Source organism: Melozone crissalis, unplaced genomic scaffold, assembly GCF_028551555.1.
Source record: "Melozone crissalis strain CALT ecotype California unplaced genomic scaffold, PUWL_Pcris_2 ptg000108l_1, whole genome shotgun sequence".
Lineage (NCBI taxonomy): Eukaryota > Metazoa > Chordata > Aves > Passeriformes > Passerellidae > Melozone > Melozone crissalis.
In genome coordinates, this window is record NW_026535885.1 from 311353 (window position 1) to 362888 (window position 51536).

The window sequence follows — 51536 nt, forward strand, 5'->3', positions numbered from 1 at the left end:
GTGCTGCCCTGTCCCTGTGGACACCCAGCAGGGCCCATCCCCTGTCCCCAGCAGCGCTATTCCCTACTCCGGGCTCCTTTAATCCCTGACTTTAATTCACAGCCTCACCAAGTCATCCAGGGAGCCAAAGCCAGCATCACCCAGAGGGCTCCAGCGGCCATCGGCCCTGCCTGGCCAGCCAGGAGGGCGGGGGGCTGTCCCCATGGCCCAGCTGGGGACCCCCGTGAGGGGAACCTGCTTTGGGGGCTGGGGAGACCCTCCCGAGCAGGGCCGGGGATCCTGGGGGTCATGGCAGGACTGGCACCTCAGGCTCCGGTCCCGGTGCCAGCCCAACACTGTCCCTGTCACCTGCACCCCCTGCCCACCCTGCCTCTCCCCAGGGCCCCCATCCCTCCAGCCCTTCTCCTGCGGGCCTGTCCCCTAACCCTGCATGCCTCGGCCCACAACTCCCACCCCGATCCCAAACCCCAGACCCCAAGCCCCAAATCCACGACCCCAGATCCCTGACCCCAAACTCCAAATCCCAGACCCTAAATCCCATATCCCCGCTCCCAGGGCCGGCGCCGCCGCCCCGCCCTGCCCTGGTGTGACACCCCCGCTCCCCCAGGTGGAACTTTCCTCGCAGGGCGGGAGACCATAGAGGCGAAAGGCTACACTAAAGCAGAGCTCTCCGGGGGAGGTGCGGAAGTGACAGAGAGCCCTTTCCTCCAATGCCACTTGGAAGAATATCAAGTTATGGCTTTCGTAAACGAACAAAAATATTTGTAAGATGTCTTAATTGTGACTGGTGGCCCGGTTCTTCCCTCTGTCCCTGTAATCTGTCCCCAGACCGCCCAGGGTTCCCCCCGTCTATGTCCCCTCATGGTACACTTCTCTTTATTTACTCTCTTTGCGCGGCCGGCTTGGGTGCGGTTCTTCCGCTGCGCCAGCTCCGTACGAAAGTGGCGTAGGACAGCTTTGATGGACAGCGAACCGCAGCCAATGGCGCGGCAGCATCAGCGGGCGGACAGCCAATGGCGCGGCGGCGCGGCGGCCGGGGGAGGCGGGGCGAGGGCCCGGCGGGGCAGGGAGGGGGAGCCGTGGAATGGCGGACGGGCGGGCCGGCCCGCCTTGGTGGTAGTGAGATCGGGGGCGCGGAGGGGACAGCTGCGGACAGGGTGAGTGCGACAGGGGCGAGTGGGCCTCCCCAGCCCCCCCGGGCCGTCTCTTCCCGGGAGAGAGAGGCAGAGGCGCTGGAGTGGGCCGCAAGGCCCTTGCCAAATAGTGGATAATGAGGTTAAAGCGGGAGGTGTTTCCTGCCACATAGTGAGCCGGTGCTGCCCGGTCCCGGGCGGGGTCTGGGGGGCTGCGTCCCGGTCCGGGGCTCCGTCCCCGGCCTGACACTGCCCCAGCCCCTCCCGGGGGCCGCGGTTCGGTGCGGGGTGTGCAGCTGGGCCGGGCCGGCCCGGGGGGATCGGGGCGTTGGGGCGGGCTGCCCGGGGTACTCCAGCCCCGCGCTGGGTGACCGAGATGTCCCTGCGGGGCTGTCCCGGGGCCCGGCCGGTCCCTGCTGCCTTGGGCTCGTCCCTGCTGCCCTGGGCTGGTCCCGCAGCTCTGGCCTAGCGGGGCACGCTGGGGACCCAGGGACCAGGGCGGTGCTGCAGGGTCCCTTCCAGGGGGAGCAGCGCGGGGAGCAGAGGGGTCCCTCCCTTTGCAGACACTTGCTGCCCGAGTGTGACATTGGGACTTGTGAGAACCTCTCTGTATCTGTGCCCAGAGCCTATCTGGGTGGGAGCTGGGTGCCCTCATTGGGGGAATCCTCTCTGTCCTGCCTGTGTTCCAGCCCCACTGCTGGGTGCACCCCTCGATCTGTCTGGGGACACTTCTAGGTGCGTGTGTCACCCCTTGTCTATGAACCATCCACAGCACATGAAACCTACAACTGCTTGATGTCACCCCCATGGGTGCTGCAGCGTGCTTAGGGAAATGGGTTGGGGATTTTTTAACCTGAAAAAAAGCTTGGGTATGGTTGGATAGTTCGGGTTAGTGCACTGACCTCCTGGTGGCCTCAGACTGTATTTCTTCTAGAGAAGAAATAAGTTACTTTGGAATGTCCTTGAGGTTGTACCTCACCAGTGTTCAGGTTACTGTTGGGGTTACTTTGGGATACAGGTAGTCTGAGAAAGGTGAGGGTTGCAGCTTCTCCCTGTTAGCCGTCACTTGACTTCAAGGACCTTCCTGTGGTCGGATTTTTTATTTCCCTGTCAGAGTTTCACATTTGGCCTTGCTGTTTTGCTGTCTTTAGAGGCAGCAACAGAATTGGGCACCTCTCCATAGGTCAGAGCACTGGTGGGGTTCAGGGATGTGCTAATGCTGGGAGTTCAGCACTAGGAAGCACGGAAAGTCTTAAATCTTTCAGCACCGCAGATGCTGGTGGACATGAAATTCTATTAATAATGATTAAAAAAACTTCTGTTAAATACATCAGCTGCAGGCCGAGTCATAATTGATGGAGCCCTCTGTAACCCTCACACTTTTGTGTCCTTCCCGAAGACTCGTGAGAGGGAGAAGTTGAAATTAAAAGATGTTGTAAGCCAGCTCAGGGGTACGGATGTGCCTCCCTGAGACAAAACCAGTGCAGTATTGTTGCTTTTATAGAATCATGGAGTGGTTTGGGTTGGAAGGGACCTTAAAGACTCTGATTCCAGCCGTGCCCGGGCAGGGACCCTTTCACAGGCCTGGGAAGTCCCTCTGTGTGGGAAGTACCGAGTCTTGCACCCTCGGTGACATGAGGAAGGGCAGCAGTTATGTTTTCCACCCATTTTGTGCATCTGCAGACTCAGTGGCTGCTGAACAGGAGTTTGTGCTGCAGGGATTGGGAGCGCGGCGTTGCGACACTTTTCGTTCCGATTTGTCCCTTGCTGACCTTGAGTGGGCTTTGCCATAGAAACCAGCTCGTGGGTGAGTCCCAGGCTGAGTTAGAAACAAACCAGAGCCACCATCTCCCCACGAGAGCACAGTCCAGGAGTGATCTGGATGCCCCTCGTGTCCAGAGCGTTATCCCAGCGCTGGGGCAGAGCTCACCACACACAAAGTCCTGGGCACTTTGGGGGCTTTATTTCTTTTTAAAGAACGTGAAGTTTGAGTGACAGAGCGTGACCTGAGCTTGCAGGAGCTGCCTGACGCTGAGCTTGGCTCAAGCTGCAGTTGTCACTGTTGTTATCCCTGGGTGTGCTGGTGGTGGTGGGACCAGACTTTCTGGGATTTACCTCCCAAAGCCTTGATTTCTGCACCATTTAAAGCCTGGAGGAGTGGGTACAGCCGCTCCCTTGTAGCCCACCTGACATGAGGTGAAGCCTTGCTGTGCCTTCTGAGTGAGGATAAACTTCCAGGGGTGAACTCAGTGTAAACTTCTCCCTAAACTGTATATTTTCTACTGGTCATAAAAAGAACTGTGATTTTTTTGTCTTGTCTAGTAATGAGATCAAAAAGTAAATGTCCCAGATTCCATTAATTTACAGAAATAAAACCTTTCTGATGGCTCATGCCAGTATAAAATTGGTTTCCCTATGACTAATGTGACACACCACACAGAAATGGTATATTTTTGTGAGTTACAACTCAGAAGGTATTTGCAGACAGTGATTCATGACAAGGAATACAACCCTTCTGATCAGTCCCCACCCAGTTTCTCAGCGTGCTTTGAATATATCTCATTCTTCAGGGCTGGTCTAGGAAAAGTTGATTTCATTCACCAATGTTAGATAATCACGGTGTGTAGGTGGAGGGGTTAAAACTTCAGTTATTGCCTCATGTGCATAAAGTTGCAGCTACAAATCCCTTTCCTGGGTTTATTTTTTTATATTTTTGTGGTGATAGAAGAACAAAGGTTGGTAGGATTAATGTTTTTCAAAAATTCAGGTTTTCTTTGACAGATTGTAATAAAGAAGATTTCAGCAAGTGTTAAGACTTGGCTTTAATCCTTCTAGATATTTTCTCTCAGTGGGTTTTCTGGACTCAAAATGTTTAATAACTTTAGATGCAAGGTTTTGGGCTTGCCTCTGTTTGGTTTGATGATAATACTGAGCCCTCGGTCATTCAGCTGAGCAAAATACGTTGCTCATGAGTCAGTCACAAACCAGGAAAGGGATTGAATAGCGATTGTGTTTGCATGTGCTGTGGATAAAGTTCCTGCTGTCCTCATGCAGAATGGGACACCAGGAAAAAACGCTGCCAAGAGCTCCTTCTGAGGCTCTAGCAGCCACAACCGGCCCTGTCCGGTGGCTCCGCTCTGCCCTCGCTCCTTTGTACCGTTTCTACAACAAATGCACAGGAAACAGCCCCAAAGTGACACGCTGTGAAAACCCGGGAAGGCAAAATGCAGCTATTTTCCCAGCCTGTCTTCTGGTGTGTTACTTTTTTCAACAACACTCTGGCTGAAATGGGATCTGTAGTAAGAAATTTGTGTATTTGAGTGTTTATTCTCACTGTGCAAGGATAAATATTTGTGAGATCAGGGCCTTAGTTACCGCAGATTAACATTTATTTAAATACTTTAGGTATTTATAAACACGGGATTAAAAAAGGCATGTAGCAGTGGCTTCTGGGTAATAAGCAAATGACTGCTCAGAACAGAACCACCCTGGTGACATTTACTTCCTTTTGTATTTTTGCAACTCTGTGTAATAAAAAGACATGTTGGTTCTTTTTTGAGGATGGGGGGCAGATCAGGCTTCACTGTGGAGGGAGCGCTTGGTAGAAGGTGATCGGATTCAGGCCTAATTCTCATTTATATGACATTTCTTTTTCCATCTGAAGGTTTGCAGGATATTTTTTTCCCTGCCTGGGAGGCAGGAGGAGGAGAGGTCCCTTCCCAGAAGAACTTAAATGTGAACTTCCACATTATTTTCTTGAGCAAGCAGCGTGAGCTGCTAATCACATTCTCCATCCCGGCTCTTTCCCCACAGTAATGGGCCTGGGAAATAGTTCATCTAGATCCTGCCCTAATTCCTGAAATTGCAGGAAAGCTCTCTGGTGTTGGGTTGCTGCTGGAGCAGTGCTGGAGCTCAGCTACCTCAAGTATGCTTCTGCCAGGGGCTTTGGTGAAGGAATTCAGAGCACCAGGAGCTCGATGGATCTCTCACAGATGGGTCAGTGGTGACCTGCTCTGTTCCCTCAGTGCCTCCTCTGTCAGCCCCTCTCCCCGGCAGTACCCCAGACCCTTTTTGGGGAGAAGTGGTGCTTTAGGGGATGCTGTGGTGCCCAGAGAGGAAGGCGGGGCATGCCTGTGAGGCAGAGCAGTTGGCATTGAGGGCTGGAAATTCTGCCTGGGCGGCTGCTGCTGTGTCACTGCTTCAGGTGAGCTGTGCCCAGGTCCCTGCTCACCTGTTGGTGGGGTCTGGGTTCTCCTGCACTGCTGTTGGAAGCAGTGCCCATCCAGAACGGGTCACACACAGAGCCAGCCACTAAACACGGTTTGTTCTCACTGCTGCTGTAAATCAAACCTAAACCACCAGTTATTCCTTTGCTCCATACTGAAAGTGCTCCCTAAGAGCTGAGTGTTCTCTTGTGTTTGATCACAGAACCCAGAACAGTCTGGGTTGGAAGGGACCTCAAAGCTCATCTCATTCCTGCCATAGCTTCCACAGGCCAGGCTGCTCCAAGGCCTGTCCACCTGGCCTTGGAGATGCAGCCTGCAAACCCTCTACTCAGAAGGGCTTGTTTTATGTGAATGGTGACAAATTTATTTGAACAGCTCCTTTGTGAAGCAAAGCCACACGTAGATTTGAGATTGAAATCCCCTAATTGTGAAGTAGAAGGCATAAAAGGAAGTGTCCTAACATGATAAATATGGGATTTGCTGCCCCATGATCTCATGGATACATCAGTTAAGGAACTGATCAGACAGTTTAGGGAAGTGAAATCTGTGAAGGACAGTTGAATGATAGTGTTTGTTCCCACATGATTTTAAGGTACAGTGGGGTGCTGCAGCATGGAAAAGCAGGGAGAACTCTAACTCTGTGCTGGCCTTGTCCCCATGCCCTTTTCTGCTGCATCTGATGCCTGGCCATGGTGGAGAGAGTACGTGGGGTATCTGGAGGCTGGGTGATCCAGCGTAGCTGGTCCAAAGTGCTGTGACTTTTCTTCATTCACTGGTGTTCCCAACCATGTTCCAGAACAACCTGCCTCTTCCAGGCCTCCATTTCTCCCCGCTCATCAAACTGGGCTAATGACTGTGACCTTTTGTTTGTAAAGCAAAAGGAAAAGGATCAACAAAATACTGGAGCTTATTTACTATCATTACTGAAATGATGAGCAATGCCACTTTGCAGCACTTCAAAGAGGCTGTGCTCGTAAGATGCTGGAAATCCCTTGAGAGAGAAAATGTTTCAGATGGAGAAAGAGGAGCGGGAGTATTCCTCACGTTTTCATTTCCTAGCACACTCCCCTGCAAGGCATGGAGGCACTATCCCCCTCCAGCCCCCTCCCAGCTGGGCGCTTCAAATCGTGCTGACAAAATCTGCTGGTTTTGGTGAACTCCAAACTTGCTGGTGTCAGTGCTCCAAGTTCTGCATAAATTGTTCCCGTGCTGTGGAGTTGTGCAAAGTCCTCCTGTTGACCTATTGTATTACCACTAATAAGATTGAATGTGGTTTTAATTTCTCATTTCCTCTTTCTCTGGATGCCCTTTTCCTACTACTTAGAGTCTTACTTCAGGTCTCTCTACAGCGAAAGTCTCTTTCTGTGGCTCAGAGAATGAGCGATGCTTTGCTTTCAGAGCGCTCCGCACTGGAGGGCTTTAAGTGGCATTCAGAGGAGGCTATCAGCCACAATATCTGATGTATTGGTGTGGCTGCAGTTCATGCATGGAGTGCAAAAAATGGGATTTAATTGGGAGGGAGGGGGAATAGCGGCCTTGGCTGAATGGGTGGGTGAAAGTTCCCCGACCACCCCTTAGCCCAGCGAATGGTTGAGTGCCTGCCAGAGCGGAAGCGAGTTCCCTTTCAGGCGCCCTGCCTTTGTCACCGTAAGAAAAAGCACACACGCACTCGCATGGGTTTGGCCTTGCAGCTGCAAAAAAACCCAACCAGGCGAGAGAGAACTGTGCACACACCCAGATCCTGTTCTTTCAATACCAGCAGCTGCGGAGCCGGTGCTTTGCTGGAGGAAAGCACAGAGCTATAAACACAGCTTGTGGAAAACCTTTACCTTCTGTCTAGGGCAGCATGAAATCACTGGCCGCTTCCCTTCTGCAAGCTAAATTAAAAACGGCTGTAATTAACTTTTACAAAATAGCCTTTTGGTTGCTATTGAGAATTCAGTATTGTATCAAGGAGGTTACATCTAGGGGCTGGCTTCACATGAGAGGTTTCCATAAAGCAGCTTATTATAGACCTTGTGGTAAGCTTGGCTAGAAAGGCCTGCATCCTTAGCATGCCTAATATGGTCTAATCTCTCTTTTCCCAAAAAGATCAGTTCAATAAAGTGATGTACTCCAGTACCTGATGTATTGCATCCAGCTCTGGGCCCCCAACACAAGAAGGATGTGGAGCTGCCAGAGAGTCCAGAGAAGGCCATGGAGATGCTCTGGAGCCAGGCTGGGAGAGCTGGGGGTGCTCACCTGGAGAAGAGAATGCTCCCAGGGGGACCTCAGAGCCCCTTCCAGTGCCTAAAGGGGCTCCAGGAGAGCTGGAGAGGGACTGGGGACAAGGGCCAGGAGGATGCTACAAGGGGGAATGGCTTCACACTGAAAGAGCAGGTTTAGGTTAGATTTTGGGAAGAACTCCTTCCCCGTGAGGGGGGTGATGCCGTGGCACAGAGCCCCCATCTGTGAAAGTGCCCAAGGCCAGGCTGGACAGAGCTTGGAGCAACCTGGGACAGTGGAAGGTGTCCTTGCCCACGGCAGGGGGTGGAACAAGATGAGCTTTTAGACCCTTTCCAGGCCAAACCATTCTGGGATTTTATGGTTTCAAACACCCTTGAATAGGTTTGGATGGTCCAGAGCCTGGAGTTTGCACTGGAGATTACGTAAGGTGAGATCACTGCTGGGCTCAGAACATGCAAAATGGAAACAACTACAGCTTAAACTGAATATTTTTCTGCCTGTCCCAGGGAGATTTCACAGGCATCTGTCACCACAGCCAAGCTGAAACCTGACCCCTCTCTGTCAGACCAGGGGGGCTGATGGAAGCAGTGGGGCCTTGCTGGAGTCTGCTGGAAGGTTGTTGAGTCCCGCTGGCTGCAGGGATGGAGAAAGTGAGTCCAGGGATTGTCATGCTGTTGAGCAAAACCAGAGGGCTGCTCCTCGCAGCTTCCTGCAGCTCTGCTGCAAGTCCCAAAGGGCAGCCTGGGATCCTGGGCCGTGCCTGCGCCTTGCGCAGATGGCTGTGCACACACAAACGCTGCATTCAGCGTTTCTGTGGGATCACCTCACTGGACACTGCCGTGGAAGAGCAGGGTAATCCCACATGTGGAGCAGCCCCTTCTCCCCCAGCCCTGGTTCCTCTCCCTACCCTTGAACAGGACAGACCATAGGTGTGGGGAAAACCTGCCTGGAAAATCCCAGGTACGCGATGGCTTTTGGTGCTGGTGTGATGGGATCCTGCCTGTTCTCCCACCTTCACAGGAGTGCCCATCTTGCTGGGCTCCTGAGATCCCAAAAGCATATTCAGGCTCTTCATGTGGCATCATGTTTATATATTTATTTTTTCCCTCCACAATGGAAAGCCTGTGTATTATTTTGACTTTATTAAGATGCTGTTTATGAACCTTTTTGACTTAGATGCTCGAGGCTGTTCTCTTGGTTTTTTGTGACCAAAATCCCAGCAGATACAACACTTCTGGAAAATATCAGAGAGTCAATGTCCTTTTTTTTCCCTCTCCCCTCATGTCAAAGGTTGACTTAAAATATTAATGCTGCAAAGATTCATTTAAGATATTAAAACTGTTCAGGCAAGAATACATGTACATATTGTAATTACTTCCTTTTTCTTACAATTAAAGTAATTGGATTATATTTAATGAGCTATTTACATTTAATAATTAAGAAAAGACTTATCTTTCCAGTATTCCCCAAGTGCAGCAGAAGGGTGGGGGCACTCAGAGCTGTGATATAATTATCTAGGCGTGAGTTGAAACTGAAAGAGCAGTTGAGCTCTATAGAAAACACTTGGAACTGGTTTGTTCCTACTCTTTCATTAATCAAAATAGTTTAGTGTGTGGCAAAGAAGGGAAGGCTGAGCTTAGCTGCAAATGAGACAGAGTTTATCTGCTGAAAAGGAAGGTTAAAATATGCTCGAACTTAACGAATAAGTCATTTAGGGGGAAGAAAGCACACCCTCTCTTTCCATATTAATTACCGAGCGCTGCCCAGGAATGAGAATGCGGTGCTGTATTGTGAGCCGGCTTTGTCAGTGCGGCAGACGCAAGCCGTTCCTGTGCCCGGGGAGGCTGTGCTCATTAGCGCCGTTCGGGCCGGCATGCAGGGGCAGCAGCAGCCCTGCGGTGCCGGGGCTCTGCGCAGCCCTCCCCGCAGCCAGGGGCTCCTCTGCCCCTGCAGGGCACCTCTGGCCAGGGGCGCTGCCTGCCTTCCCTTCTGCACGCTGTCTCTGCTCCCAGAGCCTGTGGAGTGAGCTCAGCGCTGGTGCTGACTGCGGCTCGGAGGATTCTGCCCCTCTGTTGCACCCTGCTGTGGGGTGCTGAGCACAGGCGGGACATGGACCCCTTGGGGCGAGTCCAGGGATGCTGCGAGGGCTGGAGCCCTCTGCCCTGGGGACAGGCCAGGACAGCTGGGAGCGTCCAGCCTGGAGAAGCCCCAGGGAGGCCTTAAAGCCCCTTCCAGTGCCTAAAGGGGCTCCAGGAGAGCTGAAGGGGGACATGGGGCAAGGGGGAATGGCTTCCCACTGCCAGAGGGCAGGGTTAGGTGGGAAACTGGGAAGGAATCCTTCCCTGTGAGGGTGGGCAGGCCCTGGCACAGGTGCCCAGAGCAGCTGTGGCTGCCCCTGGATCCCTGGCAGTGCCCAAGGCCAGGCTGGACAGGGCTTGGAGCAACCTGGGGCAGTGGGAGGTGCCCCTGCCATGGCAGGGAGTGGAACAAGATGAGCTTAAAGGCCTTTTCCAACCTGTACCGTTCTAGGACTGTGGGATTCTAGGACTGAAACCTGCCCAGACCTCTCCCATCATACTCCTGAAATGTTTTAGAGCCTATTGTGTGCTTTCAATACCCAAGTACACCGAAGCTACCTGTTGATTGACGCTCGTGATGCTGCTCTGTGTTGTCACTGACCTTGTATCCTTGCCCAAATTATTCACAGGTTTAGTAGAGAGCATTCTGCTCCCTTTGCTGCTCCTGTTTCCTAGGAAGCAACAAAGCCAGAGCTGTTGTGGCGCTGAAGGAGTCCTGCCTCTCTCTCCTGATGTACACCCTCACAGCAAAGACCTTGAAACCTTTCTGTTCTGGAGCTTTAATTCCTGTTTAATCAATAGTTCTATATTCTGAGAATCAAATCCTTGTGACAGCTCTCTTTAATTGAGCTAAACTGCCTTTCTCTTGTCACGTCTCTTCTAGAGTTTTATTTAAATGCATTTGTTCTGCCTGTATCCTAGTCAGGTATTGATAGGAACACCAGGTGACCCTCTTTGTTTAACTTGTTTTTCAGCTAAATGAATGGAAACATTAATTAGTGCAATGGTTTGTTTCTTAGGAATTAAAAAAATTATAGTCTAGGTCAAACTGCTGGCTCTATTAGCGCTCCAGCAGAAGCCAGGAGGATCTGTATGTTCCCCATTAGTGACACCCCCATCCTTCCACCCCCAGACAGATTTCTGACAACAGCTCTGAGCGAGTCCCTCTCCAGGAGAGCAGCCTGGTATTTATTCCAGCAAGATCATCTTCAGCAAAGCTGATAACAAAAAGTTTAAAAGGAAGAGCCAAATTTTCAGTCACACCTGTGCAATCCCCTTGAGGGCAGTAAATGATGATGATAATGCATGAGCCAGACAAAAAAACCCGCAGAAAATGGCTTTCTGAGCCTCTTTTGCATTTTTCAGAGCCAGCAGACTGGAGGGGGGGGGACAGGCAGGGGAGGGAAAAAAAAGGTTTATTTTTACTCTGGGATTGGAGCGGGCTGGATGTTGGTTGTGTCAAGGACTGCACGCCGTACAATGCTGGCTGTGCTGCGGGATCAGGGCTGGCGCTCCCGCTGTGGGAACGTGGCTGTGGGAAAAGGGCAGCGCCGACTGCCCCTGCCCCACGGTATTGCCCAAACATCTCTTTCATAACACCGGCAGCTTGGGCCTGCAGAGTTCCTCACTTGGTGATTGAAGTGCGTTATTAGTACACAGAGGGCTCGTGGATGTGGGGTTTTGTGATCAGCTAAGTGTGTTCTCCCAAAGGTCCTGCATTTTCAGTAGATCCTGCTTCAGGAGAGCTTTTGTGTGATGGTGGGTGAAAACACAGCGTGTGCTTCCCATCCCACCGGCTGCTGAGAGATGGTGGGCAATGTTTTCTGCTGCGCCCGGGGGGTTTTACCCGTCCTTCTCCCCCGTGGTTTTTTGGGAGAATAGAGCACTGTGAAAGGAAGCAGCCCTGCAGCTGCCCTTCACTGCTGACTCCTGCTCAGCTGCTGGCAGGCTGGGCTGGTAATGACAGATGAGCCTGTGATGCATTTTTGGGAATGAATACTTGTTACAGCTGGCGGGATGGAGTAGTTTGTGGCATCACATGGCAGTTTGCTCTATAATTTCACTCCCTATTGCTCGGATGCAGCACTGATTGCTGGGTCTCTCTCGGAGCGTGGAACTGGAGCATTTCTGATTGCCGCATCCCACTTCTCTGTGGCTGCATTGTGAGCTTGGATATAGCCCTGAGCACTCAGCAGAGCCTTCTGCTGATTTTTTTTCCCCCTCAGTTCTCCCTGTGTGTGTGTGTGTGTGGCTGCTGCTTCCCTTTCTGCAAGTCTTTTGGGGTTACATAAAAGCCAGTCTCTTTCTGGCCATTACAGCTACACGGGGGAGTAGTTACTGCTGAGAGAAGCTTGAAATTTGAAGCAGAGTTGTCACAGACATTAGAAAGAACAGTCGGTCTGCGTTGGCAAGCTACTGAGTTAAGTCTTATTTCATACTGATGGGAATTTCAGATCTGATTATCTCCTTTCCCCCTCATTCCCAGACCTGCTGGTGTGGCCAGTCCCCCGATGGGCGCTCCTAGAGGCAGCTCTCCAAAGCGCTCAGCTCAAGGCTGGGTCTCCTTGACTGCGCTGCCTGTTTGTCTCCAGGCTGAGGATTCTGTAAGCCCTGCCGAGGGCAGGGTGCTTGGTCACCCTGACGTACTTGGAAATCAAGCCTAAATTCCCTTCCCCCAAAAAAGCGCTCTGCCCTCCCTAGGTGCTTTGTGCTACACCAGACACTATGACAGATGATCTCACTGCTGGGGTCCAGATTTATTTGCAGATGGTCCCTGATCTAAGAGGTTGTGTGTCACATTGAGCGGGGAATTACCCAGGTGACTCCCAGTAACGCTATGCTAACTGGTCAAATACCAGTGAGGAGAGCCTTGCCAGATCTCTCCCTCCACCTCACCTGTTATTTACAGCTCTTTGTGTGCGATGCATCCGCAGGGCTCGCCTTGGAGTCCTGCCTGCCTTCTCCTCTGCACCACCACAGTGACTGTGCTATCTGCCTGCTCTACAAAAAACCCCAAAAAACAGCTCTGGTTCCTCTCTTGCTGTGCAGTGCTGTTTTCTGCTCTGCTCCAAAACACTCTTTAAGGAGCATTTGCTCCGAGTTGCTGTTTTCAGTTGACAGAACTCGCTTTGGAAAGCAAATACTCAATGCTAAAACATCCCTGTATTGCTTCTCAAGAGTTGTAATCAAAGTCTGTTCCCTTTATTGTTCCTAGCAATTGTTCAATTTTACTGTGCCAGCCCTATTTATTAAAAATAGTCAATAAGACACAGCTTTGTGCGAGGGGTTTATGGACTGGCAGTTCTTGTTTGAAACAAACCAATTGTACTTGATTCTAATCCAGAACTGGGATTCCTGAGTGATCTGCTGCAGCAGAGCTCACGGGGAGAGCGGTCGATGCCTTGCTGATAAGAAATCTTGGAGCAGCACGCTTATCTTGGATTTACCTCAGCTTTGCTTAAAGTGCTGGATTCTGAAAGGCAAGAATTGCAAGTCACACATTTTCCCCCCTTTTCGAGCCTGTGTTGGGCCACGCTTGTTCCCCAGTGCCCAAGAATATTTACAGAACTAATTGCTAAAGTCAGAATCCTCTTAAAAGCTGGTGAGCAGGACGTTCAAGGTGAGAGCTTATTGTGGCAGGAGCAGGGTGTCAGATCAGCAGCCATGGGGAAGAAGCTCCACTCATGGATCCTGCTTTCTTGGAAAAGCACAAGGCATCCAAGACCACGGTGTGTGCAGTGAGAAAGGACAGGAGTTGTTGGGAAGGATGATGGGGAGCAAAACCCCCGTGAATCCTGGAAACAAGGTGCCAGTTGAGGCTGGAGGATCAGTAGGAATGGGAGCAGTGAATTCAGCTTCCAGGGCTTTTTTGTGCTCAGCAAACCTTTCTCTGGGCTGGAGCAGGCCAGGGCTCGGCAGAGCCTGTGTAAGCATTTTGGGATAGGGAAATGATGAGGCAGCCTGGCAATGCCCAGGTGTAGGTGGGGCAGCAAGGGGAAAGGAGCTGCGGGGCAAAGCTGGGCCTTTCAGATGCTTGGGCCTTTAGTCACTGCCCTCACAACATCATCAAGGCTCCTGGAGCCCTCTGTGATTCAAGTCATGACTTGGAGGCTTCAGAGGAAGTGTTTGGGAGCAGGTAGGAAGGCTCTGGTTCTAGTGGGAGAGGAAAATCATTTGTTTCCTTGTTTTTAAGAAGGTGTGAAGCACAGTGGTTGGGAGGATGAGTCCTCTGAACGTGGATTGATGCAGCAGGGTTTGTGGATTTTCCTTAGGGCTCTTCCAGCCAGCAGAGATCACTGAACTTCTTTTCCTCTCGCTGTGTTTCAATTTGATGCCTTTCTTTGTTTTCCATATTCATTAGAAATCTGTTGCGGAGTTTTTTGTTTCTAGAGGCAGTTTCCTTTTACTTCTAACGTACTTGATCTCCTCTCCTGTTACACTGGGATCAGGGCAGCTCCCCTGTGCCCATGTCATTCTTGCAGCTTCTTTAAAAACAGTGTCTGCACCCCAAAACTCTACACTCCCAAAAGAAATCTAATCTCCAGCATTCATAAGCAAATAGAAACACTTATCTTTGCCCCAAAGATAAGGATTTTCGGCCTTGCAATTCATTTAAGTTGCATCTGAATGGTAGGATTTAGTTATAATATATGGTCTGTGGTCATTGTGTGACAGTGACTAATGCTTGATGACCAGGCTGGCCAGCCGGGGTGGAATTGTGCTGTGCTGTCATGGCCTGAGCACGGAAAGTGAAGTGGTTCTGGATGGCCCGTGCTTGGCACTGCGCTGTCAGTCACCTCCTTAATGACTCTCTTAAAGAGTAACAGCATGAGCCTTCCAGAAAGCTTTTCTAGCTCTGTCCCTCTTTTATTTGTTGTGTCTCCTCCCTGCCCCCAGCTCATGCCTTGTGCTGCCTCCAGTGTTTGCTTCCTCTTCCCCATTCCCCCTTTGCTCTCACGCCTTGCCCCTTCTGCACACCTGGTTTTCTGCCCCACCTGACTCCTGCTTTTTGAAATACACCACTTATTTTCAAATCCACACTATTAATCTTTGTCCCACCTACTCACCAGGCATGTAGGTTTTACAGGAGCCCATTAGCTGTTATCTCTATCCTACCCTCCAAACACTCCAGGAAAAAGCAAGGTCTTACAGTCTTCTTGCAGGGACATCACTCGCTCCTTTTGCAGGTCCCAGATTTCCTTCCTAAAATCTTGAAGCTCCTCGTCCTTCTGCTCGGAAGAGAGGAATTTTTGCTTTAAAATGCCTCATATCCAAAAGCTGCTGGGAGAGCAGGGTGGTTGTCCACAGCCCGTCCTGCCCTTCCTGTCTTGATCGTCCCCAGTGCTCCCCAGGGTTAATTTAATCCCTGAGTTTGCTGGATCCTGGCTGGGCTTAGGGGCACCAGAGCTGTCCCCATGGCCTTAGGAAGCACTGCTGTGATCATGAAGGCAAACCCAGAAAAAAGCCAGAACAATCCCCAGAAAAAAACCTCAAGATGGGCAAGAGCAAACCTAGAAATAAAACTTAAAACCCCCCAAGATGGGCAAGAAAAAAACCCAGAAAAAAAATCCCAGAAAAAACGCCAGAGACGGGCAAGAAAAAACCCCCAAGATGTGCAAGAATAAACCAAGAAAAAACCCCCCAAGACTGGCCAGAAAAAACCAGGAAAAACCCCAAGATGGGCAAGAAAAACCTGCGCAACTGTCTCAAAAGGTGCCGGAAAGCGCGACTGTCGTAAATAGTGCCGTAAAGCACGACTGTCGTAAATACTGCCGTAAAGCACGACTGTCGCAAAAGGTGCCGTAAATGCTGCCGTAAAGCGCGGCTGTCGCAAAAGGTCCCGTAAAGCGCGACTGTCGTAAATACTGCCGTAAAGCACGACTGTCGCAAATGGTGCCGTAAAGCGCGACTGTCGCAAAAGGCGCCGTAAAGCGAGACTGTCGTAAATAGTGCCGTAAATCACGACTGTCGCAAAAGGTGTCGTAAAGTGCGACTGTCGTAAACATTGCCGTAAAGCACGACTGTCGTAAATATTGCCGCAAAGCGTGACTGTCGTAAATACTGCCGTAAATCACGACTGTCGCAAAAAGCTGCCGTAAAGCGCGACTGTCGCAAAAGGTGCCGTAAAGCGCGACTGTCGCGAAAGGTGCCGTAAAGCGCGGCTGTCGTAAATGCTGCCGTAAAGCGCGACTGTCGTAAATATTGCCGTAAATCGCGGCTGTCGCAAAAGCTGCCGTAAAGCGCGACTGTCGTAAATGCTGCCGTAAAGCGCGACTGTCGCAAAAGGTGCCGTAAAGCGCGGCTGTCGCGAAAGGTGCCGTAAAGCGCGACTGTCGTAAATGCTGCCGTAAAGCGCGACTGTCGCAAAAGGTGCCGTAAAGTGCAACTGTCGTAAATATTGCCGTAAAGCGCGACTGTCGTGAATACTGCCGTAAAGCGCGACTGTCGCAAAAGGTGCCGTAAAGCGCGACTGTCGTAAATGCTGCCGTAAAGCGCGACTGTCGCAAAAGGTGCCGTAAAGCGCGACTGTCGTAAATATTGCCGTAAAGCGTGACTGTCGCAAAAGCTGCCGTAAAGCGCGACTGTCGTAAATGTTGTCGTAAATCCCGACTGTCGCAAAAGCTGCCGTAAATCACGACTGTCGCAAAAGGTGCCGTAAAGCGCGACTGTCGTGAATGCTGCCGTAAAGCGCGACTGTCGCAAAAGGTGTCGTAAAGCGCGACTGTCGTGGATGCTGCCGTAAAGCGCGACTGTCGCAAAAGGTGTCGTAAAGTGCAACTGTCGCAAAAGGTGCCGTAAAGCGCAACTGTCGTAAATATTGCCGTAAAGCGCGACTGTCGTGAATACTGCCGTAAAGCGCGACTGTCGCAAAAGGTGCCGTAAAGCGCGACTGTCGCAAAAGGTGCCGTAAAGCGCGACTGTCGTAAATATTGCCGTAAAGCGCGACTGTCGTGAATACTGCCGTAAAGCGCGACTGTCGCAAAAGGCGCCGTAAAGCGCGACTGTCGTAAATACTGCCTTAAAGCGCCCCTGTTGTAAAACTGGCCGTAAAGCGTGACTGTCGTAAAAGGGGCTGTACAGCGCAACTGTCGTGAATAGTGCCATAAAGCGCAACTGTTGTAAAAGGCGCCTTAAAGCGCGACTGTCGTAAAACCGGCCGTAAAGCGCGACTGTCATGAATACTGCCGTAAAGCGCGACTGTAATGAATACTGCAAATCTGTGCTGTTCGTGCTCTCTACGTTAGTTTTTCTTTTAAGAAAAGCAGTTCTCACCACTACTCCTTGCTTTTACTTCCAAAACATGCTTTGAAGCCAAGCACTTTTGGGGTGTCTGTATACAGGCAGCATATTTAGAGCCCTTTTTTTGTTGTTATTTGAAGCACTGCTCCCATTTTCTGCCTTGTCTTCCCCATCTTTGCCGAGATCAGTGTTACCTGCATTTATCCAACCATGCTGCCCATCATCTTGGGGGCTTTTTTTTGTCTCCTTTTGTACAGAATGCTCACATCTCATCCCCCACTTGCAGGCTTATTTTTCCTGTTGCTGTTTTCCTTCTGTCTGTCCTCCACCTTGGAAGGTTTCCAGGCAGGCTGTCCAGCCCAGCTCTGCAGATCCCACTGTGTGTGCTCCCTGGCCAAGCCCTGGGGAAGCATAGGGGAGAAGCTGGATGCAGGCAGCCTGCAAATGCTGCCTTGTTTATGAGAGCTGCTTGTTGGTGCAGACTGCAGTCTGGGGGGAGCTGGGAAAGTTTGTCTGGCATGAAGCACTAAAGCTGACAAAAGATTGTAGGGCTTGGGCTGGAATCGATAAAATACGCGGTGTTGGGAAGGGAAGGTCAGAGCCCTTCCTTAGTTCACCCTGTTCTTTAAATATCCCAGCAGTTACTGATGGCTGCAGTGGACACGAGGAAAAGCAGCACAGGCTCGATCCTCAGAGGGTCTTGCTTTTGTTTATTTGGATGCATATGTGGCTCCCCTGTTCCGTAAGGCGTTCGGTTTTGGGGGCCCTTTCTCTGCAGCCTGGTCTCATGGCAGGAGGTTGGAACAGGATGAGCTTTAGGGTTCCTTCCAACCCAAACCATCCTGGCGTTCTGAGATGCTGTGAAATCCCTCGTGTAGAGGCGTTGCAAAATGGTAGCAGCCTACATCTGCTTGTCTGGGAGATATCCCAGCGCCCGGTGCTGCGGCTCTTGAACTCCTCTGCCTTAATGGGTCAAATTTAGCAATTCAAAATCTGGCTTCTGAGGTAATTAGGAGGGATAATGCCCACTTCTTCCTCTTAACACCCTGATAGAAAAGCATCCAGGAAGGACTCCTGGACCTCAAAGATAAGCTGCCAGCTGCCACAGAGACTATCAAAGGGTGGCTCAAAGTCAAGAGCAAACAGCTGATTTTTTATGGTTCTTGGGTTTTTGCTGGTGGTGACAGGAAGCCATGTTCCCCAAGCTGTTAGCTTCCTGTTTTATTTTTACACCCAGCCCGAGCAGATCCGCATGCCTATCACATGGGAGCTGCCTGCTTCTCTTGGGTTGTTCCTCAGCTGACCTAGAAAAGTGATTCTTTCCCCTTCTAAATTAATCACGAACTTGGGATGTATTTGCTTTCACTTAGTCCTAAAGATTTCAGGCGTGTATGATGCTCCTTCTAGTGAGCTGGTCACACAGGTTTCCTTCTCCCTCCTGGAGCTGGATGATCTGGGAGGGAGCTGTTTGAGGCTTAAATGTTTGGGCCTCTTAGCAAAGGAGATTTTTGTTAGTTCAAGACACTGACCTGCGCATGAAAGCGTCCAAAACATAACTTCCAGACACTTAATTTTTCTCCAGGTTTTTTATTTTATTAGTTTTTTAAAGAACTGGAAGTTTGTCCTGCCTGTTGTACAATCAATCCTGACTTGCCTCTGAGCACACTCCAGTCCTGCATCCTGATTAGAGCTGCCTCAGCCTTAAACTGCTCTAGCAGGAAAACAATGGTCCAGTGTAAACCTCATCCCCGGGGGATTTCCCAAGGGAAGAGGGGTGCAGCCTGCAGGATAAGGAACAGTCACCAGAAAGTTTCCTGGTCAGCTGCAAGCGCTTCCTGTTGTTCCAGGAGAGAGCCCCGTGTGCTGCTCCAGGAGGGAGGCACCACGTGTGCTTTGGCGTGCTGGGAGAAGCCTGTTTTGTTCTTCCTTTTTTTGTGTAATAACATCTCCCGTCTCCATCTCCACGGTTTAAGCCAGTATTGATTGCAGGTGGGGAATGTTTCTGCAGAGGAGCTCGGAGGAGGCGTGCCGGTGCTGTGGGCGGCCGGAGCCCTGGCCGGCTGCGAAGGGAGCAGCCCTGGAGCGTGGGCCAAGGTGTGCAGGGCTCCCTCTCTGCCTCTGTACCTGGGCTGCTGGGGCTCTGCTGCCGCTGCGAGCCAGGGAACAGGAGGATCTTTATGTCTGATGAGCCAGTTTTCTCAGGGTGGGGAGCTGGGGGAAGAAGGCTTATAAGTAAAGCCGTTTGAGAGCAGGAAAAACGAACACCATGGCTCTGGTGTGCCTGGAATTTGCGGTTGAGTAATCCTTTCCTGTTTCTTTTTTGGGTTGTTTTTCATCTTTCAGAACAGTGCCTGAAGCAGGTCCACCATGCCGTTAGTAACGAGGAACATTGAGCCAAGGCACCTGTGCCGTCAGACGTTGCCTAGCGTTCCGAGCGAGCTGGAATGCGTGACCAACATCACCCTGGCAAATGTCATTCGACAGCTGGGCAGCCTGAGTGAGTACCATGGCGAGCCTGCGCGTTGCCCTCAGGAGTCGCTACTGCTCTTTATTTAGCTCCCTTTCTACTCTCGTGTTCCTATTTCTCCCCCATCTGCCTTCCCTGGGTAATGCTAAAATGTTTTCCTAAAGAAATCTGATGCTAATTTCATATCCCTGGTCCCACTGCCTTCCTATCTAAGAGAAAATGGGGAGGGGGGTGTGTGTATGTGTGTGTGCATGTGAGAGGCTGCAGTGAAACTGCAGATGGAAGGATGGAGCACAACTCAGGCTTGTAAAATGGGAGGCTCTCGGAGCAGGCAGGATCTTGTGTCAGAGAACGTGCCTGTAATTGCATGCGCTACTAAATGGAGCTTGACTCTGTTGAATCTACACCATGTCAGTAGTCTTATTTTTAATGAAAGATAATTAAAGCCCCCACGCAGAAGCTCCGGTTTGCCCCTGCTGCTGTTTGTTGCGTTGTGAGACCCAAAGACCTGTGTGAGCCAAGCGGTGCCTCCAGAGCGTCGGTGGTTTGGGGCTGCTCGCTCAAATGGCAGCGTGAGCTGGAGCAGTGCCTGGCTCAGCTCTCCAGTGGGCTGACCATAGCCTTGGAAAGGCTGGAGGGAAAGCACAGGCCTACATGCCGTAGGAGAAACCAAGAGTTAATTGTGGTCTCTCCGGGATGACTCCATTCTCTGTTGAAATGCTCTGGGTTCTGATTAACCACCTTTGTCCTTGAAGCGAGACTTTGATAATCAAATTAATCTATTGTTTAGCTTCTCTGGGGTGTTAGCAAGCCCTTCTGCTTGCTCTGCAAAGAAAGCCCTTGTCTTCCGCCATGTGGCAGGCAAAGTTTGGGTGCAGCGTCTTTCCAGCAGTGCAAACCATGGCTGTCACTGAAATCTGGGCCCGTGTTTGCTGCCAGTCGGTGTCACATTCTGTTGGGTTGGAGAAATGTCACTGCACAGGCGAGACCAGGCTCTCTGCTCGCGTTCAACTGGCCCCGGTTGCTCATTTGTTAGGTCTGGTAGCCAAGATGGCTGTGGAGTGTGAGTGAAATCCATCTCGTGCATGTGAAATGGTGAGGAAGGAGGCAGTAAAGCTGTGCAAAGCCCAGCTGCAGGGAAGGCTCATCCCTGTTCAGAGACACTGTGGGCTAGTGTGACAGCCCTGGCCAGATCCCACAGGTTTAGACCTTCTTTGCACAGGTATTCAAAGCTGCTCTGCTTCTGAGGCGCTGGGAGCCAAATCACAGCCTGGTTGGTTTCTTCTTTGGGAGGGTACCCTGGGAGCTGGGAAGGGGGCATGTGGGGAGAAGGTGTGAGCTGCTGGACCAGTCACCGGTACCTGGGGGGAAACTGAGGAGAGGAGAGGAGAGGAGAGGAGAGGAGAGGCGAGGCGAGGCGAGGCGAGGCGAGGAGAGGAGAGGAGAGGAGAGGAGAGGAGAGGAGAGGAGAGGAGAGGAGAGGTGAGGAGAGGTGAGGAGAGGTGAGGAGAGGAGAGGAGAGGAGAGGAGAGGAGAGGAGAGGAGAGGAGAGGAGAGGAGAGGAGAGGAGAGGTGCCTCCTGCTGACACTTGGTGTGAGAGGAGAGCAGGGCCGGCGGGAGGGAAATGCTGAGCACCATCCACTGCCCCAGGGTCAGCAGTGTTTTAAATAAAACGATGTTTAGACTACGCTTGCACCCAAATGACCAAACTCCTGCCCCCTACCCTTTCCTCTCTCCAAAAAACAAATTCTCTCTCTCCTTGTACCTTGACTATTACAGGAGCATAGAGCAGGTTCAGTAGGCTGTGACAGCCCTGTCAAGTGAATAATCAGCCATGCCTGGTGCACCACAGTCTCTTTGCGAAGATGCAAACATAAATCTTGTCAAACTTTCATATTCCAGTGAGTTTACCCTTCGTTACTATCGCAGCTGGGAGCACTTTGTATAAGTCGACTGCGCGGTTTTGTGTGATTTTACAGAATCCACAAGCTAAAGATGGAAGGACCTATTAAATCATGCCGTCTGTCTTCCTGCCAGTGCATGACAAAGATAATTCTGATTGTAAGCTGCACTTTTGCAGTCAAAGTAACTAAACTAAAAAATTAATCTCTGTCTCACCCCATCTAAAAGTGTTTGTGAAGCTCAGGCGATGTGTGAGATGGTGGGTGATAACTCCAGGTGCGCTTACACAGGCAAGTGAACACAGACCATCTCTTCTCTCTTCAGGGTCAAAACCAGTATATATATTATTTTATACTTGAAATATACTTTGCAAGCCAAAGACTTAATTTTCCCCTAGTGCTTGTTGCAGTTCCTTGTGAAATTCAGAAATGTTTTTCACTTCTTGTGAAAACAAAAACAAAATTGCAACTTTTCTTTTTTGAGCTGTTGCTGGAAGGTTTCACATTTTCCCCACAGATAAATTTTCGCTCTCTTTGGGTCAAATAGGAGAGTTGGTCTGTGCTGATATTGAAAATGGAGATTGCTTCATGAAACATGGCTGCAGCGAGAGCTACCTTGCCCTTAGATCTCCAAACATAAAATCCTTCTCATGAGTTTGGGTTTGTTAATTGAGCATATGTGGAGCCTGCATTGTCTAGGAGGGTGGAAGGAAGAGGTCAGTGGAAGTTAACCTTCAGCATTTGCTTTCTACAAACACTTGGACCTGGCACTGCCACCAAAAGGGGTGGAGAAGGTTGAATTTTAACCTGGCTTGTTCCCCGTGCTTGGCAGTGTAAGGAGATCTCCTGGGAGCAGGAACAAGGAGTTGATATGTCAGCTTAGATAGCTGGGAGTGTTTGTGCAGCTGGGCTTTGGGGGATGCCCTCGCCTTGCCTTGTGCAAGGGTGCTTTGTCTCTCTGACTCTGCAGACAACCGTGTTTTCCAAAATTGCTGTTGAAATTAGACTTCCAACTGTTTTTTCTTTCCTGAATGTCGGAGAGGATCTTTAGGAGTAACAGATTCCAGAGCAAACTGTTGACCATATGATGATGCACTTCAAAACCAGACTGCTTATTGGGAGCAGCCCTGTACTCAGCAGCCGTGGCTGGAAATGTTTCCCATCAGTGGAACACCACGGGCCCGTGTCGGCGCTCGGTGCCAAGTCTGCTCTGCTCTCCTGTCCTCCTGCTGGGGGCTGCCCTCCTGGGCTGCGCCTGGGAGCAGAACAAAGAGCAGGACTCCGCGCAAGTTCTTGGGTTTCCTCCAGGGCTGCCGCTCTGTCTACCTGTGGCCATCTCTCGTTGCACTGTAGGTTTTAAACTCCTGAGGACGGGGCCATGTTCCTGTTACTCCTGTAAGTGGAGCAGCTCCTGATCTGCGCCCCGGGCTCAGCTCTCCTGGCCCAAACCATGGATGGTGCTTGTCACAGCAGCCCACTGGGCAGTCCAGGCTGTTCCAGAGAGAATGTCCCTGACTGGGAAGTTCCCCTTTGGTTTTGATTTGGAATCAATGTGAATGCATCAATTTTTCAGACACTGCCACCTGAAGGAACAGCAGGGTCAGTGCTGTCAGCTGCGGTTTCAGCTCCAGCTTCAGGATCCAGGACTGGGTCTGCTCTCTACTTCCAGAGTACTTTGAGCTTGTAAATGTGTGCCAGCTCCCCTGGAGGCAGGCCTGCTGGAGACTGGGAGCCTTTGAGATTCTCCAGAGCAATAAAGATCTAACTGTATTTCCTTGTCTAATAAGCAGAACAGCAGAGAATCTTAAAGGACCTTCAGATGCATCCACATTCAGACCAGTGTAGTGTTGTCAGCCCTCTTTAGTTTGTTACTCTAATAGACTTTAAAGTGTGTCTCAATTGTTTCCTTATTGCTTGAAGATCCCTTGGAAATGTCAGGTTTTGGTGGAACAAAGCACTTTCTTTCTGGATGTTAAACTCAGCCCTGACAAACTTGAAAAGAAGAGTGGCTCTTTCTTTCTTTCTTTTTTTCCTTCTTTCTTTTTTTCCTTCTTTCTTTTTTTCTTTTTCTTTCTTTCTTTCTTTCTTTCTTTCTTTCTTTCTTTCTTTCTTTCTTTCTTTCTTTCTTCATGAAAGCAAGCTGGGAGACTGAGTGTGGTCTGATGTGGTTCATAAGGGTAATGTGGACACTTTAATATTGCAGGTAAATCTGCAGAAGACATATTTGGAGAGTTGTTTACTCAAGCCAACACCTTTGCCTCTCGGGTGAGCATTCTGGTCGAGAGAGTTGACCGCTTGCAAGTCAAAGTCACTCAGCTGGATCCCAAAGAGGAGGAAGGTAATGGAGTGGAGCACAGGCTGAGCGTGGTGAAGGTTCTCGTTGAGTCAGCACGGTTGGTTCAGCACCATAAGCCCAGCATGGCGCTGCCGTGGGTGCTGGGATGTGTTCTCTGGGGCTCAGAGGGGCTGTTTCCCTGCCTCCCAGCAGAGCACTGGGACAGCTGGTTGGGCTTTGCTCTTCAGTGACTCTCCACGTGGGAACTCTCCAGCAGTTGGGTGGCAGGGGATGAGCTGCTTGAGCTTGGTCACAGGGGTTCCAAAGCCCGTGGGCCACTCGAGGGAGAGCTGTGTTGATGGAGCAGCAGGTCTTGGCAGCACGCTGGAGATGTGATGGGTTTCCCAGGGGATCTGTGGGAAAAGGAACCTGACCTTAAGAACTGCAAAGCATGCCAAGAACTCCAACTGAAATCAGATGTTTACTGCTTGGGCTTCAGGGTCGTTGGCCTGGGTCAAGCTGTTCCTCACTTGTTCTCTCCTCTTCCTTACAGTCTCCTTGCAAGGCATTAACAGCAGGAAGGCCTTCAAAAGCTCCACCACTCAGGACCAGAAGCTCTTTGACCGAGATTCTCTCCCTGTGCCTGTCCTCGAAACCTACAGGACCTGCAACACCCCTCCACCTCTCAACATCCTCTCACCTTACAGGTAGGGCTGCAATACCTCCTTGTTCCCTTGCAGAGAAGAAACTCTTCCTCCCAGCCTGCCAGGGAGGTCCTTCCCCATGCTGTGCTGGGCTGAAGTAGCTGTTTCCACTGGGCAATTGAGTTGCTAAACAAATCCACCAGGAGATCTCTGTCCTTTGGATTATGTGAAACTTTGCTTCTGAGGTCATACAAATGAACGTAGCTAGAAAATGGTCTCTTTGGTTTTCTGCTGTCACTTCTGTGAGTGCCGTGGGGCCAGGCGTGGCTGGCTCTGCAGAACCATGCTGGGTGTGCTGCAGATGAGGCATTCTCCTTGTGCTCCTCCATAGCCCAATGGCTCCTTTCCAGAGAGCTGCAGTGAGGGATGCAGAGCACTCACCTGGAGGTGGCTCTCCCCCAGGTGGCTGCAGCAGGCGTGGTGATGCTTCCCGTGGCCTCCAGTGCCTGCTCTGAGACATCTGGAGGGACCAACCCTGGCTGTGTAACCGGTTCGCAGCAGTCCCACTCTGATTCCATCTTGTAGGTAGAAGTAAAGGGGGTCAGAATGCAGAGACTTATCCCACATCCATAAATATCTTCTGAGCAGGTAAAAAGTAATTACAGATAGCTGGAGGCAGCTGTCTCCTGCCAGACGCGGCTGCACTGCAAAGTGGGAGGAGAGGGAGTCTGTGTGCGCTCACTCAGGAGCTTCAAGGACGCTGCTGCTCTGATTTAGGGTTCCTGAGCTGCAGGAGGAGGTTTTTTCACACCAAAATACAGCACAGACAAAAGGGAGCTGAAGCCAGAGACCTGCTGCTCTCCTGGTGATTGCTCAGAGCAGCTGAGCTCGTGAGGTGCTGAGTAATGGAGGGTTTGTGTGAGGGCAGGAGGAGTGGGACGTGGGAGAGCTGGGGTGACTGACATGGGGGGCTCTTCCTGTTGTGAAATGGGGGCAGAGGCAAGAACAGCACCTGTGACCATCTCACTGCGCATCTGAATTGTTGTCTGAGATAGTGCCTTGTGTTTCCTTCCGAGAAATGTGTGACCTGATCCTTGTCTGTGTGGTTTTCTCCTCCCCCCGTTCCAGGGATGATGGCAAAGAGGCACTTAAATTCTACACAGATCCTTCGTATTTCTTCGACCTTTGGAAGGAGAAAATGCTTCAGGACACCAAGGATATCATGAAGGAAAAGCGGAAACATAGGGTGAGGAAGGGAGGAGGAGGAAGTGGGAAGTGTTAATAAATTTTGGACTCCAAATTTACTATCCAAAACTCAGGTTTGCACTTTTGGACTCCTGTGGGATCAATTCAGTCAAGTTTTATCTGGTTTACCCACATCCTTGTTAATTAAAAAAAGAGAACAAAGATACCTCTAATTGGTTTTTCCAAATGCCACTGTCTTTGAGCCTTAATGTTAAATTATATTATAGCATAAAAGAAGTATTCTTAACATACTTTATTTAGCTTTTGAGCAACTAGAGTATTAAGCATGAAAACAGATTGGGATTCTTCAATGAGAAATAACAAAGGAGAGATGTGGGGTGTGTTAGAATTCTGAGTGAGCCCATCTACAGCCCAGTTCTCTGTGGGCAAGTGTCCATATTGCACCCCAGAACACTGAACACCATGAGGGTGAAGGTGAAATTTGGGCATCTCGACACAGAGGCCAAAACCTAAATCGATTTGGGAAACTGAGCTTTTACTCTGCCCTCGAGCTGCTTATGCCAGGGGGTGATGAGGGCATCGTGTCTGGGCTGCCCTGGGCAACCTGATGTTGTCTGGAATTTTTTATGTTGTCTGTGCTCCAGCTTTTTTATATGGAAGATCTTTGGAGAGTGCAGCAATCAGGAAAGTAAACTAAAAATCCTCTTTGAGAATGCGTCTTGTTGTAACTGCTCCAGGTCTGTCCTGTTCCTCTCTATTCCCAGTGAATTTAAAGCAAAATAAAGCTTGTGTTTGATCCCTCCCTCTTAGAAAGAGAAAAAGGAGAATCCGAACCGAGGAAACGTGAATCCACGGAAAATCAAAACCCGGAAAGAGGAGTGGGAGAAGCTGAAAATGGGACAGGAATTTGTGGAGTCAAAGGACAAGCACGGTCCTGCTGGGTAAGCAGCTCTGGGGCTGGGTGATTGGGATGCAGTTCACCCTGCGCTGCAGCTGCCCGGATCCAGATCGATACTGCCACTAATCACATTCTCCCAAGTAAATCCGCCTGCTGATCTGAAATTTGCCAGATAAATCAGGGAGCTGGAACACGGCGGTAGGAGTGGCTCTGGCTGCTCTCGCTGCCCGTGGGCACAGAGGTGTTGGGAGCTTTGGCTGTGCCCCACGGCGATGCCCTTCCCTCACACCAGCCGAGGGTGGCATCTCGGTGCCATTGTGTGATGGCTTTGTTGCATCTCACAAATGGCTCTTCACACCCTAAAGTTGAAGTGGGGGCTGTCCCCATCCAAGTATTTCAGGCTACAGATCTCTCTTTAGCACTTCTGGCTTGGGAATTCATTTAACTTTTGACACCAGCAAGGCTGGAAGCAGACCGAATTCCCCACAATGCTCTTCTTCCTTGCAGCTTCCTTTCATATAAGAAAAAAATCTCTCTTTAAATCACACTCTCCAGCTAAAAATAAAACTTGCTTTTAGTTTAATAAGAGAACAGGTTTGGTTTCTAGCAGGGGAATCGAGCAGCACAACAGCACCATTTTCTTGCTCCTTTTTTCTCATGTGTGTGTGTTCTTGCATTTGGATTCACTTGGGGTCCAGAGCCCCCAAAAATAGGGTGGTTCCCCCTCCCCACAGTGAAATGAGTCCACTGAAAGCATGAGAGTCTCTTTTCACTACTATTCCATCTTTGAATACTTGTTTTAACAGCGTTGTGGTTTCCATTTTGATATTCTATTCTCGAGCTTATTTTTTGGCATCTTTGAGTATCTAATGTTTTTCCCACTGTTGATACTCAGTGTAACTGCAAGTTCTTTAAGTCCAAGTTGGTCAAAACACTCTTAAGTGCTTTTACAAAATCAAGTGTTAAGAAAAATGCACGTATTCAGGTGTTTGCTTGTTTATTATACATATAATATAAAATATATACTCCTGCCGTTCTGGTGTGCAGAATAAACAGCCTTAAACAGGGCAGCACCTGAGCAAATTTTAGCCAAAGAATTGCGTAGAGTAAACACATACAGGTGTATGTAGTTCTCCATATAGGAGTCTTTGAGAAGCAAAGGGGTTTTTAATGATGTAAAATCATGGATTGATTTGGGTTGGAAAGGGCCTTAAAGTCCATCCAGTTCCATGGGGAGGGATGCCTTCTGCTAGACCAGGTAGCTCCAAGCCCCGTCCAGCCTGGCCTTGGACACTGCCAGGGATCCAGGAGCAGCCAGCCTCTCTGGGTTAAAAATGAGCTGCAGACATTGCCTTGAGCTCTTGAAGCAAACAGTTAGCGTTGCTTTTGGCAGGTACCCCTCCAACATGGTGTACCAGAACGGCAGCATCGGCTCCAGCGAGAGCATGGATGGGAGCTGCTACCCGCCACCGCCGCAGACCGACTCCATTGTGCCACCACCTCCCTCGTTCCCAGATGACAGCCTGCCTCCGCCCCCGCTGGAATTTAGGTAAGCCTACGGGATCCCTTCTGTCACCAGGGAGTAGTAGGTGGTGTAAAAGGATGACATGAGACAGGCTGAGATAGTTCAGCGCCACTTCCTCATGGGTGGTGCATGGGAACCAGAATGCTCCTGCCTGGAAGGGAGGTGCCACTGCAGGCACAGGCAGCGCAGCTCTCCGTGAGTCCCAGCCGCCACCACCATGCCAGGCAGAAGGGGAGAACTGGAGCAGATTTACTCCACGGCAGTGTCCCCGTGAATGGCTTGGCCCCATTGCTGTGGTTTTCCAGTGCAGGTGTTCCATAGCATGGACTGATGTTCCTTATGTTCCATTTGCACAACGCTCTCAGGCACATTGTGGAATTCTTGGGGGTGTCCTGTGCAGGCCCAGGGATTGAACACAATGATCCTTGTGAGTCCCTTCCTACTCAGGGTATTCCATGACAGAGCTTTGCAAAGAACAGCTTCTTTAACCTCTTTTGCTCTGATCTGTGAGAAATGCACGACATGGGCACTGGAGGTGGAGATGTGTTTAAGTTTCAAGGACTCGAGCACAGCAGCTGCCTCCTTCCCAGAGACTTGGGTGCAAGTTCAGGTCATTTACTTGGGATTGAATGAAATGGTGACTCCCAGGCACCTCCAGAGATGACAGTTACAGTCCAGCAGTGGCTCAAGACGCAAAGGGTGAAACGAGAGTGGACTTTTTCTGTTTCTTAAAGGCATTAAAACAGAGTCAAGAGGAACAAGAGAAAGTCTGTCTGATAGACAGGGCTGCTTGGCTTCTGTCCATCTTATCCAAAGGCAGCAATGCTGCAGCAAAGGCTTTTCTGATGTGTCAGAGAGACCCAGCACTGCACTCTGCAGCCTGTGCCTCTCGGGCAGAGCAGACATGAGCTCTCAGATGAAGCTCTCACTGCCTCATGCAGTTGCTTAGATCTCTGCCCAACGCCACAGATCTCCCCTCTTCTGGTTTTGTTTTGATGGTTGTTTTTAAGGGACCCTGGGAGGTAGATTTGATCTTCAGGAGTCTGTTTTGGATCAGCGCTGTTAAAAATGGTGATGTTTTTGTGGCACATGTACCTTATTTTTCTGTCCTGCCATGGAAGCAGGTGTCCCTTGCACTGGATGTCACACTGTCACATGGGCAGTGGAGTGCTGTGGGATGAGCAGAGCCTCCACAATGGGAGATTCAGTCCCCCTTGCCTTGGTGTTTTCCATAAGAGCACGTTGGGTTCCCATGTCCTCCCCTTCACTCCCCACGGCGAGCTCTGAGGCGTGGCTGTGAATCCAGGGAGGGGATCCCTTCCAGCAGGTGTTCAGAGCATATGCTTTCCTGGCACCCCCGCCCTCCTCGTGCAGTTTATCCCAGCAGAGTTCCCTGATCCCTGCCTGACCTCGAGGAGGGTGATGGCAGGAGCTCTGGAGCCAGGGGCTGCTCCGAGCTCGGATGTGCCCACCTGGCGTCTGACAAAGGTGAGGTGGCTCGCGTTCTGGTCAGCCCGGGAGATGGGATGGAGGACAGCATTCCTGCCATCCCTAGAAGCTTTCCTTTTTCTGGAGGTGTAGGCCAAAAGAAACAGTGCAAGGGAACTAAAACCAAGGAGTGAGGTCTCATGGAAACATCAGTTAAAGCTGGAACTTGGATTTTTTTGTCCGGACTGCAGCAAACACACATGATTTGCGTTAACACAGAGACTGTACAGTCTGATCCGGCCTCAGGGCTGATTCCCCGTGTCTCTCGTTCTGTTGCCGCAGCTATCCTGCAGACAACCAAAGAGGTTCTGGTTCCGGAGGGCCCAAGCGCTCCAGCCTGGTCAGCCCGAGCCACCCGCCGCCGGCCCCTCCGATCGGCTCTCCCTCCGCGGCCCGGCCGGGCTTCGCGCCCCCTCCGGCGCCGCCCCCGCCGCCGCCGCTGCTGGAGAGCGCCCCCCCCCCCGCCGCCGCCCGTGGGCTTCCCGGCCCCGGGGGCCGCCCCCGCGCCGCCCTCGCCGCCCTCCTTCCCCCCGCACCCCGAGTTCGCAGCCCCGCCGCCCCCGCCCCCTCCGCCGGCAGCCGACTACGGCGGCGCTGTGCCCGCTCCGCCGGGGCCGCAGCCGGGCGCTGGGGCCGCGCCGCCCCCGCCGCCGCCGCCGCCGCCCCCGGGGCCGCCCCCGCTGGCTCCCGGCGGCCTGGACGGGCCCCCGCCGCCCCCTCCGCTCTCCGACGCCTCCGCCGCCAAGCCCAAGTCATCCCTGCCCGCGGTGAGCGATGCCAGGAGCGATCTGCTGTCGGCTATTCGGCAAGGTAAGGCTGCGTTTCCATGCCAGCGCCCTCCTCTGCCTCTGGAAAGCCCCTGGGAGCTGTCTCCTGGGAGCAGTGTGACTGTCTTGCTGCTCAAGGCTTGTCCCTTGTGGTCCCTCCTTGTCTGCCACCCTCAGGAGCACGTTGCTGGGTTTTATGCTTCCCCCGGCACTTGTGGAGATGGCAGTGCCGGATTTGGTGTGATCTAGGTTTGTTGGGGAAGGCACAGCCCTGGGGTTACCCTGTGGAAGGGATTTGCTTCTCATTCCACTTCCCCACCCAGCCCATCCTGGCTGTCACCATTACCCTAGCACACCCAGCTCAGAGCACTGTCACAAGGGACATTTCAGTGTGACCAGGAGCTTGGCGTGATCCCCCCCGTTCCCTTGTCCCACCAGGCTTCCAGCTGCGCAAGGTGGAGGAGCAGCGGGAGCAGGAGAAGCAGAATCCACTCAAGGGATTTGGTTCCCATTCCACCTCCCCACCCAGCCCATGTCCCCATTACCCCAGCACCCCCAGCCTGCCCCAGCTCAGAGCACTGTCACAAGGGACATTTGTGTGTGACCAGGAGCTTGGCGTGATCCCCCCCGTTCCCTTGTCCCACCAGGCTTCCAGCTGCGCAAGGTGGAGGAGCAGCGGGAGCAGGAGAAGCGGGACGTGGTGGGCAACGACGTGGCCACCATCCTGTCGCGCCGCATCGCGGTGGAGTACAGCGACTCCGAGGACGACTCCTCCGAGTTCGACGAGGACGAGTGGTCGGATTAGCCGCGCTCCCGCCCCTCCTTCCCTCCGCTCCTGGGCTCGCTTCTTCCCGGATCAGGTGGCCAAACCTCGCACCACAGCCTGCCCATCCCGTAACCAAAGATGCGCCAAGGGTTTTCAGACAACCAGCAGCATGTCTCCCCTGCCCCTCCCCTGCAGCCCTGGCAGGATCCGCGCTCTGCTTTCCAAAAGTCTCCTCACGGACACTGAGGATGCGGCGCTGGGATTTAGCTGGAGGGGGTGTAACGGTTGCTTGTTTAAAAGAGAGCTAAACCTCCAGATTTCTGATGCCACCAGGCAGAGCACATATAAACCCTCCATCCTGAGGGATTTTTAAAGTAAAGATGGATGATCCTGTTGTGGCCATGTGGCCTTTTGGATGAAGGACATTTTCAGCTGGTTTTCTCAGCGCAACAGCAGACAGTTGATCTGATGGCTCTTCCTTGCCAGTGAATACTGGTAGTGCTGCAAGAAAATGGGCTTTAAATGTCAGTTCTCTGCTGCATCCCACTGTCACATAATCAGGTTTTTGGCATTAGTGCACAATTCTTTCCCTCCTGACCCCTGAGTATTAATTCCAGATCACCCTGCGTGGGGTGCATTTCTCAGCTCCGAGGGTGCTGAGTGCCTTGGGTGCAGTGTAAGGAGAGACTTTTTTATTTTAGAAGCTGCCTTTACCTTCCTCAAAGCTCCTTGGCTCCTCCTGCCAAGAGGAGACTTGCACAGAGGGATGTAAAACCAGGGCAGGATGCTCGTTCGGCTTCCCACTCTTGGGAAAGCAGAGCCACTGCCCCACTGAGACACATCTGTGGTCAGCTCTGAGCGCGGGCCAGACCTCGCCGGGCTGATTTTCTCCAATTCGTGCTGAGATTGTGTTTTAAAATTCCAAATCCAGTGCCTAGGACGGGGAGCTGGGCTGGGGTTCTCTGAGCACCAGGCACTGTGGTGGTCCTTGGCCTGCCAGGGCAGTTTGAGAGGTGCTTTTTTAGCGGGGTGACCGTACTTTTAACACAGAGACTTCAATGCTGGTATTGCCTTTGCTTCTCCTCCCTTCCCCCCAGGGAGGGGAGTTTGTGTGCCTAAAAACATCATTGTGTGTGTGAACTGAGTTGCCCATCAGTTACATCAGACCTAACCTACCCTAATTTTGTTATTATAATTCATTAGTTAATTTTAAGGAACGTTTTTTCTCCTCACTAACCCTGTGAATTAATTCCCAGGCTGCTCACTATAGATCCAGTACTGGCAGGGGAAAATGGGGAATTTGAACTAGCTGACCTCGGTTTTATTGCTGTTTTATGTTACCTTACATAGAATATGAGCATATCTTGGAAATCTAACCCAGATACCCCTGATGTGTATTTTAATTTGGACATGACTCAGTAAGGGTCATGCAAAAAGCAATTCCAAAGCCTTTTTGAGGTTATGGGTCCAGCTGTTGTGGGATGCGTGTCCCACTAAGACCAACTCCCCCATCCTTTTGCCTTTCCTAAAGTATTTCACCAGCCTGTGCCTGTCTCTCTTCCCTGCCTCGCCTCCTTTAATGATGGTGCTGATACCTGGAACGCTGGGCCCTGCCCGAGGCTGGCTGGAAATCCTGCTTGGGAGGTGATCGATGGCTTCAGCTTGTGCCATGAGTTCTTACTGATTCCCTCTGTGTGTGTGTGAGTGTGTGTGTGAGTGAGTGTGTGTAGGGATGGCCGGAGGATGGGCTCAGGGGTGCAGCCCCAGCTGGGAGCCAGTGATGCCCCAGAGGTTCCTGGGTGGCAGCACCATCGGGTTTGTCTGCAGGCAGGATGCAGGGTCTGGGCAGCAGGGAACAGCTGAGCAGCTCTAGTGCCAGGTTCTGGAACAGGGAGCAAACCCCAGGAGTGCAGTGCAGAGACTTGGAAATGCAGAGGGATGGTTGCTGCAAGCTGGGTGAGGGGAGGAGAGGCACTGCCTCGTTCTGCTGCTCTTTCTGCGAGCATCCTCCTCTGGCTGCTCTGAGAGACAAGTTCCCGGCAAAAACAGCCCTGAGCTAAGCTGGGCTGACAGCAGGATCACACAGGGAGGCGAGGAGCCCGCAAATGCCAAACCTGGCTCAGTCTGAGATTGCATTAACTAGACTTAGCCTTGCTGGGAAAGGGAGCGAGTCTTTGTGTCGCCTGAAATAGCAGAAGTGCCATATTCCCTGAGCCCCATGGTGGTGTGTCGTGCCTGGGGCCCTGGGACACGTCCCTCTCTCTGCCTATTGCACAAGGCTGCTGCTGTGTGGGCACGGCTGGAGGTGGCTCCTCTGGCCTGCAGGCAGCGGGAGGGACACTGCCTTGTCCCTGCAAGCCTGCTGGAAACAGCCTCTGCTCCCAAACCCCATCCCAGGGCAGGCACCAAAACTGCAGGATCCTACACAGAACGGTTGTGGACAGGTAGGGGAGGTTGGTGTTGGAGTGTTTTTTAAATCTCCTTTGATTTCTGCCTTTTTTTTTTTTTCCCTAAATCTTTGATTGCCTTAGCCTATGCGGGTATCCCTGAGAAACAGCTGCTCCAGAGAGGGACCATCTCTGAGTATCCTTGCAAAATCGCAGAGCTCTGGGCCACCGAGTGAGCTCAGTGTTTGTGAAAGCAGCAGGGAGGAGGAGAGGTGCCAAAACCAACCTTTGCAAGGCAGAGCAGCTGTGCTGGAAGGGCAGGGCTGCCCTGCCACCTTTGCCCTCGCATGGGGGCTCCGGCTCCTTCCTCCCCCTTGGTGGGGCTGGGCTGTTTCCCCAAGCCCAGCTGAGCTGCCCCATTGCCCCGTGCTGCGCGTCCGGGCAGGCTCTGCCTCCCTTGCCTGCCTTCCCTGCCTGTTAACCATTCTGGCCGTGTCCTGCCCGCAGCGCTTGGCTGCTGCTCCCGGCAGCCTCTGGCTCTGCCCGGCTCAGCCCAGCTCAGTGACCTTCACTGCTTCTCCTCCCTCATCGCAGCCACAGCGCCGGCCCAGGGCTCCCAGGGCTCCGGGCTGAGGGATCCTGCCCAGTGCCATTGCAGGCAAAGGGGACAGTCGATTTTGTATTTTTTTTTTTTTTTCAGAACGTGAACTTATTTAACGTGTTTCTTTTGGAAGTCCCTGCCCTGGAGGGGCTCTGGGACGGAGCTGCCTGGCAGGGCAGATGCAGCTGCCCCGGGTCAGGTTTCACTGCTGTTGGATTTCGGGGGTGCTTTCTTCTCTTCCTTTTTAAACAAAGCCTTGAAGTGGAAGTGGATCCGATGTTTTTATTACTGTATTAACATTCATTTTAATTCACTTCAGAAACTAACCCATTTTTCTTCCTGATTAGAATGTCATAGAATTAGACAAGCTGTAACCCCTCCTGAAGTGCCTTATTTTCCTACATGATATAAATATATTTATAAGAGTAATTATTCCACTTATATCTTAGGGGTTTATTGCTGAGCAGGAGATAAGGTGGGAGAGGAGGGATGGGAAGTGCCCTGCACGGACCCAGCCAGGCTGGGGTGGAAGGGCGACTTTGATGGATACTCTCAGGGTGCAGGGGGTTCCTCACTTCAGACCAAAGGAGTTTCAGCACTGAAACTCTGCTTAGAAAGAAGAAAAAAGGACGAAAAACCCCAAACACGTCAGCAAAATACTGTAGATTTGTCAGGTTGTTTTTTTACCCCTGCAAAACAAACACTGATGGCCGGACTCTGCAGGGAGCAGTGGGTGTGGGGGATCAGAGCCTGCCCCTGGTCCATCCTTGCACATCCCAGTGCAGACTCTGCCTCCTGTATTCCCATGTAATGTCTGTGCTTTTCCCTGTCAGTTGCTGTATAAGCCAGATTTCCTGCTGCTTTGTTTTGTTGTTTTTAATAATCAGCTCAGTAACCCCTGGATGAAGATCCCAACTGCAAATATTTTGTAATGTACGTGTATAAAAAAAAAAGTAATAATTTTTTTGATTCTTTTTTAAAACTTGATAAAATCTTTCTATCCACCTGGTGCCTGTGTGTGTTACTGTGGGGGTGTGAGCTGGGCCTGGCACAGGGGCTGCCGTGGCTTTGTGTGTGATTTGGGAAGGTTTGGGCTGGAAGGGACCTGAAAGCTCCTCTCATTCCCGGGGCAGGGACACCTTCCCCTGTCCCAGCCTGGCCTGGGGCACTCCGGGGATCCAGGGGCAGCCACAGCTGCTCTGGGCACACCCAGCTCGTTCCTGGGAGCGTGGGAGGTGCAGGGCCACCTGAGCCAGTCGTGCCTGTCCTTGTGCCCTCTGCAGCCACCAGGGCGTCCCTTGGGAAGCCCAGAGCCCATGGAGGTGCCAAATGCCCCCTGCCCAGGCAGGCACCTCGGCACAGACACCATTTCCACGCCGAGGTGGGCTGAGGGCTATTGCCAGTGGCAACTTGAGGCCACAGCGCCAGGGAAGCCCCAGCAGGAGCAGCTCCAGCCTCCCTCCAGCCCGCCCTGCCACAGGAAATGAGCCCGGGCTCCATCTTGCAGAGCAGAGTGGCTGCAGCTGGGCTGGGAAGGGCTGCAGCAGCTTTTTGCCTCCATTTCACAGCTCCAGCTCCCTCGTGCAGTGAATGTGCCTGGCAGCGGCGGCTGCTGGCCCCGAGCTCAGGTGCCTCGTCTGGCCTCGCTCCGTGGGGCTCTGTTCTCTCGCTGCTTGGTGAAAAGCAACAAAAGGCTCTGTCCCTGCTGCTCCTCATCCCTGCTTTTACTGCGGGCTCTGCTCTGCCAAATTCCCTTGGCTTTAGGAGACACCGGTGCCTCGCTCCGCAGCGCTGTGCCTTTCTTGGCTGACAATGGTCCCTGGCTGCAAAACCTCATTAGATTAATTGGCCTTGCCAGCTCCCGAACAAGCAGGGCCTTTAGTCGTGCAGGGGCGCAGAGGGCAGGGGAAGGAGGGAGCTCTGGGGCTTCCACGCTCCCTGGAGCTGCCTGTCCCAGCCCTTGGCTCCGGCTGGAGCTCCTGGCTGCCTTAGGCTGGGCGTGGCGGTGGCCAGGTGCTGCCTTCGCTTTTCTGGGGTGCAGGACAACACCTGGCTTTGTGCCTTTGGAGTGACAGCCCTTGGAAGTCGTCGTCAGAGTTTGGGCGGTGTTGGTGAGTTTCGTGCTGGTTTAACCCCCTAAACAATAGGGAGATCTTAGCTCCGTATCCTCCTTCCCGGGTCACCCACAGAGCGCTCTCCTCCCACCCTGCACAGGGCAGGGAAGCTCCTGAGGCTGAGGTTCAGCTGGGTGCGGGGAGGAGAGGGCTGGCAGTGATCGACGTTGAGCCCCAGCCCTGTCCGCGGCAGCACTTTGCTGCCGCAGCTGGGGCAGCTCCGCAGCCCTGGCACTGCCACCCTGGCCCGGCCTTTGATCCCTCTCCGTGCCCGTCTGTCTCTTCCCCATGACTCGGCACAGGATCGCAGCTGGCCGGGCTGCGCCTGCACAGGAGCCCCCGTCTCCAAAGACCTATTTAATTTTCTCCTTCAAGGTGGTGTTAGCAACACCCAGAAGATGCTGCCGGCTGCCTTGGACGAGTGGGCTGTGTGTCCTTTCCACCACTGACGTCAGCCTCTCTCCCTTAATTCCCCCTGTGGGACCGAGGCGAGTGCAGGCGCTGCCAGCTCGGATCAGCGTTAGCAGCCCGCTCTCCCGGTGCGTGGCAGCTCCGCCGTGCCAATGTCACCCCCGACTGGCACTGCCCGGGTGGAGGGAGAGCGCTCCCCTCTCCGGCACGCCGGCAGGGCCCGGTGCCAGCAGAAAGTCCCCGTTGCTCGCTCGTAGGTGTGCTGAGATGGCAGCTCAGCCCCTCAGAAATGGCTGACTCCTCTCTGGCGCTCCCGCTGCCTGGTGGGCTTTTCTCTCCTCCTCCCTGCCTTTGCCGTTGCCTACGCGGGTGTGTGGGGAAGGCAGTCGGCTCCCGTGCTGCGGATGGCTTTATCTGTAACTCTTCCATCTGCTCACAGCAGCTCACAAATAACCACGGGGTGCCAGAGGAATTATGTTATTTGGAGCTCAAGTTTCTGCAGTCTGGCAGGGCAGCGGCTCTGCGCCGGGCTCAGCCGCTCTGCAAAGGCCAGCGCCGCCGTGGCCAGGCTTAAGGCAGGGCTGGGGAGGTGGCCAGGCCTGAGTTACGCTGCCCATCCAGCCGGACAAAGCCCCAGCCCCGAGCCAGCTGGGAGCCTGCTCCTCTGGAGCTCCCTGTGGGCAGCAGAGGGTCCCGCTGGCCCCGGGTCCCTGCACGGCCGCGGGTTTGTGGCACAAGGCCGCCCTGGGGGACAGGGATAAAATGGGAGGCTGCGGAGCCCCTCTCCTGGGGCTCTGCTGCTCCCCACCAACACAGCCCTTCCAGACAGGCCTCCCTCCCTGGGGAGCGCCGTGGCTGCCCCAGAGCCGCGGATGGCTGTGGTGGTGGCCGGGGATGATGCTCGCAGCCGGGCTGTGCCGGGCTGTGCCTCCCGCTGCCTCCGGCATTTGGTAAAACACTTACAGCAGGGCCGTGTTTTCTTCATTTCCTGCCTGCTGCCGCTTCCAAGGAAACAAAATCCCCCAAGCTAGGGCTGAGGTTTCTCATTTAAATGTAACCCAGGCCCATAAGCGGAGCTGCCAGCCCTCCCCATGGCCCGGCGGTGCCAGGGCGGTGCAGGAGGAGGCACCTCAGGACTCGAGTCCCATCAAGGGCACCCAGTGGGGCACTGAGAGCACAGAGCCAGCCCTGGCATGGGGTGTGGGAAGGGCAGCTCTGGCTGCGCCCCAGGCAGGGCACTTGGGGCTCAGGGTGCCAGGGGGAGGTTTGGCAGCAGCAGCAGCCCCATTCCCTCCTCCCATCTGGCAAACCCCGGAGCTTTTGGCACCAGGGCTGGAGCAGGGTGCTTTGGGAGCAGCCCTGGCTCTGTTGTAGGTGCTGCCAGCTCTCTCACCCGCTCGGTGGCCAAGGGCAAGTGCTTGGAGCCAGATCTGGGCCCCACTGCTGCCAGCAGGACAGGGCTGCTCACAGCAGAGAGGGGAATGAGCCCCAGCCCAGCCCCTGCCTGCCCTGCAGCACAGCCAGGCCTTGGGGACAGGAGCTGCCTGTGCCTGCAGCATCTGCTGGGGGCCTGGGGAGGGCTGGCCCTGCCAGATGTGCCAGCACAGCTGGGCTGAGGCTGTGCCCACCTCTCTTAGCTCGTATTTTAACCCCAAATTTGGGCTCTTGGTCCCCCCCGAGCCTCTCCTGCACATCTCTGGCGTGGGGGCGGCTGCTCAGCACTCTGGCACCTTCTTGGGTGGATTTGACTCTTTTTTATAGCTTCACTTATTGCATCTTTCTCCACACAAAAAGGGAGCAGGCTGGGCCCTGCTGTGTCCCTGCCTGCTCCATCATCCCCAGGGGCCTGGAGCAGGCAGGAATGGCTCTGAGCTGGCTGGAGAGGGACTAGCAGGGCCAGGGCTGGGGCTCCCCCATCCCAGGGCTCCCCCAGCCCAGGGTTCCCCCATCCCAGGGTTCCCCCATCCCAGGGTTCCCCCAGCCCAGGGCTCCCCCATCCCAGGGTTCCCCCATCCCAGGGTTCCCCCAGCCCAGGGCTCCCCCAGCCCAGGGTTCCCCCAGCCCAGGGCTCCCCCAGCCCAGGGTTCCCCCAGCCCAGGGTTCTCCCAGCCCAGGGTTCCCCCAGCCCAGGGCTCCCCCAGCCCAGGGCTCCCCCAGCCCAGGGTTCCCCCATCCCAGGGTTCCCCCAGCCCAGGGCTCCCCCATCCCAGGGTTCCCCCATCCCTCCTGGAGCAGGGAGCAGGCACAGGCAGGAGCCAAAGGTGCCTCTCCCACCCAGGAAGGGGCACACAGAGCTGGGCAATGGCCCCGCGGTGGCTGAGGGTGACACTCGTGGGGCTCCAGCACACCCGAACGGTGCTGCCTCTGTGCCTTGCACACTCTGGTGTGCCACCCTGTCCCCAGGGAGGGACAGGGACCCCAGGGAGGGACAGGGACCCCAGGGAGTGGGAGGAACTGGGTGGGCCCGCACACCGTGGAGAAAGAAGCTCCCTCTGAAGGCATCAGCAGGGGAGGCACGAGGGAGAGAAAAGCAGTTTCAGCTGCCACGTGATGTTGATATAAGAATCACCAGGTAAAAACTGCCCCCGAGCCCAGCAGAGCTGGGAATTGCAGGATTTTCACTGCTGGGGGAGGCAGGCTTGGGATTTGTCTCCTGAGGGACCTCAGCTGGGCCCTGGGTAGAATGAACAGCTCCAGCCTCGCTGGGGACAGGGGGAGCCCCAGATTCCCCAGCCCTGGGAGAGCAGGGGACCATCAGTGGGTCCCCATTCAGCCCCATGCCCTGCGGGCACAGCCCCTGCCAGCGCTCAGCCGGTGAAATCTGCATTTCCTGCGCAATAAACAGCCGCGGCCTCGGGGCTGCCACCAGGTCCCAGCCCGGGTGAGCAGAGCCCGGGGCCGCACACACCCCCGGGCACGGCTGCTCCGGCCCCGGGCACATCCGAGATGCACAAATTGCTGCGCGAGCGCTGCTGCCCCGGCCGGGGGCTCGGGGGGCGCACAGGAGGTACCCGGGGGCTGAGCTGCCCTAATTAGCTCTGCCGTCATTAACCTGGCAGGCAGGGGGGCAGCAGGGCTATCCTGTGACTCTGGGAATCTCCGTGAGGGGGTGCTGGGCACGGCCCCTGTGCCCCCCTCACCAGGACAGGGTCTGGGGGCAGAGGCAGGGATGCTATTCCAGAGATGCTGGACGGAGGGCCCAGGCTGCACCCCTCGGATGGATGCCACGAATCCATCCCCTGCGTGGGGGACATGTCAGATGTCACCAGCAGCGCTGGATGCAGCCCCTGCGCCCGCTGGGGCTGCGAGGATGAGGATGGTCAGGGCCATCCGCGCTGCTCCCCCGGGCCAGCTCCTGCTAACAGGATGTGATGGGTGCGGGAAGCGCTGTCACTCGGCATCTCTCATCCGGGAGCAGGGAAACGGAGCAGGGGATGGCCCCGGTGGCGCTCGGGAACCTCCCCCTGCTCTGCCCCTCGGGAAACACCGACCTACCCCCTCTCCAGCATCAAACGGCCGCGCCTCGTACCACAAATTAATTTATTCCCCTACCAGAGTTGTAAACAAGAACAGCCCCCCAACCCGACCCACCGAGGGGTCCCCATGCCGAGGGGTCCCCATGCCCAGGGGTCCCCTTCACAACGGGCTTTTCACATCCATCTCCCCAGAAATGTGCAAATCCAACCCCAGTGCAAAGAAAGGCTTTGGCAGGGGGGGCCTGTGCGCCGCGAGGGGGGTGGCAGCACACAGAGGACCCCAAAATTGTGGGTTTAGGGGTGCAGAGGCTCGGGCAGCCCCCCCCCCGAAGGCAGCGAGCACTAGAGGGCAGCAGGGCCCAGTGCTGGGCGCGGGAGGGAGGCATGGAAATCGAATTAAATAATAACTCAAATAGCAATAAATAAATAAATGGACGGCTGGGAGAAGGGGGGGAGGGGGTTGAGTCCCTCCTCCTCTGGCGACGAGTCTCTCCTCCCCTTCCCCAAATGTATGAAATATATTTTGACTATCTGAGGTAAATAACAAGGTTGTAAAAACAACAAGAGGGGGGTGAACGTTCCTGGCGTTTCCCCACCCTTAAAAAAATAAAGCATCATAAATAGTTTTAAAGAAAATATGAGGATCGGCCCCCTCTCTCTGACACATAAATATAGATTATATTATGGATAAAAAATACGTCTTTGTCTCTATTCAAAAAGTGGAAAAATAGAGGAGAAGAAGAAGGGGTTGCGCCCAAAGAGGACGGGGCTGGGAAGAGCTGCTTGTTTCCAAGAGCTCCTGCATGAAAAGGGGAGATGGGAGCGAACCCCCCGGCTGCGCTGAGGTGACGGTGAGCGAGGGCCGGGGCTCAGACGTCGCTGGGGGCGCGGGAGCGGCAGGGCGGCGCGGGGGACACGCAGCCGCAGCACGCGGCCCACAGCACCTTCTGGATCTCGCGGTTCCTGAAGGCGTAGATGACGGGGTTCAGCAGCGAGCCGTAGGCGGCGGGGAGCAGCGCGGCGTGGGCGCAGAGCGCCGCGGGGCCGCGCTCCCCCAGCAGCCCGAAGACGGCGAAGGGCAGCCAGCAGGCCGCCAGCGTGCCCAGGATCGCGACCGGCGTGGCGAGGCCCTTGCGCGAGCCGGCGCCGTCGTGGGAGCCGGCCGAGAGGTGCCTCTGCACGGCGATCTGCTGCGCGTGGCGGCGCACGACGCGGCAGATCTGCACGTACAGCTGCAGCATCGCCGCCAGCGCCGCCAGCACCGAGGCCGACAGCAGCGCCAGGTGGCTCCTGGTCAGCGGCCTGGCCGCGCTGCAGGCCGACGGCTCCCGCAGGCAGTTCCAGCCCAGCACGGGCAGCAGCCCGTGGCCGACGGAGGCTCCCCAGGTGAGCAGCAGCATGAGGTGGGTCCTGGTGACCGTCCTCTCCGAGCAGTAGGTCAGGGCGTTGTAGAGGGACAGGTAGCGGTCGATGGTGATGGCCAGCAGGCTGCCCACGCTGGCCGTGAAGGAGCTGACCAGCAGCCCCACGGTGAGGAGGCTGACGGCCTCGGACGGGATGAAGTACACGAAGGCAAAGCGCAGCATCAGCCCCACGCCCGCCAGCAGGTCGGCGGTGGCCAGGCTGCCGATCAGGAGGAACATGGGGGCGCGGAAGGCCGGGCTGTAGAAGATGACCACCACCACGATGGCGTTCTCACAGGAGATGATGGTCCCCGAGATGCAGAGGACAACGTCCCACGGGTTCAAGGCGAGGGGCCGCACCACAGACTCCAGATCCAAGGAGCTGCCGCTGCCGTTCCTGGCTGAGAACCAGCCCTGCTGGCCTTCGCTGGAGTTGGGGGGCTCCTTCTCCATCATGGTGGCAGAGGGGGGCCTGCAAGAGCAGCCCCCAGCAGCTGCTGTCCACGAGCTGTCCCTGTGCCACCTGGATGGGACAGCACTGCCTGCCCCCAAAAGTTGTCCTCAGGAGGGTAGGCAGAGCAGTGGAGGTTGGCGCTCGCTGCTTGCTCCGAGGGGATTTTTCTGGATAAGATGGTTTAGAAATAAATAAATAGGTGAATAAAATAGATAGGTGAATAAAGGGAAGGGAACACACACATACAGACATGCACACACATGCACACACACACACACCACCCGTGCTCCTGCCTGCCTTAGCTGCCGGGGCATGGGCCCTGCATGATTTTGATGGGTAAATCCAGAGAAGCAGGACTGGCAGAGGAAAACACCAAAGTGAGGGGATCCCCAGCAGCAGGTAAGGGGGTGCCCCTGCCCCCCGGTCAGCACCCCGCGGCAGCAGACACCCTCTATCCCCTCCATGGCATCCCTCCTTACCCTGGGGCTCTCCCCGTCCCCGGGCGGGCAGCACGGCCGCCCTCGCCACCCTCCCCGTGGGGCGGCGCTCCGCCAGAGCGGGGCCCCCTCCGCGGTGCCGCGGGTGCCGCCGGTGCCGGGCACTCACCTGCGGGGCCGCGCGGCGCTGCCCGGGGCCATGGGCGCCGCCGAGTTATAGCGCCCGCACCGAGCGGGGCCGGGGGCGCCCGGCGCGGGTGACTCACGGCCCCGGCCCCGCCGTGACGTCAATGCCGCCGCGGAGCCAATCAGCGCCCGCGCGGGCTGCGCGGGAGCGCGCGCGCCGCATAGTAATCGCCGCTCATTCATAAAAAACAGCGCACACCCCCCCCCCCCCCCAACCCCGCCCCCGCCCGCCGCCCCCGAGCCCCGAGGGACCCCCGAGCGACCGAGGAACCCCTGGACCCCAGAGAGACCCCCGAGCCCCGAGGGACCCCCGAGCCCCGAGGGACCCCCCAGCCCCGGTCACCGCCGTGCTGCCGGGAGGGAGCGGGGCACGGGGGTGCCCCGGCCCTCTCTCGCCCTGCAATGCGGGGGTTTGAGGGCTCCACTTGAGGGGGCGGCCCCGAGCTGGGAGTGCGGGGTGGGCGAGGACGGGGCCCGTCCGGCCCCCGCACGGCCGGGGCTGCGCTGCGCCCTCCCCTCCCGGTGCGTCCCCGTGGGACGTTCCCACTGCCGGGCTGAATAATTCAGGGCCCCGAGGAGCGGGAATGCGCGGCCCGGGGGCTGCGGGAGCTCTGCCCCCGGGGAGGAGGAGGAGGAGAGGAGGAAGGACAGGCTGCGCTCCTCCGGACTCTTGCCCCGCGCCGGTTCCTCGAAGCCGAAGATCTGACCCCGCCGAGCAGAGAGGGGGTCCCGGGGAGCCCGGACCGGCTGAGGCTCTGCTGGGACCCCTGGGAGCCCGGGCAGGGAGCGGAGTGTCCCGGGCACGGGCCCGGAGCCGGCAGGGAGTGCGGGGTGTGCGGGGCGCTGGGCACGGGCCGGCTGCAGGCACACGGAGCGGGCAGGTGGGTACAGGGCGTGCAGGATGGGCAGGTGTGCGATGTGTGTGCAGTGTACACAGTGTGTACAGGTGTGCACAGGGGGTATAGGTGTGTACAGGTGTGTACAGGGATACAGATGTGTACAGGTGTGCACAGGTGTGCACAGGAGGTGCAGGTGTGTACAGGTGTGTACAGGTGTGTACAGGTGTGCACAGAGTGTACCGGTGCGCAGTCCGGGCAGCCCCGGCTCTCCCGCGGCCCATGGGTGGGTGCTCGGTGGCTCGGTGGGTGCTCGGTGGCTCGGTGGGTGCCATGGGGGGTTCGCACCCCCTGAGAGCCCCCCCCAGCCCGGGCCGGGCCCGCCGGGGCGGGGCGGGGCGGGCCGAGGCGGGGCCGCCCCCCCTCCCCCGCGCCGCCGGGGCCGCCTCCCGCGGGCGCGCATCTGCTGCGCTCCGCTCTCCCGGGAGATCCGCCGGGACCGCGCCGCGCCGGGCCGAGCCGAGCCGGGCCGGGCCATGGCCCCGCCGGGCCCCGCGGCGCTGCGCTGCGCGCTCCTGTGCGCGCTGCTGTGCGCGCACGGACCCGCTCCCACCCGCGCAGGTACGGCCGGGGCCGGGGAGGGCAGCGCGGGCCTCGGCAGCTCCGGGGCGGCCCAACTTTTCTGTGGGGGTTGGTTTGTCCCAGGGGTTCTCTCGCCCCCACGGGACTCGGCCGCCCGGGCTCGGTTTGGGGGAGCGGGACCCCAGCCCCGCTCCCATCCGTGCTCCGGGCTGGGACCCCCGAGGGCCAGGGGGGTGCGCGGGGTGAGCGGCGAGCAGGGCCCCAGTCCTCCCCAAAACGTGTGGGCACCTCGTGGCGGGGAGAGGGGAGCGGAGCCGTCCCCTCCTTCCCGAGGCGCCGCAACTCCGGGCATTAATTATGCAAACCCCGGGCTTCCTCCTGCTTCCCGCTCCCATCCCCGGCTGCGCAGGGAGACGTTTCCACCCTGGCCGGTCCCACGCGTGTTCCCGGGGCGCCCCTGGGAGCGGGGGGTGCCCTGGGCCGCCCCCTCCCTCCCTCCCCACACCTGGCGGCAGGAGCGGGAGCTGACGGCGCTGCGCTCACACGTCTGTTCCTGCGCCTGCCGCGATAAAAATAAATTATAAACCTGCCCAAAGCCTGGCGAACAAAGTCCTACTTTCCCATTGGCTCCCGGCAGCTCTCCGAATGCCGGGGGGGGGTCAGCGGCGTGCCCACCCCCCTCCCGTAGCCATGGCAATGCGGCCGCAGCATCTCCGCTTCCCGTGCCTTGCGCCCCCTCGGCTTTTCCTGGCAAGGAGGGGAAGGGCTTTTCTGCCAGCCGCGCAGGGGTTTGGGGAGCCCTAAAAGCTGGGGGGCTGCAGCGGTGGCCCCAAAGGGGAGCGCTGCCGGCACGGCGCCCTGTGCCCGCTCCAGTCCCTGTGCCCGCTCCAGTCCCTGTGCCCGCTCCGTTCCCTGTGCCCGCTCCAGTCCCTGTGCCCGCTCCGGAGAGCCGTGCCCGAGGGTTTGCCCTGCGATCCCTGCCCGAGGGTTTGCGCGGCGAGCCCGGGGCACCCCGGCGTGGGCAGCGGCCTCGGGCCCGTTGCCGGGATGGGCAGCGCGGGCCGCGGTGCGGGCAGGGCTCCCGCAGCCTCCCTGCGCAGCCAGCGCTGTAAATTAATGATGAGCGGGTGGGGGAAGAGCGGCTCCGCACACAGCGGTGACTCACCGGGCCGGGAACGGGGGTCCCGCGGGAGGGCCGGGGCGGGCAGAGCGGGGACGCTGCCCGGGTAACCCCGGCCGGGCTGGAGCTGCGGCTGCTCTCGTTCCAGCCTCCGCCAAGGACCCCAGATCCCCATGCCGGGGGAGTTTCCTGCGCTGCGGGTGATGGGGAGCCCTGTGCGAGCTGGGTGGGAGCTGCAGCTGGGGCTGTCCCCTCGCTGGAGGGCTGGTGGTGCCACCAACACCCCACGGGGACGGGGCGTGGGTTTGGTGCTATGGGATGTGCCCTCCTCCCTCCTGCTGCCCCACCAGAATTGGGGCTGGGGGCGCAGCCCCCTCCCCAGGGCCGCAGGGTGGGCGCTGGCGCTGCCCTCACGGCCTCTCCCGGCTTTGGCAGGAGAGTGTGGCCGGCTGAGCTCCTGCGAGCTGTGCACGGCTGGGCACCCCCACAACGGCACCGGCTGCGTCTGGGCGGGCTGCGGGACCCCCGGGGAGCCAGGTGAGGGGCTGGGGACCCCCGGGGAGCCACTGAGGGGCTGGGGACCCCCAAAGAGCCAGGTGAGGGGCTGGGGACCCCCGAGGAGCTGGGTGAGGGGCTGGGGACCCCCGGGGAGCCACTGAGGGGCTGGGGACCCCCAAAGAGCCAGGTGAGGGGCTGGGGACCCCCGAGGAGCTGGGTGAGGGGCTGGAGACCCCCGGGGAGCCAGTGAGGGGCTGGGGATCCCCAGGGAGCCACTGAGGGGCTGGGGACCCCCAAGGAGCCAGGTGAGGGGCTGGAGACCCCCGGGGAGCCAGTGAGGGGTTGAGGATCCCCAAGGAGCCAGGTGAGGGTCTCGGCTGGGTGGGCACAGAGAGGGGCTCCCACCAGCCCTCCCCAGCCCCAGTGCCCAGGGTGGTGGCTCTCAGCACCCCTGGGTGCCCAGTCCCAGCTCTTTCGCCATCTCAGTTGCTCCCAAGGCCCTGCCTGGGGCTCTGAGCCCCCAGTCCCAGACCCCCAGGGGGATGCTCACTTCAGGAATGAAACCCCCTCCTCCCAAGCCCTCGGGTGCCTGGGCAGGGCCGGCCTGGGCAGGGCTGGCTGCCCGGTGTGGATCCCTGAGAACTCTGCTCCTCTCCCCAGGAGCCGGGAGCTGCGTGCAGAGAGGCTCAGCCGTGCCGGGGACCTGTGCTCTCTACAACAGCAGCGCCCTGTGCCGAGGTAACCCCCAGCCCAAAGCCCCCAGACCCTCTGGCCTTGGGGACAGAGCTGCTGCTGCTGCTGCGGGGGCCGTGGGGGTGAAACCCCACCATGGAGGGAGGGGACGGCTCCAGGGGCGTGGGGCAATGTCCCCTGACACCCCGTTACCCCTGCCCTCTGTCCCTGCCTTCTCCAGCGCTGAAGTCCCACACGGAGGAGCCTCCGCGGTCCCATAGCAAGGAGCCGGTGACACACCCCACGAGTGAGTGGCTCTGGGGAGGGGCGGGGGGCCGTGGGGTGGGGTCCTGGGTGCCCCAGGGGCTTGTCCCAGCAAGGCTCTTCCCTCTCTAGCTCACGTCCCTTTGGGAGGGATGAGCGGAGCTGACTCGGTGCTGGGCCCAGGGATGTCCCCACTGTCCCCGTCCCCTCTCTCTGCACCCATGGCACCCATCAGCCCTCCAGGAACAAGCCCTGACCCCAGCCTTGCTGGGAATTGCCGGCTCCAGCCTGGCTGGGAGTGGAGCAGGAGCCTCTTCCAGTAAGGGGGAACTGGAGAGCGCAGCAGGAAACCAGAGCCCGGAGCCCGCTGAATTATTGATCCACCGGGATCTTCTTGCTGCTGGCTCCTTTCCTGCAGCTCCAGCTGCTCTGGCCCGGGGCTGAGCCCATCCCAGCAGCCTCGGGTTGGGGGGGACACCCCAGGCCCAAGCTGGGAGCTGCCGTCCCTCCCTGGGCAGCCGCAGTTGCCCCAGGACCCCAAATCCCCTCTCTTTGGTGTCAGGGGTGCCAGCAGCCCCCACGGCTGCCCAAACCCCCCGTTTCCCTGGCACCAGGGACCACCACCACCACGAGTGCCCCGCTGACGGGCAGCCCCGAGTTCCACGCGCCCGGCTTCGACACGGCCAGCTTCATCGGGGGCATGGTGCTGGTGCTGTGCCTGCAGGCCGTGGCCTTCTTCCTCTTCAAGTTCATCAAGTCCAAGGACAGCACCTACCAAACGCTGTAAGGGCCCCCCTGAGCATCCCCAGGATCCGGGACGGAGGGAGGGGACCCGGGCCAAGCCATCCCTGCAGTCAGGACTGGGTCACCTGGGGAGTGTCTGTGTCCCCAGTCCTGTGCCCGATTGTCCTGTGTCCCCTGTCCTGTGTCCCCTGTCCTGTGTCCCCACTGTCCCATGTCCCGTGGCTCTTTGTGCCAGTCCGTCCCCACGCTTCAGGGGATGGTTTGGGAGATGGAGGGTTCACATCCCCCTGCCCGTCCCCTTGTCCAACTGTCCTGCCCCCTCTGCCTGTCTGTCTGTCTGGGTCCTGGCTCTGAGCCCCCTCAGGGCTGGGAGGGTCCCAGATGTGTCCCTGGGCACTGCCGGGGGGGGTCCCAGATGTGCCAGATGTGTCCCTGGGCACTGCCATGGGGTCTCGGTGCTGTCCCCTCGTCCCAGGGTCGCTGTGTCTGATGTGGGGCCGTGCCCCCTCTCTCTTTCCTTCCACGCTGCAGAGAGGACAACCAGTAGGTGCTGGGCAGAGGGGAGGGGGTGCCCCCCACCCACCCCCAGAGCTTCCCCCCTGCCTCGCCCTCCCCGGGCGCAGGGGACGGGGCCCTCTCCGCTGGTTTGCATGACGGCGTTTCCCAACTGGTTTTGCTGTTTCCTGTCGGTTGTTAGGGAGAGAAGGGAAGGGGGTCCCCCCTGGCCCCCTTTGTGGCATGGAGCCCCTCGGGGGCAGCCCCGTAGAGCCCCTTCTGCCACCTGAGTGAGGTGTCCCCAGTGCCCCCAGTGCCCCCAGCCCCACCCTGAGCCTCCCTGAGAGCGCGGGGACCGCAGGGCTCCCAGTCTGGCCCCAGTCTGGCCCCAGCAGCCCCTCCCACCCTCAGCACCCCCTGCCCCACTGCCTCCCCTCAGCTCATGGGGCTGGGGGTCCCCTCGGGGCTCCCGGGTGCTTCTCCCCGCAGGATTCTGGCCGGAGCTCCCAGCCCTGCCCGGATCCCCCGTGCTCGCCGGGGAGCGGAGCCAGGGCCTCGCTGTGTGCTGTGCTGTGCCTCTGTGTGCTCTGGGGGGCTCGGGGGTCCCTCTCCCCCACCGTCTCTCTGTGTGCTGTTTTGGGGAGGGGGTGCATGCCGTGTGCTGTGGGGTGACGCTGTAGCTCGGGCTGCCCCATTAAACTCTGCCAGGCGGTGTCTGCGCTGTGTCCGGGGGTCGCTGTGGTGGGGAGGGGTACAGGGGACCCCCCTCCCTCCAGGTGGTGTCTGTGCTGTGTCCGGGGGATGCAGGGGACCCCTCCTCCCTCCCTCCAGTGCAGTCCAGCCCTCTCCTATGGCATAGGTGGGCCCTGGGACACCCCAAACCCCCCCGAGGCTGTGAGGGGCCGGGACCCCCAGGGTGGAGCCCCTTATCCTGCTACATCTCCTCTCTGTCCAACCCCCAGGATCTGAGCCCCTCAGGGCTGGGGGTCGCTGTCCTGGCCCCCCCAGTGAAGAGGCCACCGCTGGTGTCCCCCTGCCCGCGGCCAGGGGGCTGCAACCCCGCACAGCCCCCCACCACGACTATGCAAGGCCAGGAGCCCGGGCTGGGACAGGCGCCCCCCGACCCCCCTGCACCGTGCCTGGGGGGGGTCTGGGCCCCCCGGCTGCTCCCAGGGGTGCCGCTGGGCCGGGGGGCCCCCTCCAGCCCTGAATCCCTCCTTGGGCCCCCACCCTGCGCCTGCCAGGGCACCCAGGGGGGCACTGGGGGACCCTTTGGGACCCCAGCCCCATACCGGGGGCACAGGAACCAATAAAGGATTTTCCTGTAATTTCTGGTGTCCGTGTCATTGTCACCCCACAGCCCCAGCAGTCCTGAGGCAGCAAAAACCCCTTTGTGGATTTGGCTGCTCTGCCACAGGGTGGGACTGGGGGGTGGCCCCGAGCCTCCAGTCCCCCCAGTGACTGGGAACCAGTGTGGGGTCCCAGGGGGACGGGGCAGCCCGGTGTGGGGCACCCCAGTAAGGAATGGGGCACCCTGGCAGAGCAGGGCTCCCGTGCCCCCAGGGGCTGGAAGGGCAGGGGTGGAAGGAAAGGTCAGGTAGGTGAGAGGCAAAGTTTTCTCCTCCGTTGAGGAAATTAATTATGCTTAGGCAGTGGATTAAAGGGTTGAAGTACCCTAGGGAAGGGGAGAAGTTTGGGAGAGGGGTTTTGTTCTGTGAGGATGAGTGTGTGACTCCAGTCCCCCCAGGTGCCCAAAACCCCATACAGACACCTCCAGCCCCACACCGGGAGCAGTGGGGCGCAGCAGCTCCAGCCCCACAGCGGAGGGAGAAGGCAGGGGATGCTGGCCAGGGCAATGAACAGCCGCCAGATGTGCCCACAGCAATGAACAGCCGCCAGCTGTGCCCACAGCAATACAAAGCCGCCAGCTGTACCCTCTGGTGCCCCTTCATTGCTGCTGAGGGAGGGCGCAGACCCCAGCCCGCGCAGACCCCACAGCGCCATGGGTCGCTCCGTGGGTCTGGGGGCTACCCGCGGGGCACCAGGTCGGTGCGCAGGGGCAGCAGCGCCTCCACCCAGCGCCCCGGCTGCTGCAGCAGCTGCTGCCACACGCTCTGCTCCTCGGCCGTGGAGTCCATCCAGCCCACGGGCAGCCCGTAGCTGCTGCCTGCGGGGAGAGCAGCGCGTCAGCGCCGGGCTGGGGACAAACCGGGGACACCCTGGGGACAGCCCGGGGACAGCCCCTGCTCTCACCGGTGCCCAGGCTGAGGCGGATGCCGCCCAGCTGCCGTTTGGAGAAGGCCTCGTGGTGCCAGAGGGTGAACTCGGCGCAGGCCTCAGCCAGGTCCCTGGCCTGGAAGCCGTCGTACACCATGGTGTGGTTGAAGAGGGGGTTCAGGCTGCGCTTCACCACCCGCGTCCTCTGCCGGCTGGCCTTGCTGTCGTCGGGCAGCACGTAGCTGGGGGAACGCGGGGTCAGGGGGCGCCCCAGCCGCCCCTCGGGTGTCCCCGGTGCCACCGCCACCCTTACCACTGCACGAAGGCGTCCACGGTGCCGCTCTGCAGCGGGACGAGGCCCTGAGCATCCTTCACCCAGATGTGCAGCTCGCCCGTGGGCGGCATCCCCGCTCCTGCGGGCAGAGGGGTCAGGGGCACCGTGCCATGCCGTGCCATGCCATGCTGTGCCATGCCATGCCATGGCGTGCCGGGCCATGCCACCCCCCGGCTGCCCACGGGCCCCGCTCACCTTCCGAGCCAGCAGGGATGAACTTGAGTGCCAGGTTGAGGCTGCCACGGCTGGCCAGCCCGTCCGAGGGGATGGGCATCTGAGGGGCACAGGGGCGTCACGGGGGCACTGCACCCGCGGGGGGCTCGGGAGGGGGGCGGCTCACCCGTGGCTGCAGGCTGAACCACTCGGGCCGCGTGTTGGCCCAGTCCCAGGTGCCCAGCGCCACCTCCACCTCGCCCAGGAAGAGGTTCCTGCCCAGGCTGTCGTGGTGCCACACGGACAGGTTCAGGGTCCGGCCCTGCAGGTCCCTCTGCTCCAGCTTGTACTGGCGGGGAGGGCACACGGGGTGAGATCGCCCATCCCCACCCACCCGGCCTGAGCCTGGGGACCCCCCAGCCCACCCCAAGGAGGGCCAGGAACCTTGAGGGTCTCGTTGAAAACGGGGTCCAAGCTCCTCTTCCTCACGGCGGTTTTGCGCTTGCTGCGGTTGGACTTGTCGGGCAGCAGGTAGGTCTTGATGTACCTGGGGCCGAGAAAGGGGCTGGGGGCGCTGGGCCGGGGGCTGCCTGGGCAGCGCCGCGGGGCGGGGGCACTCACGGGTCCGAGCGCTGCTTCTTGGCCTCGGCCAGCTGGCGGCAGCGCAGGACGTGCACCTGCAGCTCCTTCTCGGCCGCCTGGTAGCGCAGGGAGAACTGCACGCAGCCCCGCACGGGCACCCGGCCCAGCTCCCCCTCGCTGTACAGGCTCATCAGGCTCCCGCTCAGCTGGGGAAAGAGCGAGGGGCGATGGGGAGGTGACCCCTGCCCGCCCTGCCCGGCCCAAACCCAGCCCCATCCCATCCCCACCCCATCCCCATCCCCATCCGCATCCCCAGCCCCATCCCATCCCATCCCCACCCCATCCCCATCCCCATCCGCATCCCCATCCCATCCCATCCCATCCCATCCCATCCCCATCCCCATCCCATCCCCATCCCCATCCCATCCCATCCCATCCCCATCCCCATCCCCATCCCCATCCCATCCCATCCCATCCCACCCCATCCCCATCCCCATCCGCATCCCCATCCCCATCCCCATCCCATCCCCATCCCCATCCCCATCCCATCCCATCCCCACCCCATCCCCATCCCCATCCCCATCCCCATCCCCATCCCATCCCATCCCCATCCCCATCCCCATCCCCACCCCATCCTCATCCCCATCCGCATCCCCAGCCCCATCCCATCGCCATCCCATCCCCATCCCCATCCCCAGCCCCATCCCCATCCCCATCCCGGTACCGTGGA

At 56.8% G+C, this 51536-nt stretch overlaps 3 protein-coding genes across 5 annotated transcripts; 2 read left to right on the forward strand and 1 right to left on the reverse strand.

Moving 5' to 3' along the window:
- Positions 1–1078: 1078 nt before the first annotated feature.
- Positions 1079–33633, forward strand: WASF2 (WASP family member 2). Its single transcript, XM_054292337.1, is given in 10 exon segments — positions 1079–1157; positions 19246–19399; positions 23475–23609; positions 24100–24253; positions 25319–25436; positions 26207–26337; positions 27688–27843; positions 29590–29761; positions 29763–30117; positions 30722–33633. Coding segments are annotated over 9 exon segments (1509 nt in total). The 5' UTR covers positions 1079–1157; positions 19246–19269; the 3' UTR covers positions 30880–33633.
- Positions 33634–39887: 6254 nt separating this feature from the next.
- Positions 39888–42366, reverse strand: GPR3 (G protein-coupled receptor 3). The gene is made up of 2 exons (XM_054292368.1): positions 42293–42366; positions 39888–41853 (listed from the first exon to the last, which is right to left on the reverse strand). The coding sequence occupies exon 2, from the start codon at positions 41686–41688 to the stop codon at positions 40699–40701; it is 990 nt and encodes a 329-aa protein (XP_054148343.1). The 5' UTR covers positions 41689–41853; positions 42293–42366; the 3' UTR covers positions 39888–40698.
- A 1315-nt stretch (positions 42367–43681) lies between these two features.
- On the forward strand, positions 43682–48669 carry CD164L2 (CD164 molecule like 2). Of its 3 annotated transcripts, none has more exons than XM_054292370.1 (6): positions 43682–43766; positions 45283–45384; positions 46006–46083; positions 46259–46324; positions 46896–47064; positions 48483–48669. In XM_054292370.1, exons 1-6 carry the CDS (start codon positions 43682–43684, stop codon positions 48487–48489), a joined length of 507 nt encoding a protein of 168 aa, XP_054148345.1. In that variant the 3' UTR covers positions 48490–48669. The 3 variants fall into 3 exon arrangements, with proteins under 3 accessions (XP_054148345.1, XP_054148344.1, XP_054148347.1); XM_054292369.1 differs by lacking the exon at positions 48483–48669 and adding an exon at positions 47557–47948; XM_054292372.1 differs by lacking the exons at positions 46259–46324; positions 48483–48669 and adding an exon at positions 47557–47954.
- The last annotated feature ends 2867 nt before the right edge of the window (positions 48670–51536 follow it).

Coding starts and splice junctions, on each gene's coding strand:
- GPR3 (XM_054292368.1), bottom strand. CDS start 41,688: ATGATGGAGAAGGAGCCCCCCAACTCCAGCGAAGGCCAGCAGGGCTGG.
- CD164L2 (XM_054292369.1), top strand. CDS start 43,682: ATGGCCCCGCCGGGCCCCGCGGCGCTGCGCTGCGCGCTCCTGTGCGCG. Junction 45,385..46,005: donor CGGGACCCCCGGGGAGCCAG/GTGAGGGGCTGG, acceptor TCCTCTCCCCAG/GAGCCGGGAGCTGCGTGCAG. Junction 46,325..46,895: donor GCCGGTGACACACCCCACGA/GTGAGTGGCTCT, acceptor CCCTGGCACCAG/GGACCACCACCACCACGAGT.